Raw genomic sequence first — 72,089 nt, 5'->3', positions numbered from 1 at the left:
TTCACTGCACATGCATGGTGCCATAGTGACACACATGAGAGGACAAGCATGTGTCACACCGCCGTAGTGTCTCAGCGGCGACGTTTCTATCACCCGTCTGTTCAGTCCATCACGTCACATCACACCGCGTGCACAGTGGACACAAGGGAAGTGTGAAGTGCCGCGTAATTTCATGTGACAAATCTCGCATGAGCCTGTTGTGCAATGTATAACTTACTTGGCATCACGTCGCATCACACTGCACGCATAGTGGACACCAGTGAAGTGTGAAGTGCCGCGTACTTTCATGCGACAAATGTCGCAGTCTCTTGCAAAATTTATGACTTACTTGCTTGGTCAGGCTATCATTACATGCACGTATGCTTTCCCCCGGCTGTCATTTACGTGATTTAGTCATTGTTATCGGCCTCTGCTGGTGCATGTTACAGCAAGGCTGTGTTTGTGTGCAAGACAACGATGCTTAGTCTAAGAGTTACAAATTCCCGTTTTTAGCTGCGCAGGACGGTGTGGATCGCAACTCATTAGTCAGGTCATTGAAGAATGCAGGCCTTGGGAGCTGTTTGTCCTGTTGCTGTGCACAATGCCGGAGGTCCACGTCTGTTGAAATGGCTCTCATGTTTCCAACCACCTGCAGTTGTCTGCAGTATGTATTTGACATGATATAGCCCTCAGGTTGGAAATGTGTATGCTGTAGTGTGGGTTTGAGCCGCGACTTGGTCCTTGAACCAGGGAGGCAGTGTACTACTCCCTGCATTGAACTATGCATTTGTCCAGTACACTGCACGCTGCAATGCAGCCAAGCTCATGTCATTGTTTGTCAGCCTCGTAGCCCAGGCCGTTCGTATTTTCATGTACCATGGTCTATGCACAGTCAGAGTCACCGTGCCTACATTGATTGGTATGCTGTGCTTGGCGAAATTCTAGCCTGGCCGTTCTTCGGCGCCCGGCAGCACTGTTGTGTGAGTGGCTTAGCAGTTGTCTGTGTCATGTGCAGTCAGACCTCGCTTATCCGGTCCTGTTTTTATCTGGATCCCTCGCCATCCGGAAGAAAATCGTTGCTTACCGATTTACAGCATATGCCATGCATACGTGCAGTATGTGTGTTCAATTATCCGGTTCCCTCGCCGAATAGCGACCCTCGATCGTGCGTGAGCGAATTGTCGTGATTCGTGAGGTTGAACTGAAGTATGCAGTGAAATGATAATTAGGTCTATAGATGTTGTTATTCGCGAGTTGTTATACATGAGGTTGTTATTCATGAGGTTGTTATTCATGAGGTTGTTATTCATGAAGTTGTTATTCATGAAGTAGAATTGATCTAGACTGACCCTATCCCCTTGATTTCCTAACGTGATAGTAGGCAGCTTGATTCTTTCTGAATGAACTGCTATTGTCGTCAGGGGTATCCTGCATGAACGAATGTTGTGTTGGGCTACCTGGTGGATTTACATGTACTCTGCGATCTTTTCTCCCCTGTTTCCTCGTGTCGACGCCGCATACAGACGGACGTCATGGGCAAGAATCAAGACGGCGCCGGTGCAGACAGTCTCACGACGCACGTGATCCGCCGGCCAAACCGGCAGCAGCGGCGCAAGCGACCTAAGTACGAGGACGACAGCAGCGACTCGGACACGGAAGTCGTACTCGCCGAGCGAGAGGTACGGCGCTACAAAAGCGACGTACTGAAGCTGGCCAACAACCACATCCAGAAGATGACCACGTTCCAGTTCTTCATCGAAGCCGTTGTCGTCGAGCCGCTGATGATCACCTGGCTGGACCTCTCCTTCAACAGCATCACCAAGATACCAAGCGTGAGTTTGAGCAAACTACCAACCATGTAACTTGTTGCATACGTTGCATTAATTTCCAAATAAATGCAGTGGGCTGCAGCATCCTCTATTCTTTACATCCAGAAGGACTATAATATTAATAATGCAATGAATAAAACTATACTGCGCACTCGTATCACAACCATAGCAATGAATAAAGTGTTCCAGAACGTTTTCTAAGAACTCAGATGGTGAGCCGAGGAAAAAACGTTTTCTCAATTATCAATAGAATTCATTCCTTTTACAAGTAGTCACAAATTCCATTGATAATTATGACAAGAAAACGTTCTGGAATACTTTATTAGTTGCTATGGTTGTGATATGAGTGCGCAGTATAGTTTTATTCATTGCATTATTAAGATTATTGTCTCCATGTCGCCTTTTTAAACAGTTAGTTATACTTCCTCCGCGTCATCGAAATTGTCGCAGTTTGACTTTTGATATAAAACGGGGTATTTCAGTACTCACCAGCACTCGTACCAGAGGCAAGGAATCAGACATAGGCGGTAGTCATCAGTATAGGGTGACGGCAAAGTTCTATTTTCTGTTATTGGAAGCTGAAATTTTTGAACTAGACGCAATTTCTTCGCTGATGTCGCTTCGATGGTAATTTCAACTCGCTGAGATCAGTCAGGCGTTGCAGCCTGCACATTTCTCGTGCTTATGACCATTCACTCAAGCCTCATCACTGTTTTACCTTAGCTGGGGTGAGAATGACTTCGTGGAACAGGTGGCAGCGCTTGGTGGGACATCGAGGGGTCAGCAAACTAAATGCATGCAACAGCTATAAAATTTGTCGCTCCGGCTGAGACACTCAGTACATGATTGTACATGTACCTGCAAGAGCCGTGTTGACTCTACATGTAGTGCTAGTGATGCACGCGCAGGTGCCGTACCAGTGATGCTGACAAAGAGGGCGCGCTGGACGTGATAGAACACTTACCTGCATGAGCTGTGACCACACAGCTAAAATAAATGGTCATGCCACGGCTAAAAAATGTTCATTTCAAGATCGAGGTGATTCCGAGGTGATTCCGCCGACGGTAATCAACCGACCTCGCAACGATCGTGTATTCTTACTAGGCTTCGTTGGTGGTGAAGTAGAAATCATCCAGAGCTAGCAGACGACAAGAATCGCAGCTCTTGTCCTGTGGAGAAAGTCAAAGCGTTTGAGATGAGGCGCGACCGACTTTCAACCTTCCTTGAAATATTTCGGAACGATATTTTTGCGTCCATTGACATCAGCGACGACGAAGACTTCATCTCGGCATGAACACTTTCAGTCCAACTGTCCTGGAACGTTACTCTAGTCTTCAGACTATCATCCTGTGTAATAATTTTTGAATGGTTTAGCTTATGGAGTTGTCAGTAACAAGTGACAAGTCACTGGTCAAACTGCGACAATTTCGATGACGCGGAGGAAGTAAAACTATAATATTGATTTTGACTAATTGGCTATAGCTATAGTGGTATCCTCCGTCCACCCTGTGCTATGCTGTCATCATCATACCTGGATATCTAATGCACAGCTCAACTGTACAGTCCGTTTCAAAAGGATTAGCAACCCTGGCGATCGCCCGGGGAGTTTGCCGTCTTACCGTATGAGCGCTCGAGCGCTGCCTGGAAAAACTCACTGTGAACTCGAAGATATATTCCGCACGAAAGCATGAAAAATGATAACTCACTCACTTCGATATTCTGGTTTACAACAAACGAGTTCTTCCTCGTATCGATATGGAGTCAGAGAGGACATGTCGAAAGTGTGGTAAATGTTGACGAACGGCATGGGTCACCAAATAATTTCTTTGAGCTGCGATTCAATTATTTACTCTCACCATGTGACGAAAACGACATCGACAATTCGACATAGACTCATTCCCAACTTGGCAAAGCTTGGCAAAGCTATCCCGTGTGAAAGCTGATAGAAGACGGCGTTGACTGCTAAATTCAAATAAATTGGCGATCTTGAAATACTAAAATAATTCTCAAAAAGAAATCGATCGATCGATGTGCCGGTGTATTCAACACGTAGCTACAGCGCAATGACTTCCGTATTCACTCACACAGTTTCAGTATTGTGGGTGTGTTCACATGGCATTAGCCAGTCAAGTGCCAGTCAGTTCGGCAGGAAGCGCGAGCTCCAACAGCAAGTCGTTTGGTGCAGCCACCTTCAAGGCTTTGTCTTGTACCAGCTTGATTACCAAAACAATGAAAAAAAAGTTGGACTTGAAGATAGGTTGGGATTTGAACTCACAACTTCATGGTCAGCAGACAACATAATTATAACCACAAGGCCAAAAAGGAAAAGATAAATCGTGGGTTTTGATAAAAAAAATCGATACTGGCTTCCAGGGAAAATTGTAAACCATGGGAAGAGGCCCGAAACCTGGCCGAAATTCTAACTCCTTAACGGCTAGTCCAATTGTTCCGAAACCTTCACAGAACAATGTGCCGTGTCCTAACAAGCCCTTTAATGTACTTTGTTGTCCAAATTTCCCTGATCTTCATACTTTTTAAGACCAAAACCTATTATTATTATGAACTTTTATTTTACTAGGGTGTTTCCCACAGACCTATGGTCTTCTTACGGGAGCCCCTAGAACCTGGGATTCGAGCCCGCACTATCGCGCGCCCTCCATGCATCCCCCGATACACTTCGCATACATACTAATTCTTCCAAGTTGCTTCACGTACATACTAATTCTTCCAAGTTGCTTTACGTTACGGGCAATAAATAAGATAAATTGTGCACTCATAACAACAGCAAAAATGAAGAAAGTCAAGTTCCATAACGTTTTCTTGTGACTGTCATCAGTGGAACGCCGTCACATAAAAATGTAATAACTAAAACACACACTTATATACATGTAGCTAATATGGCTTCAGGTAGAAATACAGCAGCTAACAAGTACAAAAAGCGAAGTTTGCACCTTTGCAATGTGTGAATATAGTGTATGTGAGAAAGGTAGTGGCAGATGAATGTGATACTGTGTGAATGAATGTAATGGTGCGTGTGTATTACTTGAAGAGTGTGAGAAAACCTCAGTGTCTGCTCCAGCGCCGGGTGAGCCGGGTAATCCACCCGGTTGGGCGGCGCTTGGACCCGGTTGAAAATATAGTACCGGGTCACCTGTGACCCGGTTGGTACTTTACACTTTCGAACTTTGAAAGGACTGACTACATGGCTTGTATGTGTCAGCTACTTCTTCTTCTTTCGTAATTTTCTAATTCCTGTCCTCTCTTTTCTAAATGAGGCTTATCCATTCGCCTTTATATCATTGACATTGGGCATAGTTTCCGTTTATTTTCCGAATTAAAATAAACCAACCAACCAAGTAAGTCATGATTAGTTTGCCCGTCGTTTGAATGACCTGGCCTATAGCATGTGACTCGGCTGGTGGGACAGCGCCAGGTACATTGTGTACCCGGCTCCGACCCGGTTGAAATGGTTGCGCCAGGTACACGGGTACCCGGCTGTCCTACAATCCTAGAGCAGACACTGAACCTGATTGCTAATCTTTTTGAAACGGACTGTAGTAGTGTAGAGTGCTTGTAAGTCCAGGATTGAATTAGCAATCTTTTACACGAAAGGAAAAAAGTTTCGCTTGTGGGTGGGTCGAGGAGTTTCGCTTTGAAAATATTGGTAGCTGAAACATCAATCAATTCTAGCTGTCAAGTCAGTATATTTTTCATTCTGGGAGGTGGATGGGGAAGGGTCGTAACTAAACTTTTTAGTTCCGTGAAAATTATCGATAATGCCAGATGGCCTCTATTAAACTTGACTTCCTGTGTTTGTTTTTTCGTGATTGTGGCGTGCAGTACATTTCGCTGATGAAGCACCTGACCATCTTCTACCTGCACAGCAACAAGGTGCGCAACGTGCGCGGCCTGGCGCACCTGCAGTTCTGCGACAAGCTGCTGCGCTTCACCATGCACTGCAACCCGGTGTGCGAGAAGCCGCTCTACAGATACAAGGCCATAGCGCTGCTGCCGCGCACGGTGACCAGCTTGGATTTCTCCGCCGTCACCAAGTCGGAGAAGGCGGCGGCTCACACCTGGTACGAGACGGACGGCAAGCAGTACTTCTCATCGCCGGAGCTGACCAAGCAGCTGCTGCGCGAGCACGATGAGCGGGGCGTGTCAGGCATGGCCACGACTACTGCCGACGACTCTGACGAGGACTTTGAGTTGGACTTTGCGAACTGATTCCGCTGCCGGCCGTGGTAGAGCGCCTGCTTCGATCAGGACCTTAGCCGGTGAACATCAAAGCATGTCGGGCGCCGCGTCAGCATGAAACCGTAGCACCATTCAGGCCTCCGCTAGAGTATGTGATAGGTACTATGGCCGATGTATCTATCCAACCCTATCGCCAGTACTACAGCATGCATCTGCATGAACTTCAAAGTGTCAATAAGCACTCGGATGCCGTGCAACCTGTGCTCGTGTAGACTAGCTTGTGCCAGCGGTTGCCGTGACGCTGAACAGGGATGCATTGCCATTGGTCATGTGAGTGAACTCTCCGCACTAGCTGTTGCCGTTCTCGGCGTATACGTCTCGGGGCTGCGAGCATAACCCGGCAGCACACACGGTAACGCCGGCAACACTGCTCTGTGCTGGCGCCATCTTGATTCAAGCTCGCGCCGCGTTCGCTTTACCGAGTCTGGTCTACCGTCCATCGTTGTGCAGGCTGGTGTGCGTGCGCCTTTGCGAACGACTCGGCCTGCGCGAGTGCGCTCGTTGTGCATGCATGCTGGCTGCCGTGCTGCATGACAGGCGGTGGTGAGCCTGTTCGCCGGAGGATTCGGTCTGGTGGCACATGTCTTGTTCTCATGCAACGCCATTACCTGTACATGTATAATAATTATACGAGTCTTTCCCCTCTGCACTTTCCCCTCAAACGAATGGAGATGACTGTTGGTTTTGCAGTGTTTCACAGTCTTTTCTTCACAAGCTAACGTTAACCTTCCCAGACTACATAGCCTGTCTTGACTGCTCTTGTCTTGTCTTGTCTTGTCTTCTGGAATTGACTTCTGGACTTTGTCTTGACTGAGTGCAAGAATTCGCTGCTCTCGCGCATGCAGATCTCTGCGGACAGAATTTGTATGCATGCATTGTGTCATGCGTTATCGAGTGTGCGTAAGTGTGTGCTTTTATCGACACTTGAACTTTTGACAAGTTAAACAACACTGTTATTTAGGCAATTTTGTCTTGGCATACATCTATTCTTCTCTCCATATTAACCCTGTTATCTCTCCGAAGAAAACATTTATTGTCGAAACATCAATTATTACTATATCACTATCGTCATCCTGGTGCGTGGTTCGGCTACATCAATACATCTACCGTAGTTGTATTTGGCAGTAGTCACTGAGACAAGTTTGGAACAAAATTAGGCTGGTATCTGCACCTGGCCTCTATCTTTTCTTCACTACACAATTGGGCAACCTTGCACATGCATCATTAATCATCATTAATGCCACAGACCCTCCAATGCAGCTGTTTCGCTCCAACGGAGCTCAGTGGAGGACTGGACGTAGTGGATGATTCAGGACTGAGGTGTATTCTTACTATTTATCACTCCGGGGTTACCGATTGTTTTTACAAAACGAAAAGTTTTAGTATTTTTCAGCCCCCACCCACGCACCCACCTTTACTGCAGGTAAAACGAATTCCAATAAAATATTGATGTCAATTTTCGACACCCAGAAGTAACTGGGCATTCTCCATCAGCATTCAATAATTATTTTCAAAACGAAACTCCATCAAACCCACCCACCCACAAACGAAAACATTTCGTTTTGAAAATATTATTGGTAACCTTGGACGGCCCCTTAGTATTGACTCGCATAGATTTTTGCCATACCTAAGCAGTCAAATATTCCTGCATATTTCACTCCTTAGGGCTATATTGACTGCTTATATTTGACTGCTTAGGGGTTGCGCAGTTGATTGGTGCCTAGTGAAGCATTGTCACTGCATGAGTAGTAGTAGTAGTAGTAGTAGTAGAATTTATTATTTTGATAGGGAAGGCCCTACAGACGTTGCCGTAGGTGGTGGTGCAACGGTTGTGCAATCATAAAACCGGGATTCATGAGGTTATCGTTCTGGAATTTGAAATACGGACTGTTTGTCGTGATAAATCTAATATTGACTTCGTACTTGGTCAGTATAGGAAATAAAAACCTCGTAAAAGACCTCGGCTTCGCCTCGGTCTTTTACTCGGCTTTTATTTCCTATATTGACCTCGTACTCAGTCAATATTAGATACGTATCACTATCCTACCGATAATAATAATAGATGCATGGCATGCCTAGACGCGAACAGACTGACCGTTCTAAATACAAAAGCACATGGCTGGTATTCTGAGCTAGAGTAGAAGGACATTGTATTTGCATTTATGGATTCTCCACAGGCCTTAGCCTAAATCGAGGGAGTCTCCGTCAACAGCTTTTAAACGCTACTCTACGTGGAATGAAACCGAGGGCTCATAACGGGTGCCACAAAATGGGTGCGGACAAGAGCGATAAAACATTTGGCCTGGATACAGCACGAATGGCAGCAGGGAGGGAGTTTCATGTGGCAGTGGTGACAAAGAGAAAGGTGGCACGGGTGTATGTGCTAGCTCCAGCAGGCGGGAGTAGATGTTGGGGGCGCCTGGCGCTGTTTGATACTGTGTGGCCTAGGTCCTCCAGGGTCGTAATCTGGCCATGGAGAAGGTGGTGGAGCTCAAGAAGGCACTGAAATGTGTCTTCGCCATGCGAGACTGGGCCCACTGGAGGTGCGCGAAAAGTGAGGCTTTCGGCTCCGTTTGAGGAGGATACACGCCATACTGCCGCAGGATTACACGTGCCACTCTTGCCTGTAGGCCGTTCAAAGGTAGTAAGTAGCCTGATCACTGGAGACTTGAAATTGCCAGAGGGACGAGGCGTATTCAACCACAGGTCGAACATATCCAGCGTACAAGCGGCTGGCTACTGCTGGGGTGATCTGGTGATACGCTTGGTCATGTGGATCAGCAAGACTACTCGCTGGCGGAACTTTGTCGTGATGGTGGCGATGTGGCTGGTGAAGTTTTGCAGAGAACTAGCATAGACCATGGCATAGGGTGTGTTGCTCCCTCACGAGGCCACGTGGGAGCTCGCGCTTTCCTGCCGACTTGAATTCTCACTTGACGGATTCGGCACGACTGCCATACAGAGCACACGAGAAGTCCATCAAACCTTCCACTCGGCAAACCTGCAAGAAAGAACCACTCCCTGCTGAATACACAGTTTTTCGGGGAATTCACCCCTCATCAGTTGAGCTTGAATAGGCTGAATAGGCTGAAGAAGATTTTGCCTGCACCACTTATATAGTAGATTTATTTATTTATTTATTTTGCTCTCCCGGCCGGCATAAACATCGCCAGGGATACAAACTTACAGAGATGCTCCGTTTCCAGCGCGAGAAACACCTCGCGTGAACACCAGATAGCAGCGTCAGTCAGTGTCGCTCATGGAGGTGAAGAACAAGCGCAGAGGACCGTTAGCAACATCGTTGCCTCCAAACCATCTAATTCGCAAGTCCGCGGTGGGGACCACAATGTGAAGAAGAGGTTGGTGCGACTTCGGCGATACTTGGGGAATTGTGTGTTGCTCCCTACGTGGGAGCTCGCGCTTTCCTGCCGACTTGAGTTCTCACTTGGCTGACTCACGACTGCCGTCCAGAGCACACGAGAAGTCCATCGAACCTTCCACTCGACAATATTTGCAATATTATCGTATTGTCACATGCGGGCACGAGGTGTAAGACATAGGTGTGAAAACAGGTGTTAGGAAGGTGACAATGACTGAATGTGACAATATGCATTGGTCCTGGTGGTGAATAATCTCACCTACACCTTTGCCGCTCAACTCGCTGTATCTGTTATTCTTATGGCGCCAGATCATGCTGTGTTTGGCAGAAGGATTTTGTTCTCACGATATGTTTTGGTGCTGGCGTTAAATCTAAATGTCTCACTTTCACCTTGTAGCCCATCAAGCCCTTTATTTGCGAGACTTGGTCTAGATCGTTTGGCATCCATGTATTGCAAGAAATTACTGTATCTGACGTGGCGCTCAGCGGCGGCTGTAGTGTCACATTAAGGGGGCAGCCTACCCATAAATTTCATATGGCATTCAATTGACCGTAACTTTGGTGTTTCTCAATGGATTTGAGTGAAATTTTGACCACACACTCCTGCCACTATGCTGGCCCTCAGGACATGATTTACAAGTTCTTGCGCCTCACTGACAGGCTTTCCAGGCCGGAAAAACTCAAATTTCCGGCATAGTGCCACGGTGTGCGAGCCACCCAGGAGCCAAACAAATGCATTTACAATTTTTTTCACATTTTCGTGCTCATTCTGTTCGTGCGCGGGACTCAAACCTAGAACAAGTCCAGAAGCAGCCATGGGTGATGGGGTAGGGCCCCTCAACGAGGCCCTGGAATCTGTCACAACGGAACGAGTGGGCGTTCTCTCACACACTCCCACAGACCCAAGTCAATTTTTGAATTTTTTTAGGTTTAGCACGTGCTACGAGGTCGTACCTTTGATACAACATCCAGTGCTGGGACCTCCACAGCAAGCCATTTCCACAGCGCTGCACACCAAATCCAGGATACCCTCAGAAACCGGCAAAGACTACCACTCACGTTTCACTACTGCCTAGTACTGAATCCTACCTGACTTCTTGACACGACTCAAACTACTTGCCAAAGTCACTAAATCAACGTCAACTACAATAATCAAGCCACATACATGTATCTGCAACGTCACGAGGGTGCTGGCAAAAGTCCTGCTTCGCCCGCCGCCGTGCAGCCCAATACGTGGCTCAAAAACCTGATTTTTTGGAGCAAAATTCTGCACACTTTCACGTGTTTCCATGATACGACAAGTTGCGCACGGTCTGCTCACACGAAGTTCAAATACAGTGCCAACAAATGACAGCGTGCAACAAAAAAAATCTTTCCTTGCAAGGGCACATTTTCGGCCATAACTCTTGAACGGCCGGTCAGATCGGGACATAATTTTCAGAGAATTTGCAGCTATTCATGCTGTTTCAACTGACATAGCACTCAATATGAATTTACAAATTCGATTTTTCAGCGAATTTTTGGGTAGTCTGCCACCTTAAGGGGGCACATCACCCAAAAATTCGCTGAAAAATCGAATTTGTAAATTCATATTGAGTGCTACGTCAGTTGAAAGAGCATGAATAGCTGCAAATTCTCTGAAAACTGTGTCCCTATCTGACCAGGTACCAGCCGTTCAAGAGTTATGGCCGAAAATGTGCCCTTGCAAGGAAAGATTTTTTTGTTGCATGCTGTCATTTGTTGGCAGCACTGTATTTGAATGTGAGCAGACCGTGCGCAACTTGTCGTATTATGGAAACACGCGAAAGTGTGCAGAATTTTGCCCCAACTGGCCCAAGTCCAAAAAAGTCCAAAAAATCACGTTAAAAAACCACGTATTGGGCTGCAGGACTTTTGCCAGCACCCTCGTGACGTTGCAGATATGTGGCTTGATTTTTGTAGTTGACGTTGATTTAGTGACTTTGGCAAGTTTGAGTCGTGTCAAGAAGTCAGGTAGGATTCAGTACTAGGCAGTAGTGAAACGTGAGTGGCAGTCTTTGCCGGTTTCTGAGGGCATCCTGGATTTGGTGTGCAGCGCTGTGGAAATGGCTTGCTGTGGAGGTCCCAGCACTGGATGTTGTATCAAAGGTACGACCTCGTAGCACGTGCTAAACCTAAAAAAATTCAAAAATTGACTTGGGTCTGTGGGAGTCCGTGAGAGAACGCCCACTCGTTCCGTTGTGACAGATTCCAGGGCCACGTTGAGGGGCCCTACCCCACCACCCATGGCTGCTTCTGGACTTGTTTTAGGTTCGGGTCCCGCGCACGAACAGAATGGGCACGAAAATGTGAAAAAATGTAAATGCATTTGTTTGGCTCCTGGGTGGCCCGCACACCGTAGCACTATGCCGGAAATTTGAGTTTTTCCGGGCTGGAAGCCTGTCAGTGAGGCGCAAGAACTTGTAAATCATGTCCTGAGGGCCAGCATAGTGGCAGGAGTGTGTGGTCAATATTTCACTCAAATCCACTGAGAAACACCAAAGTTACGGTCAATTGAATGCCATATGAAATTTTTGGGTGATGTGCCCCCTTAATTAGGTCAAATGTTCGAGCGTTTAAATAATGGTCTTGCACGCGCAGCCTTGTATCACGCACTCTTAAGTTGCCCATGCTCAGAACTGCCTTTGCCCGTCATGGCGCTTCCTTCCAATGTGCTAAGGTGTGGAATGATTTTCACCCTCTAGCTCGCTGTGTGGATAACTCCGCCCGTTTTAAGAAACTGTTACCCCAATGCCTTGCTTTTTCACGCTAGTACTTATGACTTTCAGCTATGCAAAATGCGAACATGATCACCTATTAAAATCAGAAAACAAAATCCGTTGAAAAGTAACCGTCATCAAATCTGAAATCGAGCCCTTCAGCGACACAATAGCACTGAAGGCAGCGATATAATTCTTCTCATTCAACATCAGTGAAGCACCGTCAAAACCGGTGAATGGGGGCTGATGGTATTATTGTTGTCTTTGTTATTGGCAAGTGATTAATATCACGATCATTATTATTTTCTGCAAATAGGTTCTTCAACTAATAGTTCGAACCATGGGCATTCGCAAACCAATGTAACTTATTAGAGTGCAATTATTATTTCATCTGAGTTATTGACCTGATGATGTCAACTGTGCCAAGGAGCGCCTCCTTTTTCAAGATCGATACACTTTAGCTATCTTCTTTTTTGCGCTGTTTTACCACCTTCTTACTGTATTTAATCCACTGTTCCTGTTCCTTTTCCCTTGCCTGTATTTCACCTGACGAGAAGGCTTGAAAGTATACTTGTGAAGACAACAACTTTCAAGATGTTTGTAATGAGCCTGAAGTGTGTCCTTTTTATGAGTATTATCGCATTTTTGTCTAGTAGTAGTAGTAGTAGTTTTTATTATTTTACTAGGGGAGTCCCAACAGGCTACTGCCTTTTTACTGGGAACCCTAGGTGAAGTTTAACCATATTAATGAACAGAGCAAGAGTGTGGGCCTGTCGACAGTCAGCTGGAAGAGAGTTCCACCTGCCTGCCGCCAGAAAAGAAATAGAGCGCATGCCATACTGCGTATAAACGAGTGGGAGAACTAAGGCTCTTTGTGCCTTGCCCCGGGTGCATGCCTGGTGACCAGGTGCAGTTGCCCGAAGCTGGTACAAAGACTGAAGAAGAGGACTAGCAAGATGCTGGGCCAAGCAGCGGTACACAAAAACATAGAGCTTGAGGCTAATACGCTGTTCCAAAGAATAGAGGTGATATAAGCGAAGAACTAGTTCAGTGGGCGTGGTACGATCGAGTCCAAACACTCTCTTCATTGCTATGTGACTAACGGCCACAATCCTATTGTACAGAGTTGTGCTTAAACAATGTAGGTAAGCATTACTGGCATAGTCTAGGGTAGACTGAATAATAGACAAGTAGAATGTCTCAAAGGAAATTGTTTTTAAAATTATTATTATTATTAATTATTACGAAGTAGTGGTTGCGACTTCGGCGATGATTTGTAAGAAAGGGTTTGCTCCCCACACCGGAGCTCGCGCTATTCCGCCGACTTTACTTGACACTTGACACTTGACTGACTCACGACTGCCATCCAGAGCACACAAGAAGTCCATCGAACCTTCGACTCGCCAAACCTGCAAGAAAGCACCACTCCCTCACGACTGCCATCCAGAGCACACGAGAAGTCCATCGAACCTTCGACTCGGCAAACCTGCAAGAAAGCACCACTCCCTGCTCAATACACAGTGTTTCGGGGAATTCACCCCTCATCAGTTGAGCTTGAGTAGGCTGAGGAAGATTGTGCCTGAAGAGCACCACTTATATAGTGCTCTCCAGGCACAAACATCACCAGGGATACAAACTTACAGAGACCAGGAGCGACACTGACTCACGCTGCTATCTGGTGTTCACGAGGTGTTTGTCGCGCTGGAAACGGAGCGTCTCTGTAAGTTTGTATCCCTGGTGATGTTTGTGCCTGGAGAGCACTATATAAGTGGTGCTCTTCAGGCACAATCTTCCTCAGCCTTCTCAAGCTCAACTGATGAGGGGTGAATTCCCCGAAACACTGTGTATTGAGCAGGGAGTGGTGCCTTCTTGCAGGTTTGGCGAGTCGAAGGTTCGATGGACTTCTCGTGTGCTCTGGATGGCAGTCGTGAGTCAGTCAAGTGTCAAGTAAAGTCGGCGGAATAGCGCGAGCTCCGGTGTGGGGAGCAAACCCTTTATTATTAATTATTCATATCTTTTTGCATCTTTCCCTCCCGATCCAGTGGGTCTATTGTTATTAGGCAATTGTCTGTTATAGTCACCACTATACATGTAAATAAAAATCCAATCCAAGCCACCTCTGCCATTGAAGTTGCTGTATTCTAGCATTCTTATTGCGCGAGATTATGCTGTTTTGGCGGTAGGACTTTGGCACAGAGGTGGCTCAATTTCGGGGCCATGTCGTTTTTAAAGCACACGCTAACAAGTAGAGTGCCGAACAATTTGGAACTGAAAATAGCCTATCTCATGTGACCATGACCTATTAAAAAGAGAGAATAGTGCTATGAAGGGACCGGCGGATTCTGCTCGAAAAGGTGGCAGATTCTACTCGAAAAGCAGTGAAATTGGCAGAACCATACAAACCTTATGGCGGGTCCTCAAATTCTGCTCCATTTCTTTATCCACATACCAAAAAAGTACCGAATTCTGCCAAATTTTCTGCCGGCAGAATCCGCCGGACCCTAGCACTGCTATGTACAGTCAACTTCGCTTATAACGACACTCGGCGGGGCATCAAAAAGGTGTCCTTATTCGCGAAGTGTCGTTATACCCGAAGTCTCATTATTATGTATTACAGTGGGATGGGACTTTGCTCTGGGCATGGAAATTCTGTCGTTATTCGCGAATTGTCGTTATATCCGCAGTCGTTATTAGCGAAGTTGACTGTACTGCCATAAAGGCAAGAGAAGGTCAACGCTACCTAAAAAGGCACCAACATAGAGTCCATTCCTAAAGATGGGCCTTGCCCGAAAATTCGAACAATTATCTCTTTTTTATTTTAGTGATAGGTGAAGAACAGAGACCGTTTGGAGAGTGTTGTGAAGATGTATGGAGATACGGTAAAAACAAACAACAACCAATCTTGGGCCGAGCACTCAGACATATCACGTTTAGCGAATAGGGACGCTTAGCCTTATACAGATACTGCTGAACGAATTCGCGCAATTCGGATTGGAATCCTTCAACGGCGGATATCGAGACTGAGGCGACGCTTGTCATCGTAGCTCATCTCCGGCACATCGTCATCATCCTCACTGAGCGGTGGAGGCGGAGATCTTCAAAAGCACAGGGGAAGGAGCACAGCAGGTGGTAAGGACACTTGCAAACCAAACAAAGGTGCCCAAGCCCAAAATCCAAATGCAATTGATCGCTCCTATGTCCTCTTCTTCTACATATAATTATGACTGTACTTGCGCTGTTTCCTTCACTGTCTGATGAGTCAGAACAAAAAAGCCCTTACTTTCCCTCGTATACCGCCACCAGTGTCATCCTGATCTCGGTTGCCAAGCCGCAGATCCTGCGCATGATTTCTGGTAAGTGCGGCTGACCTGCCTCCCAGCTTGTTGATCTGGCCACACTGTCCGACTGCACAAGAACAGTCCTGCCCTCGAGCAGAGCTGGCTGTTGCTGGTAGATGGATACTAGGCCCAGGTACTAGCAAGAGTACATAACCCCGGTTAATAAGTACTCTTGGTACTAGGTGTAGGCTTGCTCTCTTCCTCCGCATTGGAGTGAGTGCGCGTTGGTGCCAGAAGCCCCTCGCTGTGAGACTGGTCGACGTCACTGCTCCCTAGCCGTAGTCGGCGGACGCATCCGTCGTTACCACTATACATGTATATCTGGGATTGGAGTCACCAATCCCAGATATACATGTTACTATAGCAACGACGGATGAGCACGTAAGTCGTAAGTCGTCGTTACTTTACTAATGTATGTTAGCACACAGCAGTCTGATGCTTTCCCTCTACCCCCGTGTACTGGTATCTAGCATTAATTTTAGCCTTTTAGGGATACATGTACCGGTAGTAGATGGCTATTAATTTTGTCACTTTTGCTCGCGACCTTCGCGCCCATCATTAACAGAACCAAATTTTGGTTCTGTTATAAGACAAATTTCGGTATCTTCGATCTATCTATTTTTTCACACTTATACGTATATGAAAGCACTGTTTAATTGTGAGCTTTTGCCACGGATAACGGATTTTAAAGCAGCGGGAAAGACCGATGAATCAATGCTCTTCAAGGTGCTGCTTGCGCAGCAAAGTGCTGGTGAATCCAGATTGGCGAGGCTGGTGAAGACTCTGTTTGGTATTGCATCCGCCAGTGATCCAAAGCGACAAGCACTCTGTTGGCAAAAAAGACCTTTGAATCTCCTCAATACCCTAGATTGAGAAATGCGGAGCAGATGCCAAGTTCACGTCTTGTTGAATGATGAGCTAGCCCTCCTTGTGTTGTTGCAGATTCCACTTCAATAAATTGTTCCTCACCACGCACGACGAAGAGAGATTTTCGCCACTCTCGACTCCCTGGTGTCGTCCGTGCCTGCACAGCACATGGAGAAAATTCGTATGGTGTCTGTCTGTGACCAGATGCATGGTAGTGTACTCTGGGGTAATAACCACCATGATAACGAAATGAGTGATGCTCGGAACGCCAGCTCGGCTGTGTCCAGTGCTGGACAGCGGTACAGAAGAGCGGAACTCTCCCCACACATGTTCCCGCATTCCCGTATTATCCTCTCAGTCTGGCATGGGATGCTACATCATTCACGCTCTCATCCACTCTGTTTGGTATTGCATCAGACTCTGGAATCCTGTACACGGAGGAGTTGCGCATCACAGCCCTGCTTCTTGCTATTGATGGAATTCGAGGTCTCTCTTGCCCGTTGCGCACTTTCATGTCACTTCATTTGCACCATTCTCGGTAACCAGCAGAGCAGTCATCGGTTGTTTTGAATATATGATCCAGAAATCATTGAAACTGAACTCAATGCAGCCAAGAAATTCCACAGAAACATCAAGGCATGCATACTAGTGGTGAAACGGTTCGGGTAAGGAACCGGTTTTGGAACCGCCAGCTGAAAAGAATAGGGTACCCGTTCCGACGAATTTCGAACCGAAACTCTCCGCAAATTCGTTCAGCAGTGTCTGTATAAGCCTAAGCGTCGTCGCCTCAATCTCGATATCAACAAATTGCCTGGTGACAAGCTCGGCAAGGTCGTTATCATCCAGCAGCCTTTCGACTGCGTACGCCACTGGAACAGTAGCGATCCCCGCTCTTCCAAAGAGTTCTCTGGTCATTATCGTCTTCGCACTTGCACTCTCCGATGTCTCGTTCTTAATTCTTGCTCGTAAAAATGTTTTTTTCTAAAAATTAATTGTCACGAACGCATTTTGTCGGTCTGGAGAAAGGAGTGAATGGAACAGATACCCGAACCGTGGGAAACAATGCTGGCATTAGGGTACCCGAACATGAAAAACATGGAACCATTTCAGTCGCCTCAGTCTTGATATCAGCAAATTGCCTGGTGACAAGCTCGGCAAGGTCGTTATCATCATCCAGCATAGCATAACCTTTCGGTCGCGTACGCCACTAGAGTTGCGCAAATTCGTTCAGCAGTGTCTGTATAAGCCTAAGCGTCGTCGCCTCAGTCTCCATTATCAACAAATTGCCTGGTGACAAGCTCGGCAAGGTCGTTATCATCATCCAGCAGCCTGTCGACCGCGTACGCCGCTGGAGTTGCGCAAATTCGTTCAGCAGTGTCTGTATAAGCCTAAGCGTCGCCTCAGTCTCGATATCAACAAATAATAATTCGTACACCACTGGAGTTGCGCAAATTCGTTCAGCAGTGTCTGTATAAGCCTAAGCGTCGTCGCCTCAGTCTCGATATCAACAAATTGCCTGGTGACAAGCTCGGTGAAGTCGTTAACATCATCCAGCAGCCTTTCGGCCGCGTACGCTACTGGAGTTGCGCAAATTCGTTCAGCAGTGTCTAAGCCTAAGCGTCGTCGCCCCAGTCTCGATATCAACAAATAAGCATTGCCTGGTGACAAGCTCGGTAAAGTCGTTAACAAGTTACATCATCCAGAAGCCTTTCGGCCGCGTACGCTACTGGAGTTGCGCAAATTCGTTCAGCTGTGTCTGTATAAGGCTAAGCGTCGTCGCATCAGTCTCCATATCAACAAATTGCCTGGTGACAAGCTCGGCAAGGTCGTTATCATCATCCAGCAGCCTGTCGACCGCGTACGCCACTGGAGTTGCGCAAATTCGTTCAGCAGTGTCTGTATAAGCTTAAGCGTCGCCTGTCGACCGCGTACGCCACTGGAGTTGCGCAAATTCGTTCAGCAGTGTCTGTATAAGCTTAAGCGTCGCCTGTCGACCGCGTACGCCACTGGAGTTGCGCAAATTCGTTCAGCAGTGTCTGTATAAGCTTAAGCATCGCCTGTCGACCGCGTACGCCACTAGAGTTGCGCAAATTCGTTCAGCAGTGTCTGTATAAGCTTAAGCATCGCCTCAGTCTCGATATCAACAAATTAATTGCCTGGTTACAAGCTCGGTAAAGTCGTTAACATCATCCAGCAGCCTTTTCGGCCGCGTACGCTACTGGAGTTGCGCAAATTCGTTCAGCAGTGTCTGTATAAGCCTAAGCGTCGTCGCCTCAGTGTCCACACCAACAAATTGCTTGGTGACAAGCTCGGCAAGGTCGTTTACAACATCCAGCAGCGCAAGCCGTCGTTGAAGAATTCTAATATTGCAACTGCTTTGCGCTTGCTTAGCCCGGGCTCCACGTCTCAGAATTCCACATCTGGTTGCAAAGCTGTACCACCAAGTAACAAGACTTAGTGCCGACACGTATAGCTGCAACGCGGCTGATCCGCTGGCGTCAAAGCAACCACAACCTAAAACCTGTGTGCACAGTAGAGTACAGTACAGCTGGCCTTAGCCCCGAATCCAAGTGAGCTGTAGTTGTTGAACTAGGCGCCTGCCCATAACATCATCGCCCTCACAAAACAATATTAATTGTGGGCACAAGTTATACGATCGAGTCCACAACCGACTAAACCAGATTTTGAACAGTCAGACGTGCACAATCTAGCACAAACCTGACAAGGAGTACTTAGACCTTCCACGGCATGAAAGTCAGCTTGAGCACTGCTCGACAGCGCTAACCAATGGCCTTCCAACTTGGAAGGTTATGGATATTAATGCTAATTCAAAATCTCGTTTAGTTAGTGGACTCGATCGCATAACTTGTGCCCACAATTTCCATGTTACAAATTATGCTATTGCTAGCTTATTTCATTTTTTCAATCTTTTTCTTCAACACTTAACTAGGGTTCTAACCCGCACTATCGCCCTGCCGACGCCGTTTGCTCAAAGCTTCAACACTGCAACCCCTGTCATTTTGCTCTTACTCATGGTCCTCTGTTAATGATCTCAGCATTCTGTTTATACATGTACATGTACAACAAACGCACCCATTCAAACACTACAGCCTACAGCTTACCCGATCCTTACATTTCCGCCTCATTTAGTAGCACACCTCAAACATTCGAACGACAATGAGACACCTTCTAAGGTCGTTTTATCCCACCTGACAGCTGTCGTGCTCTCCTTTATATTATAAGAGACAAACCGCCTTGCTCTGGATTTTGCTTCTCTTTCTTCTTTTCCTTTCTTACTCTTTTCCTTGTTAGCCGTGGTTGCCTATAAAAAAAACCCTGCAATCGCCACGAAAAATGGTCATTGGCTACCCTAGCCATGTATAGCTTGGAATAAAACCTAAAACAATTATTTTATTAATTTTTTACGAATTATCAAACCGTGACCATTACAATACTGCAACCTAAACCATGCCGCTAATTATTCGACGCACAGTGCGACAAAGTCTTTTAAAACAAATCCACAAAAATCAACAGTTTTAGTTAGCTAGCCACTTACCGGGATATCCATTACCTTCTTTTTCTTGCACCCAGCTCCATGAGCACTCGGCCGAAGGCAGGAGATTGGCACCCACCGGGCTAGAATCCGGCAGACAAAGCTGGGACCTTTTCTTACTGCTCTAAATCCCGTTCTAAACGAAACTGACTTTCACATTGCATCAAGAGTAAATAAGCTCCCAGGTTATATACTCTTGATTGCATATTTCCCCGTATTGTCCTCAACATATCTTTACTCGTACGGCGTTCCACATGCATCTATGCCACGGTACACACTATAGAATTACCGTATACGCATCCTTCTTCGATCAATCAGATAAACCTTGTTTTAGGGGCCTATAATAGTTGACATAATTATGTTCATAGTTTGACAGCATGAAACAAGGTTTGTTGTATTTGTTTGTATTTGTATAAATTTTATGGATTCTCCACAGGCCTTATTAGCCTAAATCGAGGGAGTCTCCATCAACAGCTTATGAAGAAGAAGCTGAGGAGAAAAATAAAAATAGGAAATATAATGATGCGGGGTGGTAGTAATATAACACAGTGCTCTATGACATCGCTACTCTACGTGGAATGAAACCAGAGGGCTCATAACGGGTGATAGCAAAGTGTGTGCGGACAAGAGCGGTAAAACATTTTGGGCTGGGTACAGTACGAATGGTAGCCGGGAGCGAGTTCCATGTGTCAGTGGTGACAAAGAGAAAGGTGGTACGGGTGTGTGTATGCTGGCTCTAGCAGGTGGGATGAGATGTTGGGGGCGCCTGGCGCTATTTTGACACTGAGTAGCCTAGATCCTCCAGGGTCGTCATCTGGCTATTGATAAGGTGGTGGAGCTCAAGAAAGCACTGAATGTGTCTTCGCCATGCGTGGCTGGGCCAATGGAGCTGCCGGAGGTGCGCGAAAAGTGAGGCTTTCGGCTCTGTTAGAGGAGGATACACGCCATACTACCGCAGGATCACACGTGCCACTCTTGCCTGTAGCCGTTCAAGGGTAGTAGCCTGAGCACTGGAGAGTAGCCAGAGCCAGAGGGATGAGGCGTATTCAACCACAGGTCGAACATATCCAGTGTACAAGCGGCTGGCTACTGCTGCGGTGATCTGGTGATACGCTTGGTCATGTGGATCAGCAGGACCGCTCGCTGGCGAAACTGTGTCGTGATGGTGGCGACGTGGTTGGTGAAGTCGAGGATAGTCCAAGATGACTCCAAGATGTAGGTGGAGGACACCGTGTTCGGAAACAGTGGCCACAACAGACCGGGGCACTACCACCGGTATGGATGGTTGTAGAAAGGTCACTCCACCTTGTTTCATGCTGTCAAACTATCAACATCATAATTATGATAATGTTTATTTATGTATGCGAAGCGTATCGAGGGAATGCATGCAGCGCAGGACGATAGCGAGGGTCAGGGAGTTGTCAAATATGGTATTTTGACGACTCCCTGGTGAGGGTTCGAACCAAAGTTACATGTATGTGTAAAAAAAAAGCTCGGATGGTGAGCCAATTAAATTCTGGTGAAAAAGGAGAAGGAAAAAATGCTATGAGTTATGACTAACTGTCCACCAACCTAACCAGATCTTCAACGATACGGTCAGCGAGTGCGACAAAATGGCACAAAACTGACAAGGAGTACATTCGGACATTCGGAGACCTGACACATACATGCAGCTCCAACACTTCTCCGGGGCGCAAACCAACAACTTTCCAACTTGGAAGGCTCAGGTTCGGAAAGGTCCAAGAGGGGAAGGAAAGCGCAACGAAGAAGAGCACGAGCTACGCATCACGGCAACAAAGAATGCCGAAAGCTACTGGATGATGACGAAACTAGTTAGTCATAACTCGTAGCATTTTTTCCTTCTCCTTTTTCACCATAAAAAAGCAATTCCACCTCAGCCTCCACGACATGCACTCTCCGGCCGACGGCGACCATCACACCAGCAGCAGGACTCCAACTCGTAGATATTGAAAAAATAATAATTCCTCTATACATCGCTGTTTTGACCACTAACTATGTTACTTCTGACTAAGGTCTCATCAGAGAATAGGCATGTGCGGATAATGCCGGCAGAAAAATTGGCAGAATTCGGTACTTTTTCTGGTAAGTTTCATGCATGTTTGGTATGTGGATAAAGAAATGGAGCAGAATTTGAGGAATTTCCCGCCATAAGGTTTGTATGGTTCTGCCAATTTCACTGCTTTTCGAGCAGAATCTGCTACCTTTTCGAGCATTATCTGCCAATGCCTATCTGAGAACGCTAAGAATTATTATTATTATTATTATTATTATTATTATTATTATTATTATTATGTCGAAGTCTGAAGAAAACGTTGAACGGTCTCTGCTTGGATGACGACTACACCATAGCTCAGTGGTTAGAGCATCGCTGGCTACAAGCGAGGGTCCCTGGTTCGAGTCCCGGTGGTGACAGTCAATTTTTTCTTCAGACTTTTCCCGTTTGTCTCTTTCCCTCAAAACCAGTTAATATTATTATTATTATTATTATTATTCTTTATTTCCACGATGGCCCATGGCCGATAAGGAAGATAATGTGATTCAAATCAGTCCAGAATTATAAAATCAGTCTAGCAAGTAAGGAAACCAACACATTGCAGGGGGATGGGGTTACGATGGGGTACAGTGTGAGCTACTACAGGAGCATATGGATGATAGAATGAGGCTAGACGCCATGGATTTAAACGCACGTTTGCTATTTGTTTCACGCAGGTCGGGGGGTAGTACTAGTTGGTTGAAATTGTGAAGGGACAGGTTGATGGGTGAGTTGGTGTGTCGGCATGTGTATGATGTTCTCAATGTGTATGTTCTCATGTGTCGTAGTGCATATGGCTGCTCTGTAATTGGTCGTGCAAGGTGAGGCTGTTGCAGGTGAAGGGGAGCGCGGATGTACTTGATGTTGTGGGCAAGAGTAACCTGTCGTAAGAGTTGCCGGGAGACTAATGTGGGAAGTTGGACATGATGAAGAAGTGAGCTGTGATGGACTGGTGCAAAAAGGGGGATCCGCAAGCAGATACGGGCTGCTCGTCGCTGAACGCGTTCTAATTTGTCCTTCTGTATGCGGGTGGTGTTGGATAACACGAGACTGTCGTACTCTATAACCGGGCGAATGTACAATGTAGGCGGTGTAGATTACGAGCGGACTGGGGGTGTTAAGTTGGCCTCGTGTTTTACGAAGTTGGTGAAGGAGTTTTTTGGATTTGTTTATTATGTGCGTGACATGTGAGTTCCATTGGAGGTTGTTTTGTTGTAGGATTCCAAGGACTTTCTAGGTGACGGTGTTCGTTGACTTGCTTTAGGGGTGTGTCGTTAAGAGTGATGTAAGAAGAATGTTCCTCCACACAGTGCTGTGTTGGAGCACTAGGTTGGAACTGTCAACCTTGTTTTCAGCAGGCTACATGATTGTACATGTATTAATTTTTAAGTGCTAGAAACTGTTGCGCAAGTATCAATGAGGTCTGCCGTATTCTCATGGCGTGTAGAGCTCATTTTGCACCTTTTCTCCGTGTGCTAAGCACTTAGCACGTCGGTAGCATATCGTGGAGGTGAAATTGCTTTTTTGTTTTTTAAATTAACACATAACTTGGGTTTGAACCCCCGATACGCTTCGCATACATAAAATAAACAGTCTACAGGATACAGTGCAAATTGCTTCACGTTGTGATCCCGCCAGTTGAAAGCCCTATTTCAACATGTGGCCAGCAGTCTTTGCCGGCATGGTACGGAATATGAGCAGGATAGGGCCAAGCTGTCACATCATGATAGTACATGTAGTAGTAGTAGTAGTAGTAGTATAGTTTTTATTACTTGACTAGGGGAGTCCCAACAGGTTGTTGTTGTATGTTGTTGTATTCTTTTATTTCAATTCGCTCAGGGCACAGGCAACACTGCCTTCTCACCGAAGAAAGGATTCTCCGATTCCTACCAAAAACGAGAAATCTGCGATATGAATATGTATGAGAAAGATATGAGAAAAATGAATAACGATGATGTCGGATTACGATAGTTTAGTTGTTATGCGAGATTTCCCTGACGATTACAGATAAAGCGGAGGCAAATGTCCAGAAAGAATGCGAGAACAAAATACAGCGTTCCGGAAGGTAATGGTGCACATACACAGAGCATAAGGCAATGGTGCAGAGAAGAGGTGAGAACTTACAAACCAGGCAATCGTGCAGAAAAAGAGGGAACTGAAGAACTAGCGGTTCTAGAGGCTAAGACACAAAGAGGTAGGGACCAGCGACTCAATACAATGTCAGATGGTGCTCTTGAATTCATCCTTTTCTGATACACTTTTGTGTGTGACCCCGATACAGGGAACATCATGATGACGGCCCTACCGACCGGCGACCGCACACCGAACAAGTAACGTTCGGGCATGACATTTGATTGATTGATTTTATTTTACTTCGCAAGTTCAAACGGGTTCCTGGCCCAGTTATATGAAAGCGAAGGGTAGAATTTGCCAAAATCCTAATGAGCAACAGCATAGGCAATATTATCATAGAAGTGGAGTACTATGCGAGCGAGAATACTGAGAAGAAAGGAACATGTCAAAGCCTGACGAAACACAACCTATTTCAGGCATACATAAGGAAGGCAGGCTAGCTTAAAATCTTGCAATCTGGATACGGTGCGCACCTCTCTAGGCAAACTGTTCCACAGCAATGCTCCTGCGGTGGCGAATCTCGTTTGGCCACACCGACTGCGAGCTGGCTGGCTGAGCAGACCATTGGCATGCTGATGGCATCACGCCTTTTCTCCTGCCGGCAGGGTGCCTGTTCAGCGGTCTCTTGCTGTCGACGAATCTTGTCACGAAGTCAGCGAGTTGCTCCTTCGTGTCTTGCTGTTGCAGTGTTGGCGAAGTCTTTCGCGAGCACAGCGGCTCTCGAGGCGGTGCGGTAACTCGTATGTGTCCCGTACCGTCCCACGTCCCTTACCGTACCGTGCCGTAGATCTACCGTAAAAGAGAAAAACAGTACACCTGTATTGCTTTTCAGAGATATTCAGTTTTTTTCTTGGCGCGAGTAGTTTTCAGTCCGTGTTTTCGTTCAGCGTGTCTTTGTTCAGTGTCGAGATGTCTTCAGGTTCTCCTTCCGATTCTGAGGGAGCCGCGCAGTTGCTGTGCTGGTGACGGGCACCTACATGTAGGTGAGTATTACGGCGTCGGATGTCGAATCCACGTCAAGCGTGTTAGTAGGAAATCGGCCCGCAGATCGGTCAGTAGACCCAGTTTGTTTCGCTAGAGCGTTTCCAGAAGCTGGAGTTATCAGAAGGCCAGATGTTTGCTTCCATCGAGAGTTTTATGTCCCAGCTCGATCAGGCGTCCGGGAGTTTGTCGAGAAGACCGATCCGTGGATATCGATAATGATTGGGACTTTATGTTCGAGTGCGAAGATGAGTCAAGCCCGGACGAGACGCCGTCTCTAGCTCTGGAAGGTTAATTTTTAATTTTTACTCCTAATTAACACAGCCCTACTAGAAAACATGTGGAGAACAAAAAGAAACGAGGAAAAGGACAAAACAAAGGGGATGTAGGGACGACGTGCCGATATGCTGGGAGCAACGTGATGGCCGGACAGAGCTAGAGGTGACGGATGTTGTGCAAGCACACAGCGTGGTTGGTTGGTTGGTTGGTTGGATTTATTTAAAGTCGTACAGCAAACAGGCATATCTGCCTCCTTATGAAGACGACTTCTGGCAGTAAAACATTTAAAAAAGAGAAAAGAAAAAAAGAAAAGAGAAGAGAAGATAAAGAATGTATAGATTGAGCATACAGCTAGCCGGAGACTGAGCATACAGCTAGCCTCGGCATGTATCAGAACATCAGGATTACTAGTACTCAAGTGGTTCAGTCTATTGAACGCATTGCTTTCGTCTGCTAGGAGGACTGCCTCCGTCTCCTCGTTCCACAGGTGCCGCATTGCGTGTACTGCTGCTTCCACTCCACCTTCTTGGCCGCCACACAGCTGAAGCGACCCGACCACCTGTTGGATCCGCTCTCCGATTATCTTGAGGATGGCTTTGCCAGCTTGCCTACTACTAGTACTGACTAGTACTCTACAACAAGTACTATCCTTCTGATGAAAAATCGATCACCGGTGATCGATTTTTAAAATTTAATGTGAGCCCGTGAAAGTCCGACGTTCACAGTCGTCTCAGATACGAAGTGGGGAAACTGGCAGGCAATTATTATTATGGTTCGGTTGTTACTGGCTACGGCAAAAGCCATGGCAACTTGTGCTAGGATTGCACCATTCAACAGCGAGCTTGCCAGTGGCAGTGCTAGTGCAGGATGGAAATGTGCACAATCCAGCACATCGAGTCTGAACAGGGTTCTGAGCGATATGCAATGCGTGCCGAATCATACCCTCGCGTCGCATGATGCACTGCATGGTCAGTATAGTTCTCAACGAAAAGATCAGTGATCTTTTCGTTGAGGATCACAGGAGGACTTTCTTCGTGCCAAGGCAGGAGCAGCTGCCTACACAGGATCCAGAAATCATTGAAACTGAACTCAATGCAGCCAAGAAATTCCACACAAACATCAAGGCATGTATACCTACTGACAAGTTCGGAACATGTATTCTGTTTGGATTTTTCCGTGGATTGCATCTCATGATCTGTCAGCTGCTGGATCAGTATTATCAATTTCCGAAAGCTCCTCCAGAAGACTGTCCGAAGATATTCGGCTGGTGCTGGTTGAAGGACTATCCTCACTTGAAGTGGCACAGATCAACGGTACTTTACGCTACTACACGTACTAGTTTCATTTTTTCCCGCACACATATCACACCACATACTCCGGCATGTAATGCACTAGCTGTTGCTGGTAACCACCCAGGAGAATGAAAGAAAAGTCAGGAAGTCTGAGAAAGAGAAGAAAGACGTGTGCGACCATAATCGTCGTTAAGGAGGCTCCCACCTAAAGAAGTAAAAATAAAAGGTCCATGGACACCCTGTTTTTTATGCATAGAATGGTGGAGTGATGTCTCCTCTTCAACTTGGTATACTTTTTAGGTAGGGTCACCAGGCATATAAGAGGTATTCTGGTGTATTTAGTGAGTGTACAATTTCTTGATTTTCGGCAAAATAATGGTAAAAAAATTTGGTTTTTGACCCAAAGAAGCCTCCTGGAGGGAGGATACTAAGCATTTTCTTCATCATATGTTTAAGAACCACATTTGGAGGTATCTTGGGTACACAAGATAGACTGTGTCTTGGTTTTGCCCTTGGCGAGCCACTTTCTCGAAATTACGGGTACCGAAATTTCCATCGGGTGCTGAATTGTGAAATGGTTCAGCCTGCAACATTTTGTCCATGGACATATCGATTTTTGTGGCTTTCTGTGATCCATGAGCCCCAAGGAAACCGATAATGGACAGTTTTGATGGTGTCACCAGGCACTTTAGGCCCCTACGAAACAATATAGGTATCAAAATATGGTATTTTTAGGCCAATTCTGAAAATTGCATTTTTAGAAAATCTGACCATTCTTGCCTTCTTGACTACATAGCACTACCAATGACATGGTAGTATGGTAATATTATGTTAGAAGAAGTTATTTTCATGCTGCAACCTCCTTTGGACATACCAGATAGTCTGTGGTTGGAAAGGTACATGTATCATTACATGTACATCATGTAGCCATCAGTCCTAGCACATTGATATACGAGTAGTGTACATGTAAGGCAGCGAGGTTTCATAACAACCTCGACCATGAAACTGGCACATGAATAATTTGAAATCAGGCATTCAAAATCAGGCACACTAGACACCCACACGTGTGCGTGCACACGCACATACATGTAAACACCCACCCACATGCACTCTCATGCACGCATCATTGTAACACTACTAGTCCATACTGGACCATAGTAGGACTTAGTGTAAATAAAAGCATGAAGACCAGCCACTGCACTGGGCATGCATTTGCTGGTTGTCACTTGCGTTGATAGCAGCAGACTCCAGAAAAACACACGCTATGTACAATGTACGTGAAGGGCAATATGCATCTACACACGCTGGCGTGCAGCACATACCATGTACATGTAGTGTACTGTCATGATCTCTTGGCAATTCTTTTTTGTGTCTCAAATGCGGTTCACAAATGTGCGTTCACATGCACCTCCTGTACTGTAAAGCCACTGCCACACTGTCCTTGCGGACACCAGAGAATAGAGCCATACAGAACCAGCACCGTGAGCCCCCCCCCCCCCCCCCCCCCCTCCACACCTAGCTTTACACACGCGCGCGCGTGCATGCGCACACACGCACGTGCATACACACATACATGTACGCAGACATTGCATTGCATGCATATGCACACAGTGTACTCGTGGGAACATGTGCATAACCCAGATCAACATTGCATGCGAACCCACACATGCGGGCACGAGCACGCGCGCACACACACACACACACGCACACACACACACATACACACATGTGCGCACACACACACACTCATACACCTGCCCACCGCTGAAGCGAGGATAGCGAACAAACTACGTTAGACATAGCAACTTGTGCTCGGATTACACCTTTCAACAGCTTGCACACACATACACACACGCGCGTGCGTGCACGTACACATGCGCACATACACACACACATACACACACACATAAATGCATGTACTTGCGCATAGGAAAGGATTCAAAATATTCAGCCATAGACAATTACCCAATGCACACCTGAGTGTGCACATCTTAGTTGTGGCATCCCCATTTTTACAAGAGCAGGATTTAGAAGTTCGTCCTTGGTTCAAAACACAAGCTTCTGGCCAGCGCTTTCCTTACACCATCAGTACAGTACAGTGGTTGACACGAACCTCATTCCTACAGGGACAGCAGCCCAAGTTCAGCAGCTCTGAGATACGTTGTCCATTGAGCTCAGGATACTCAAGGATCCACCGAAAGTTTCAAACGGCACTCGTGCGACTGGAGCTGCAAGTGGGTTCACTTACCAGCGAGTGGGCAGCCACTTCATGCTCCACAGGTAGTCCATGCTAAATTCCAGTACCAGTACTAGTATCACTACGTTCGACATCGATGTCTTCACTGACTTCAGCCTGCTTTTTTCATCATTCTTCGTCAGTAATTATTTTCTTCTTTGTGGCCACCGCGTACCGCTTCAGCAAAGTTTTCAGAAAAAAATCAAGCAGCGTAGGAACTGCCTTTGTTTTGCATTATCCATGGTCAGTGATTCATTCCAGCGTAGAAACTGCCACGGCTACAGAAACACTGCAACAAGTAGAACTACATCCTGGAACAACGGCGAGCACAGAGAAATCAAAAAAACTTCTTTCTGAACAACAACTTGTTTTCGCATGGAACGCGATATTTTTTGAATCTCGCGGCAAAAAACAGATTTTGGAGGTGCCCTTTTTACACTGCGCTGCGCAACTGTTCGGAGCCTCCTTAAAGGGGAAGTTAAGGCAAAAATTAATAATAATTTCACCAGTTGTAGTCTTCGGGGTGCTGAGTCGAATGGTCTTGGTCCGAGGAAGCTGAGACGCTCCCTTCCTACTTGAATCCCAATCGAACTCGCGCACTTCCACCGAAACTGGGTGACTGCGCCCTACGAGATGGGGATTTGTATGCAAAATGTCACTAAAAGCGCCATTTCGTTCTTATAAAAGCACGGATGACCGCGATTGGCCCATATGTTGTAGTCTTTGGGACGCTGAGTCGACTGGTTTTGGTCCGAAAAGGCTGCGATGCAGCGTTCCTCCTTTATTCCCAATCGAACATGGTTGAAGAAGCGGTCACGTGGTCCTGGGTGCCCAAATCACCTGGTCACCACTCCAGCAGGTGACAACTTTCACACCAAGGTTCAACTCGGGTTCAACTCGAGTGACAGGACTGCACCCAAAAAAGGTCAAACAGGCTAGTAAGTTGTACCCTGCAGGCACGGTGACCAGTAGGTGACTGGTGTACGCAGGAGCACGTGACCGCTTCTTCAACCATGTTCGATTGGGAATAAAGGAGGAACGCCGCATCGCAGCCTTTTCGGACCAAAACCAGTCGACTCAGCGTCCCAAAGACTACAACATATGGGCCAATCGCGGTCATCCGTGCTTTTATAAGAACGAAATGGCGCTTTTAGTGACATTTTGCATACAAATCCCCATCTCGTAGGGCGCAGTCACCCAGTTTCGGTGGAAGTGCGCGAGTTCGATTGGGATTCAAGTAGGAAGGGAGCGTCTCAGCTTCCTCGGACCAAGACCATTCGACTCAGCACCCCGAAGACTACAACTGGTGAAATTTTAATTTTTGCCTTAATGTTACGTTATACGCCTTGCTTCACGTGATTACGTCATGTCTCTATTGGACGCATGCACGCATCCATATTCTGGATTCATGTCTTCTTCTCCTGGCTCTTCTTCCTCACTTGAGAATGTAAATAAGGCCAAAACAAATAATGACCTTGTTTCCGGTCGGCCGACCGGGCCACTTTTTCCCAAATTCTGAAACTTTTTTTGGTCCCAAATGTATACAAACGGTGGCAATGCCATGTGTGCAAGTGCACTCAACGAGTCATAACTCAGTCAAATCTCAACCGAATTCCACAATCGAAACACCTACACGGTAGCAGAGATTCTCAGCTGTCGGCTGAAAAACCTCCGGGGTCGATACGAGCTAGAATAACGGAGCTGGAAGGACTCGAACTGTTTGCTTGATTTCTAAGGATGTACGAAAACAGGAATACACCACATGCTGTACAAGAACAGTGAGTCAGTCAACTTTGACATTGATCCTTGCCATGATATAATTATTATGTACAATGTATATGTGTAGGTGCTCTTGTCCATCCACAACGATTGAGGAACCAAAAAAAAGTATCCAAAAAAAGTTTCATTCCGGCCGACCGCGTCTCCTTTTTGAGGGGTTGCCGACCGGAAACAAGCCTATTTTTTGTTTTGGCCTAATTAGTTTCTATTATCTTGTCACCAAACTAGTTCCTGTTGTCTAGTAGTAGTGGTGTGCATGAGAACATAACATGGCGCAGTGAAGTTTCGTACCTGTGTTTTTCTAGTTGCCCGTGGTGCATCCCGGTTGTGTTCGCACGAGGCCTGCAGGTCCAATTACATTTTATTTATTTCTCTAGTCGTGACCGTCTTCCGAAATGTCAGATGCAGCTGCACCAAGTGTGCCGAGCGCAGATATCGCTGCTCTTGCCGATCTCTTCAAAAAGCAGATGGAGGCAGCCAATGAGCGAGAGAAGCGTCTCGATGCAATTATCACTGGTCTTACTCAACAGAGTCAGCCTCGCTCGTCGCCAGCACCGCCAGCTCCAAAGCCTGTCGCGGCGGAGCGACCCATGCTGCTGTCCTCCGCGTCCCTGTCAGAGTTTGCTGCCTGGCAGGAACTGTGGGAAGACTTCTCTCGGTGCCAGCACCTGACAGCACAGTCAAAGGAAACCAGGGTATCTGCCATCCGTCAGTGCCTTGACGAAGACCTCAAACGTTTTATCAGGGAGGGCACCATTGTCATCGCGACCAATCCTGATGCGTGTGACGTCTTGGAGGCGGTCAAGCAGTTTCTTCGCCGACAAAGAAACCCGATACTTGACCGAATTGAATTTTATAAGCGCACGCAACAGAAAGGGGAATTGTTTGACGGGTTCCACACTTCCCTGAAGGAGTTGTTTAACACGTGTGATTTTGTGGAACACGAGCTCTGTTCTGCCTGTTCGGCACGTGCCTGTTCTACGTGCAAAACTAATCTTGCACGGGTCCACGCGGACATGATGCGAGACCGCATTGTGATCGGTATCCTGGACGACACCACCCGTCACAAACTGTTGTCCACCTCTGACCTGACATTGGAGGCGACAGTCAAGGTGTGTCGTGCAGAAGAGGCAGCCACACAGACCAGCCACCACATCCCTACCGCCTGCCAAGTCAATGCTGCCAGGAAGTCGTCTTATCAGCGCGCGAAGTTAGCTTCACAGCCCCAGTTGAGGCGAAGCACACTTCTGCTCGTGATAAGTGCCGTAACTGCGGACGCACAGCGCACACGAAATCGCCGTGTCCCGCGATCAACAAAGTGTGCCTTAACTGTAATGGAACGGGTCACTTCCGGGCAATGTGCCGCAGGCCTGCCAAGAAGCCGGACAAGTCGTCCAAGATCGCACACTTGCGACTCAACCGAGCATCTCTGTTGGACGACGCAACAATTTCCGTTGCCACCCAGCTTGTGACCGAGCCAGAGCCCGTAGCTCTTAGTTGGCTCCCGGATACTGGTAGCGACGTTGATGCCATCGGCACTCAACACCTTGACCAGTTAGGCGGATTTGTCGAGAACCTGCTTGACGACATCGACGATGTTCGTACCGCAGATGGCGCCAGTCTCACCCCTGTTGGCAAGATTTCGGCGACTCTCAGTTGTGGACCAAACCAGCACACGTCCACCATTCATGTCTATGATGGTTTGACTGATGCCCTCCTATCCCGTTCATCCTTGCACGCCCTAGGATACTTGCCGTCCGGCTGGCCGAAGCAAATCGCAGCAGTCCAACAGGTAGTCCCATCGGTCGTTCCCGATGCACCTGCGGACAAGGTTGTGTCCAAAGCCACCGACTCAAGAGACGATGAGAGCCGAACTCCTAGCTGAATTCGCTGACGTCTTTGATGACTCTGTGTTGAAGCCAATGCTTGGTGGACCTATGGAAATTAGAGTGCGAGCTGATGCTAAGCCTGTCGCTGCATATCATGCCCGCCAGATCCCGCATGCGTACCGTGACCAAGTGAAGTCCCAGCTGGATGACATGGTCCGGGATGCCATCATCGAGGAGGTCACCGAACCCAGTGCGTGGTGTCACCCAATTGTCATCGTGGACAAGAAGGGGACAAACGAGAAGAGGCTCACCGTTGATTTCAAAAAGCTCAACGACCAAGTCGAACGCCCTGCTCACCCCGCACCAAGCCCTCGTGACGCTGTATCCAGCGTTGGCAACGCAAGATATTTCACCAAGCTAGACGCCCGCCACGGCTATTGGCAAGTTCCTCTGAGCGAGGCCTCCCGTCCGTTGACCACGTTCATGACACCTTGGGGTCGGTACAGGTACCTACGCAACCCACAAGGATTGGTCTCTGCCGGAGACGAGTTTAATCGCCGCACCGACGCCGCGTTCGCTCATATCTCCCAGTTCCAGAAGGTCGTTGATGACTGCCTCGTCTACGATAATGACCTGAACACCCACCGATCTCACGTCCGGGATGTCCTGCTCTGCGCCCGGGAGAATGGCATTACTCTGAGCACCAAGAAGTTTGTGTTCGGCATGCCAGCCGTGGAGTTCTGTGGTTACCGCATCAGTGCTGACGGCTGGACCGTTGATGATGCCAAGGTCAAAGCTATCAGCCAGTTTCCAGCTCCCAGCAACCGCACTGATCTCCGATCGTTTATGGGTCTTATCAACCAGTGTGGTGAGTTCACCCCGCACCTGTCTGAGCACGCCGCCCCGTTGCGCCCATTGCTCAAGACGTCCAACGAGTTTGTATGGGACTCAGTTCACACAGACGCAGTCAACGCTGCCAAGGCTGAGCTGCTGTCACCATCAACGCTGTCATTCTTCCAACGTGACCAGCCACTCCGCCTAGAGACCGATGCATCTGCTTTGCATGGCCTTGGCTACGTTCTGTGGCAGTTGCAAGATGGCAAGTGGCGCATTCTCCAGTGTGGCAGTCGATTTCTGTCGGATCCAGAATCCCGGTATGCTGTCATCGAACTGGAGCTCCTAGCTGTCGTCTGGGCGGTGAAGAAATGTTCTCTCTACCTCGCCGGTACATTGTTTGAGCTTGTCACCGACCACCGGCCCCTCACACCAATCATCAACTCGTACTCGCTCGATCAGATTGAGAATCCCCGGCTCCAACGCCTGGTCATGAAGCTTCGTCCATACCAGCTGCATGCCACTTGGCGTAAGGGTACTGACAACGCTTTCGCCGACGCGCTGTCCCGCAATCCAGTGGATGATCCCACCCCTGACGATGAGCTCGGTGAACACCCAGCCCTTCGTACTCCTGCCATACGCGCTTGCATTCGGAAAGACACCGAAGGCCAGATTGCCAATCTCCGGTTTGCCGAATTGCAAGAAGCCGCTCGAGCTGACTCGGATTATCAGGCACTCCTCACCACCGTCCGGAACGGATTTCCCGACGACAAACGCGACTTATGTCCTGCCGCCCAGCCGTATTGGACAGTCCGTCATCATCTTACAGTCGACCAGGACCTGGTACTGAAAGGTCCTCGCATTGTTGTCCCGCGTTCCCTCAGGCGTAGTGTGCTTGACGACTTGCATGCTGCTCATCAAGGTCTCAACCGTACCAAGGCTCGTGCTCGCCAGGTGGTGTATTGGCCCCAGCTGTCCAACGACATTGACAATATCGTTCGCAGCTGCGCTGAATGCCGTCACCACGCACCTTCCCAAGTGAAGGAACCGCTGCTGGCAACTGAGGATCGTTGTCCTGCCCTCCCGTTTGAGAGCACCAGCGCGGATCTGTTCGAATGCCAAGGCTACCAGTTCCTGGTATACGTGGACCGCAAGACCGGCTGGCCCTGTGTTGCCAAGATAGGACGCACCGCCACCTCCGCTGACGTAGTCCGTGCGTTCCGAGGCTGGTTCGCGGATCTCGGTGTCCCAGCTGTCCTGACGACTGATGGTGGTCCGCAGTTCACAGCGCAGCGTTTCTCCGCCTTCTGTCAGCGTTGGTAAGTCCGCCACGTCAGATCCAGTCCACATTACCCACAATCGAATGGCCATGCGGAGGCGGCTGTCAAGGCCATCAAATCTCTCGTGTACAAGACCACCACCAACGGAGACATTAATGTCGACGCCTTCCGTCGTGGCTTATTGGAATGGCGTAACACTCCCCGTACCTCCGGTCAGAGCCCAGCGCAGGCCCTGTTTGGCCGCCCCCTGTCGTCATTCGTGCTTGCCCACCGGACCAGTTTTGCCCCAGCGTGGCAAGAAACCGCTGACGAAATCGACAGTCGTGCCTCTGCCCAGTCTGAAGCAGCCAGTCAGCACTACAACCAGTCTGCCCGTTCTCTGCCTGCCCTCCACCTTGGTTGCCCTGTGGATCTACAAGATCCCCGCAGCAAGTTGTGGAACGCCCGCGGTACCATTGTCGCCATTGGGAGCCACCGCGACTACATGGTCAAGCTTCCCAGTGGCCGAATACTGTAAGACATGTATATTTAACGAGGAAGTAAATCTAACGTTTTAACGGATGACATTTCTTCGTTATAATAAGATCCGTTTAGGCCGTATGGCTTCATATATGTTGTGTTTGGACATGGCGGAATACTCTAGGATCGTTAACATATCTTCTCGTTAACCTATGAATTCTGGACAATCGTTAAATTTGCGACTCGTTATAATAACATGTCTTACAGTATACTGGCGAAACCGTCGCTTTCTTCGTCCTGTTGTCTTGCCCGTAGCACCTGCACAGCCGATGCCTGCTACCCCACTCAGCCTGCCCCGCCAGTCCGGCGCAGTCAGCGAAGCCGCCAAACCCCGTCTAGGCTGAATATTTCGAACACTCGTGGCCAAACTTATGATTAGCTGCCTGTGCGTCTTTCTGTCTCTTGTTGAGCTCAGCTATTTTCGTATTCAGTCATCTCTATCTTCTTTGCCGTCCTTTCTAGTTGGTATTAGATGCCTTGTTGTCATCTCAGAAGGGGCGTGAGATACATGTATGTAAATGTAATTGTTATTATTTCTATCTCAGAAGGGACGTGATGTATCATGCTAGCTACTCATGTATTGCGCATGTACTTCAAGTTGTTATCACCCGCATAACGCGTATTGTTACGTTATACGCCTTGCTTCACGTGATTACGTCATGTCTCTATTGGACGCATGCACGCATCCATATTCTGGATTCATGTGTTCTTCTCCTGGCTCTTCTTCCTCACTTGAGAATGTAAATAATTAGTTTCTATTATCTTGTCACCAAACTAGTTCCTGTTGTCTAGTAGTAGTGGTGTGCATGAGAACATAACAAGGGCCCCAACCTCTCGATTGGAAATCCCTGCACACACTGCACTATATGGGACATACACACACAGTCACACACACAGGCACACACACACAGTCACACACACACAGTCACACACACACACACACACACACACACACACACACACACACACACACACACACACACACACACACACACACACCACCACCACCACCACCACCACCACCACCACACACACACCTGACCTGACCTGACCTTTGACGCCCATCGCCGGAGGCGATGATAGCAATGCTACGGCAGAAGCCATAGCAACTTGTGCTGGGATTACACTTCGGAGCTTCGGCTTCGAATGTGACAGTGTGTTTGGCCTCAAATCGCTCTAGTTTTCCATAAATTTCCAGCGGTTTAAAGATAAAAATGCAAATGCACGCCTTGATTGCACCTAGCACCTCTTGCTTTCTTTGGCCTTTCGCTTCTTTGCTGATAGGTTACCTTTTTCCTTTGTCTAGTATCCTTGAGACTTCAGTCTTCTACTGCCGCTATGGCAGTGTCTATTGTCTAATGATGACTCCGAAGCTGAAGCTTGCAGTCCAGGCCTAGGACTAGTAAGAGTTCCTACCGGATCGTCGTGCTGTCCGTGTAGGTAAGTGCTGAAGTAACTAGTTTGTGCCGATATGGAAATTTCGGCCTTTTCCCCGGCCAATGCTGATGGCGACGCTGCGATGGTTCCGTGGGTTTGCAAGCACCGACGAGTGCCTTGTTTCATGCCCCGAGTCACGATTTCCCTGTTCGGTCAGGGCGGCCTCCACGAGTTCGGCAGGCTCTTTCGAGTGCCTTGCCACGACTCTGCGCTTAGCGCGTAGCAACATCAACAGACGGCTTCCGTCACGTCATTGGGCAGGCCCTGACGAGTGCCTTGCCAATCTCTGTACCTACAAGTAACTGGTATCCAACCCCATCGATGGACGACGCGGACATGGCGGATATGCGGCGGCTTCTATCACGGCAGTGGGCAGGCCCTGTCGCGTGTCTTGCCACACTCAAACCATCCGTCCACTGTTGATGGACGACGGTCTCACCAGGGGGCAGGCCCTGTCGCGTGCCTTGCCACACTCTAGCCATCCATCCACTGTCGATGGACGATGGTCACACCACTGCGCAGGCCCTGTCGTGTGCCTTGCCGCACTCTAACCATACGTCAACTGTCCACGGACGATAGTCTACAGTGAGCAGGCCCTGTCGCGTGCCTTGCCACACTCTAGCCACTCTAACCATCCCTCCACTGCGGATGGACGATGGTCGAACCAGTGGGCAGGCCCTGTCGCGTGCCTTGCTACACTCTAACCATCCGTCCACTGTCGATGGACGATGGTCTCTACAGTGGGCAGGCCCTGTCGCGTGCGCGTGCCTTGCTGCACTCTAGCCACTCTATCCATCCATCCACTATCCATGGACGATGGTCTCGTGGGTTTGCAAGCACCAGCAAGTGCTTTGTTTCTTGCCCCGAGTCGTGCCTTCCTTGTGTGGTCAGGGCAATTTCATGAAAAGCAGGAGTGCCTTTCCAATGTCTGTGCCTAACTCGCATCCACCCATGTCTGTGGACTGTGCGGTCATTGTAGATATGGTGGCTTCCGTCACGCCAGTGGGCAGGCTCTGTCGGGGGCCTTGCCACACTCTAACCATCAGTCCATTGGTGATGAACAATAGTCTCGTGGCTTTGCAAGCACCGGCGAGTGCTTTGTTTCATGCCCAGAGTCACGACCATAACTTAATGCCGTTCTGCCATGCTCATTTTGTTGTTTCGCAAGTACAGTTCTACCTGTGTTTGCTTGCTCCTATACCAAGCAGAATACCGTGTTGACCGGGAAATGTTTCTGCACCAAAGGGCTGTGGATCGAACGTGCATCCCTGTGTCAAGCGGAATAATGTCATAGACCAGTTTCCGCTGCACCACGGGCGTCCGGTTAAGGCAGGTTTACCTGTATGTAGATACATGGTTTCTGGAAGCATGATCACGATGTTAGAGGTGGCTGACGCACCTCTGTGAGCAATGAAAAATAAACATTAATGGTTGCCATTTGTGCAGTGCCAACAATGTACTGCCATTCCTATTGCTCAAGCACTTTTTGTGATAGCAACCTCGAAGTGGTGAAGCATATAACACTTTTACTGTTGCCATACCTCGGTCTGACCTTCGGTGGCTGGAGCACGTACGGACACGGGCGCTCCAGCAATCTGCTGAGCGTAGTGCCAAGAGTGCAATGTCCTGTACACTTGCCTTCGTGTACGCTATGACTTGTGGTATACTGCCTTCCACTACTCAAGTTAGTGCCCACCTCGGGCACCGCGAGGGACCACCCCCTTCTTGGTCTGGGCAGCCACGGCCTTGCCCGATTACTGCCGCATCCATAACTGGGATCAATTCATTGCCCATATGATATGTGCATATCAGCGCGGCCCTTTCCGTACAACGGCAGGTCCAAGTAACCATATCTGTAATTTACTACTGTGGATAGCATTTCATCGTACGTATCCTGGAATATCTACGCAACCATAGCTAGCAACCAGATCAGTCTCGTACTGTTTAGTACTGATATGGCGGATACGCCGGTACTGCATGCACGTGTACCTTGTGCCCGACCCACCATGTACCAGGCTTTCGTTACCAACAAGGGCTTGGCAGACGAGCTGAAGCAGTTGGCTGCATGTCGTGTCGCCATAGTGTCGCAGTATTATTATCTGTGTTCTGTGCTAGTCGCTTTTAATTGACTGTCACCCTTTTCTCCCTTCTTGTCTCCGACTTGAAGGGCACCTGTACATATGGTGTATCCTCGACACATAGAGACTTTTTTACTTTATATCAGGCACTCTGCGAGATGCCTGTTCCTTCACTCCACACGCGCATAATGCTTGGCTACGCACTTGCCGTGGTTGAGGTGGTGGATCACTTTAAAAGTCACACTGTCACATTCGAAGCCGAAGCTCCGAAGTGTAATCGTAGATTCCGCTAGGACCCGCAGGGTCCGACGTGGAATCGGGGTTACACGAGGAGTGAAGGCGAAGAATGTGACAGTGTGTTCCCGCCCATTGTGCTGGTGTCACCCACCCCTCACTGTCACTACTCTTGATTGCACTATCATTTTGGTCGCTCAGAAAAGGCCAAAGAAAGCAAGAGGTGCTAGGTGCAATCAAGGCGTGCATTTGCATTTTTATCTTTAAACCGCTGGAAATTTATGGAAAACTAGAGCGATTTGAGGCCAAACACACTGTCACATTCTTCGCCTTCACTCCTCGTGTAACCCCGATTCCACGTCGGACCCTGCGGGTCCTAGCGGAATCTACGATTACACCATTCAACAGCTTGCAAGACACACACACACACACAGTCACTACTAGTACTAGTACTACTACTACTACTAGTACTACTACTACTACTAGTACTACTACTACTACTAGTACTACAGTAAAACCTGTAACTAAAGACCACCGTGACTAGCGACCAGCCTGATACTACCGACCACTTCTCCAGGCACGGGTACGGACGGTCTCACATTCAAAATGCACTGTGACTAGCGACAACCTGCTGAACGCGACCAGCGACCGCCTTTTCTTGTCCCAAAGACGACTTTTTGTGTCGTCAGGTTGAGCATCTATCCGTTTTTGTTTCGCTCTGTAAAGAGCACTTAGGGTTCCCTGTAACAAGACGGCAACGTCTGTAGGGCCTTCCCTATCAAAATAATAGATTCTACTACTACTACTACTACTACTACTACTACTACTACTACTACTACTACTACTACTACTACTACTACTACTACTACTACTACTACTACTACTACTTTTGACCCGTAACTAGCGACCGCGATGTAGGAAATCAAATGTTGCTCGAAGCTCCTTCTTGAAATTTTGCTGATTTTCCAAGGTCCTGATAGGAATCTTTCGATATTCCAGCTGAACAAATGAACGCAGGTCATTTTGACTGTGCAGTCGGTGTGGACTGCACTGCACCTGTCAAAGTTTCAAGCCCTGTGAAGAATAAACAAACAAAGTCATGATAGGAAACGTCTTGGAGAGTGCATCGGACGCGCTCTCTGATCGATGTTACTATTCGGAGGAGAAACGAAGACTGAGCGGCTCTGTCACCCCAGTCATACAGACGAATCGATGATGGCATCAAGGAATCCGTAAACCACACTTGAAGCAGCACCACAAGGTCCTGATGCTGACGGATCGCGTTCAAGCAATCGAGAAGTCCGCACAAGGACAGTCGGTACGATTGATTGCATGAACAAATTAATTTGAAGCCCAGCGCAAAACGAAACTTACACAGGGAGCGTTTGACTCCTGGCTTCAGAAGTGGCAGCTGAATTTGATGTCTGCAAAAATTAAACTCTTCTCTCCCTCTCCCTCTCTCTGACTCTCTCCATCTCTCCGTCTTTCTCTCCAAGTGTTGTTTGACCTAAAATAAGAATGGTATTGCGCAAGTTCTGGGGAATTGTATTGGCTGCATTTTGACATACATATCAACTAATGGGATCCATATAAGGTCACGCAGTGCAAACCTCTAACTAAAGACCACCTGGTACTAAAGACCGCTTTTGCTGGAACCAAGGGGTGGTCGGTAGTCACAGGCCTTTTGCCACAAGGGCCACACCACTCCGAAAGGAGCCAGAGTCATTGTCAGGAGCAGAAACGGAGATGGCGACTCAGGTCACTCTGTCGACGGAACTGACGGTTGCAGCGAGAACAGCGAACACCATACGACGCTCTATCAGACTTGGTTGCTCGATGGCCACGGTCGCACTTGTGACGTCTGAAACCAGGCACTGACTTGAATTGCCGATTGCGTGTCACACACAAGAGAGAAGCTGGGACATTGAGCGGAATAGGTGATGCCGGCGCGGACGCTTCCGATGGTTCCAGGGGCAAACAATGATGTACACGCAAGCCACCGCGAGAGTGAAACCACCTCCTGCATGTACCACACTGCACAGCACCACGCTGCTCCTGGATGGGGAGACTTCGCTCTGCGCTACACTTGTGTCTTGCTTTGTCACCTGGCCGACGAAACGAACGGTGGCAGATAAGACAGTCCACCCGTTGAGTTCCCATGACACAGTCACACATACACACGCGCACACAACACAGTCACACACATACACACACACACTTCTTGGAAAGGTGATTCTGAACCGCCCAACGCCGACACCCTCTGAAATCCCCAAAACTCTGGGTGGACTTGAAAATGATCCCACTTATGGGCTCACCACACCTCAGTAAGTGGGCGAGGACAAGTAAGGTGCAGAAAAAAGGATTGACGGCATCAGGGTATCCGTCCCGGGATCCAACTGCAGCTACCCCTGACCCCAGTGAAGGTAATTCTTGCTACTAGTGTGGGTGGCTAAATCAGTTAACAGCAAGAGTACATAACCCCCCGGGGGTTATGTACTCTTGTTAACAGGTATACTTCAAATAGAAAGTATATGAACCCTGAAACCAACAAAGGTGGTAGGTACAACATTACACCTTCAAGCAGTCGAGCCTGTAGGCAACAGACCCAACAATAGGGAGGTTTCGCTCTACGCAATTACGTATGAAAATCCGTATGTCGTACGCGCCGGGGAGCGAGGGCAGCTTTCATCCGTAAATCTCTCTACGGATTTCCGTAGGGAAGCTCTTTCCTACGTTGGGTCCTTCGTAGGACTTTTTGAAATATTTTTTTCGCATTTTCCGCATTTGTCCATGGCAACGTTCAAGCTGCGCGAAACACAACGTACACACACCGTACACCACGTGCAAAATAAGATGGAAACGCTGTTTCGGTTCATGGTGCATGCGGTGGGCGCATGCAGCCAACGCGTCTCCAAAGCAACAACGCATGTTTAGCAGTCGTGGGTAAATCACGTAGAGCGAAACCCAGCAGCTCTGATTTTTACGTATGAAAATTCCGTGCAGTTCCTACGTTATTTTCATACGTAATTCCGTAGAGCGAAACCTCCCTACTATCCGGCATAAGTGTACCCACCAACCGAACTAGCTGGCACACACCACACACACACACACACACACCTGTCCTGAACATTGCCGTAAAACGGTCACATGTCCCCTCATACGAGGGGCCGACAGACATGGGGGTAGGTCGTTGAATACGGTACGCAGCACGCTCCGCAGGCTAACGGCCAACCAGAGTTCGGGTATACTTTGCGCAGCTGTGGAGTTGGAAACCCTCCTTTGATCGGCAGCCTCTGCCACATGCGCTGCAATGAGCCTGGCAGCAGGGTAGTGTTAGCTGAGTCCTCGCCGACACTGGTACTGTCGCAACCGAGTTGGGCGCAGACAAAGGAGTGCCTGTAGAACTGTAGAACGATCGTCGTCGGGTCGACACTTATGGACGGCGAGGCCTCCGGCGCTCCTGAACCATCTCTTACACGCCGGGCATTTCCTGCTCCCAATCTGATCTGCGATCGGCTTGCTGCGCTCCTCTTTGCACTTGTGTCGGGCCATACCACTCTTCGACAGTGACCGGCCACAGACCGCGCATGGTGTTCGTGGTTGCGGGCGTGGTCCAGATGACGCAACGCTGGAGTACGCCCCTCGCCATTCACTGCGCTCTTGTGCCAGGTCAAACCATTCCTCATCGCCCAGGTCGAGGCATCGAACATCCGCTCTCACGGCGTCACGCCACCTCTTCCGAGGGCCACAGGCAGGACGGGTCGGCAAGAGGGCGCCAAACAGTAGCTGACGCGGAGTATGCTCCTCCTCCATTCTGCACAGATGACCAAGCCACTCCATTCGGCGACGCAGGAGCCGGGTCGGTAGATCGGCTTGTCTGGCAGAGTTCCAGATTGCCAGAACCTCAGTGTTAGTCACGCGGTATGTCCAGATGTCAAGTTGAGTGATGCCCAGGATCGAACGGATACCGGTACATCTCATATGGAATGTCGAGAGGGCGGCTACATCCCGGCTCAGCGGCACCCAGCACTCAGAGCAGTAGACCAGCAGGGATACAACGCATGCCTCATACACCTGGCGCTTAGTGGCAACTGATAGGTTGCGGTCCATGAACACCGTACGACGCAGCGCCCCAAAGGCCATCGATGCTCCAGCAATGCGTGACTTGATGTCATAAGCCGATCGACCATCTGTATGTACGATGGCGCCGAGATACCTGAAGTCAGCCACGCTCTCAACAATATCACCCACTACCATCAAAGGCAAGCGGTCATGTGCTGTGAGTCAGTAGCCGTCCGGCATAACCTTGGTCACACACACGCACACACACAGGCACACACACCAATCTGTGCAAGCAGAGTTCGGACACAATCAAAAGCAACACAAAAGATCGAAAGACACACAGAAAGTAATAAAAAGGGGGAAGGGGGGGGGGGGGGGCATCGCATGATGGCAAAGGTTAACAAACCCACAGCACCTATTAACATTTTTTTTATGAATGGTGCACAAGACGACCACAACATGGAGGAGGAATTTGACTACTTTTTTTGTGAGGGCGATGATGCTATGGGCAGGCACTTAGTTCTACAACTACAGCTCACTACGATTCAGCTATAAAAAAAAAAAAAGGCACGGAATAGCGGTAAGCCAAATGCTTTAGACTATAGCAGGAAAACACAGGACTAACAGGAAAATGCAATGTGTACAAGCCAACATGCACACAGACTCAAGTAAACAAAGCCAGCAGAGGATTGTCGGCACACACACACGCGCGCGGTGGTAGAGACAGTCCGTTGTCAATTGTCGCTATCCTTCTCACGCTGCACTATGGGGATAGCAGGTGCCGGGTAGCGGAGCTGGCAAGTGCAAGGCGTGATGATAGCTCTGGCTGCGGCGCACCCTGTGACTATAGACGGCTGCTGTTCCTTCTGAGCAAGCCGGACACACTTACACAGCTTACGCTTAGAACGTACTGCGCACACAGGCTTTAGGTTGTTGTTTTGTGTTTTTGTCGCCGCCAGCGGATCAGCCGCATTGCAGCTACGTGCCGAGCCAGCTTTGCAGCGAGATGTGGAGTTCTGGGACGTGGAGCCCGGGTTAAGAGCGCAAAGCAGCTGCAATCACTACATGCAGGGTACTGGTACGGTCTCCACAACACCGGGTTGCGGAGATGATTTTGCGGACACTGGATCGCACACAGCGCGGGTGGTTATGCCGATGCACAGTTACTGGTACTGGGCTAGCGGTCAGCTACTACAGAATCACCAACGTCGAGTATTCACACATACGAACATGCCCGCAGGAGAATTAGGTGCATTGCAGAGAGCCGTCGGGGAGAAATTTGTGCCAAGCCAAGTGTCGCCGTAACAAATCCGCCCGACCCACTATTAAGTCGTGCGCACAAGCCGCCAGTGGTAGAGCGGACTACACCATGGAATCTTGCAGCCACTTGAAAACACTTCTGAGCAGCTAGCAGGCTTAGAACCACATCTCTCACACTGCACGTACAAGCAGCAGCAGTTCATGCCTGATTACAAAGACATTCACAGCTCATTGCCACTGTCCGAATCACTCGACGAGCCGGAGTCTGAAGAAGAATCAGAATCGGATGACGAGTCGCTGCTACTGCTGTCACTCAGGCGTGTGGTGTGAGGCGATGGAATGGCAGGCATCGTGCTAGATGGCGTAGCGACACCAGAGCTGGCCACCTCTGCAAGGATACGAGTCACGCGGGGAAAAAAGAAGAGGGTTAAAGACCATTTACCGTATATCCCGGAATACCCGTCGAACCTTTTTTTTACAATAAAACCCAAGGTCGGAATGGGACACGACCAAGACTACAAACTGGTAAGCTCACAAGAGTGTGTGAAACTCGGGATTTCCTTTCTATTCTACCCAATTGACAGTTTACGGCTTGGGCCGTGGTCGGCTAATTGTGCTTGCTTGGTCATGTTCCAAGGAGAGCAAAGAGATAAAGACTCTTGCTAGTCAAGCATACACTACTGTAAGACATGTATATATAACGAGGGAGTAAATCTAACGTTTTAACGATCGACATTTCTTCGTTATATTAACCCTTTCACGGTCTCAGAATCCAGTCAAAATGAGGCTATTTACAGAATTCAACAATTTCGTACCTTGATTCATCCATAACTTCAGTTTCCCTTCGCTTATTTTCGTGATCTTGGGCTCTCTCGAAAGCTCTGGACAAGAGCAACACGCCGAGCTACAATTCGACACCAAGCGTGCCGTGGATCCAGCGCTGCAGCGCAGCGACATCGCCCCAGTGCTTGATTCACGACGAGAAACAAGACTCAACAGCCATTTCCCTCTCCTTGCTCACATCGAGCTCATATTTTTTGTGAGGAGTGCTGCGAGTCCATACTCTCATTTGAATCCGTGTCTCTATGGCGACAGGTAGCTGCAAAGGGAAAAACCCGTCCTCAAGACCCAGCTCGCCCACTCAAATCGTAAATGAGCCGTGACGCAGATCGCGAGCTTCGTAGCATCGCAGCCGTTCACTCTATCGCTTCGGCGATTGTTCCTACGGATAGCCTGGAGCTTTCTCTTCAACCCAGATATTTAGATGTTCGAATTTGCTCAAAAATTGACTGAGTTACGATAGTTTGAAAAATCGATCACCGGTGATCGATTTTCAAATGTGAGACCGTAAAAGGGTTAAGATTCTTTGAGGCTGTAATGCTTCATGTATGCTGTGCGTGGATATGCCGGAATAGTTCAAGATCGTTAACATATCGTCTCGTTAACCTATGAATTTTGGACAATCGTTAAATTTGCGACTCTTTTATGATAACATGTCTTACAGTAGCTCAGGAAATTTGCCACAGCAGTCCGAAGCCACATACCTTTCTTTTTCTTGCCGCCAGTGGTAGACAGCCGATGACTTACATCCTGCAAGGGAGAAAGAGAAGCAGGCCAAACGGAACGTTATAACTGCTGCTACAGAATTTTGCCACAGTGAGAGGGACTGGAAAGCATCCGGGTGAAACAAAACAAAATGTACGCATGTTGCCACTGCACGTACAGTACAACACATCGAACACGGCAGCTATAGCCATGCCGCGGTTCCAAGCTACCGTAAAACATGTAATTTTCGGTGATTTCGGTAGAGAAACCAGGCACCTAAATTTAAATTACACCTAAAAGGCACCAGAGTATGCACTGTATGTGAAGGGAATGCTGGTCACCTAATTCTACATTACACCTGAAACCTGGCAGATCTCTGGCACCGAAAGTTTAGTGCACCTAAAATTACATGTTTTAGAGCATTCACAGGTACACACCGACTCCAGACACAATATTCATACAGGCACGAGTAAGGGTTGGTTCACATAAGCAAAATCGGCGCCGCAAGACATCGTAAGACAGCTCCCGATCCGTTGCGCATATGGTTCCGTGGGAGTTATCCCTGTTTTTCACGTCGTGCCCTAGCTATAATAACACTTGTAAACAAAGTTGAACAAACGAATACTTGTCCTTTGTGTCCTGCGCCCCGTGGTACGGAATGGCTGTGATTCCGTTGTAGGCTATTCATACTACGTTCCAATGCGTGTCACGTTTTTGGAATACGACGTACTGGCAGACGTCGCTTTCATGCAGGTGCATACACACAGGCACGTATATGCCTTTCGTACAGCTGTGCACACAGCTTCTTTTGGACACAAACTGCCAGGAACGACAGAACGAACCCCGGTACAGGGGTCTGGATGCGTCGTCTACGTTTTCGTATCAGGGGTACGATTTTCCAGCCACGTTCCATGTTGTCATGGCTATCCGGACGAAAACGTCGCGTACGCCACGTTTTGGGCGTAGTGTGAATGGCCCATTACACACTGTCCACACTCGTGGGAGCTGATTTCTTTTTGCACAGCCAGCCCAGTAGGCATTACAACAGACACTGCCGTACCTGCAGCCGCTGCTCAAGCTCCTGCTTCTTCTGCGCACTGTCCTTGCCTTTGGTTTTGACTGCGAGCAGGAAAGAACGCAGGGGAGAAAAGAAAAGAGTAAGGAATGACTAAACTCCAATAGCAATACAAACATGTGTATCATTCAGACTAGTCTAACACCACACGCCTGCGCGTGCACACACACACACACACACACACACACACACACACACACATCACAATCACGCGCACACATGCAGTGTGATCTGTTCTACACAATAACACTTTAGTGAAGGACTGAAGGTTCTTTTGCAAGTAGAACACATGTGTTATCTAGTTTCCTGATTATTGGAAATATTGAAAGATTTCTGGGTTTCTACAATAATTTCTATTCCTGGGATACTGCATTTAAAATTAGGGAAAGAAAAACCACAAATCTCAACCTATCCTACACCATCAAATCCATTATATTTCGTAAAGCGCCATCGATGGCGCATTGGCTGCTGCTACATGTACTACGCAGTGCAGTATTTGAAAGTACATGTTTTCAACTAGTCGTGCTTTACAATAGCTCAATTTGGGTAAATTTTAGCAAGCGTTCTAATTTCGTAAATGGCGGGAGCCTCGCGAAGTTGATATTGTGCATAATTTTCCTCGTAATCCCCAGTTATGTGGGAGTTGCACACTTTTGGGGGATAATGTACTCTTGCTTTCACTCCTTGGTGCAGAATTGGCGCACGACGAAGCTTGAAGCTAGTGCGCGATCAAAAATGCGCATTCAACCATTTTGAGTTGCAGTCACGCTGAGAATAACTCCGATATCTTCCCGCTTACCTACCGTAATGTCGCGTGCATAAGCCGGATTTGTGCATAAGCCTGTCTCGTGTAGAAGCATGAAATCTGCAACAGCTTTTCGCGTACAAGCCTGTCGCATGCATAAGCCGGGCCAGAACACGAGACGCGCCACGTGTCGCGTGCGTAAGCCGGGCTACTACGCAAGACTGGTGAGCGCGCCTTTTACATGTTCATGTTTGCATGGTACCGTACACTTGCGAAAAAAAAGAAAAAAAATCCCGTTGGAAAATGTTGGTTTTGACGTCCAAAAGTCAGCAGTTTGCGCATACAAGCCTGGTCATTGAGTGGTGCTTGTCATATAAGCCTGTCTCGTGTATAAGCCTGTCTTGTGTACAAGCCTGACTCCATCACGGCTTATAGGCATATAAGCCCCGGCTAATGCAAGCGACATTACGGTATGCGTTTTGGGGCTGGAAATCCTTCGGGTTTTAGGTACTTTCACAAGAACTTCGTCTGGTTTCCATGAGCCACTATTTTACAAAATAATCGGTGAGCTGCTCGTGACAGATCGCGCTGCGCATATTGGTTTGAGTTTGAAAACGTCTTCTTCATCACGACGCAACACACACGAATGGCGCTTGGTGTTGTAGTTTCTACGAGTGCATCAATAGCTTTCCAGAGAGTGGTTTTTAGAGAGAAATGGCCAAGGAGAGCAGAGATATGACAAATTTGTGTTTTTGTAGACTGTGAATTGACTCAATTGCGAAAATAATGGGTCGTGAAAGGGTTAAAGTCGCCGACATACGGTACATTCCTGAAGAACGGCCTTGCCCGAAAACTCGAATATTCATCTCTTTTTCTTTTAGTGATTGGTGTGGGACTGAGACCGTTTGGAGAGTGTTGTGAAGACGTACGGATATACGGTAAAAAAATAAAATAAACACAAAAAACACAAACTTGGGCCAAGCACACAGACATATCACGTTTAGTGGATAGGAACCAGCAGTTAGTCTTCAAAGGAACCAGTCATCAACAGTTTCCTGTGCCTGTGGAGAGCATGACGTGGCGGTCAATTCACTCACCTGGGGCTCGCTTAGGCTTATACAGACACTGCTGAACGAATTTGCGCAACTCCAGTAGCGTACGCGGTCGAAGGGTTTCAAAATCGATCTCGATCTCGTTCGGATTGGAATCCTTCAACGACGGCTCGCGCTGCTGGATGATGTTAACGACCTTGCCGAGCTTGTCGCCAGGCAATTTGTTAATATCGAGACTGAGGCGACGCTTGTCATCGTAGCTCATCTCCGGCACATCGTCATCATCCTCACTGAGCGGTGGAGGCGGAGATCTTCAAAAGCACAGGGGAAGGAGCACAGCAGGTGGTAAGGATACTTGCAAACCATACAAAGGTGCCCAAGCCCAAAATCCAAATGCAATTGATCGCTCCTATGTCCTCTTCTTCTACATATATGACTGTACTTGCGCTGTTTCCTTCACTGTCTGATGAGTCAGAACAAAAAAAAGCCCTTACTTTCCCTCGTATACCTCATGGATACTAGCAAGAGTGTGCAACTGGGGTCTGGCTGCTGTAGGCCCACTGCGCAGCGGAATTCCAACATTATGTCATGCCGCCGAGGCACAGACGACTCCGCATTCCGCGGTGCTTGGAATCAGGGAGTACTTCGAGCGCAGCGAAGGTGTACGTCACTTTTGGCGTAATGTTGGAATTCCGCCGCGCTGCACACTCTTGGGGTTATGGACTGTTGATACTAGTAGTCCAGTTGATTGTACCATAAGAATTAAGATCTCAGCAACAGGCAGATCCTGTTCAGAAGTGGAACACAGTCAACTCAAAGTATTCTCTCATTGCCGGCCTGACAGCCGCCAGTACCACCCGCACCCATGCTGCACAGAGTGATGAACACTTGAACAGGCACGAGGCAACCAGTTGGCACTTACTTTGCAGCTGCGGCTGCTGCTTTCTTTGTCGTCTTCTTCGCTGTGGGCGTCTTGGTGGCCTTGGTGGCTTTCGCACCCTTAGCTGTCTTCGCCGGCGTTTTCGGTTTGGCGGCAGACTTTCGAGGAGCTTTGGCAGCACCAGCGCCACTAGCCTTGGGCGCCTTCTCGGGTTTAGAGGATGCCTTCTTGTGCTTGCGCTTGGTCGGTATAGGGACACTGCTAAGCTCATGCAACTGTTGATGTACAATTGAAAGCTGGGCAAAACAGGTACACGCAACAAACACAAGCACAATAAATAATTGATGCAACAAAACGCATACAAAACCAGGACCTTGCTTCATAGCGCTAGCCAGATTTGTCCAACCCCGGGAAAATCATGATTCCAACGCTAATTTTTCCGCGATTTTCAAAGTTCATTGCATGAAAACAGTCTCACAGACAGACAGACAGACGGACGGACAGACACACACGAACAAGAACAACAAAGTGCACACTTTACAAGGGCAAACGGCCGCATCAGCGAACGGTCTTGCAGTTGAAAATTAGCACGATACAAAAACATATGAATTGCAATCGAGCGCACAGTGCAGTGTGGCGCAGGCAATTGTACTGTACTGAAACGTTAGGGATCATACCTGGCGTTGTAGCTGCTTTAACCTATTAGCCCTGTCCTCCTCGTCAGACTCGCTCTCCGATCCTTCACTCTCGGCCTCCTCTGTGCCAGAGGCGCCGCTGCCAGAGTCGCTCTGGGATGCGGTCTCCTCACCCGCAGTCGCCTCCTCGCTCTCCTCGGGGACGTGTTCGTCAGGCAGCTGCGCAAACTGCTCCTCGAAAGCATTCTGCATCAGGACACAATGTCAGAGGCAAGCAGTGAAAAAGAGGAAGGAAGAGCATTCGGGACCCGGTAGGCAGCAATAGCCGATTGCGGCACTGCGGTAGCCGCAGCAGCAGCACATACCTGCAACTGCATGGCCATGTGCACGACATCATGGTCAGGCGTGTTGTAACGGCGACAATTGTCAAAGACGAGGCGCACGTCGGCAGCGAATTCCGCAGCGGACTGATACGCGTAGCGCTCCATCTTGTCCTACAGAGGAGGCACGAGAGACACGTACACGCACAACGAATCCAGGTCATGGCCACCGTGCTGAACAGCAAAACACTGACAGACGAGGAGAGTGTTCAACAACAGATCACCTGCATCTCAGACGGTGCTAGGTAACTTAGACCCAGACTCCAAGCACAAAATATCACACACAACCAAACACGTGGTGGAAAGAAGCAGGCCTTCTCACTTTCGCTAACCAGCAGAACATGCCCCCCCCCCCCCTCCCCCACCAGAAAAAAACTTACTCGTACGGTGCCAAGGTCCATAGGTTGGGTGATGATGTCATAGTAGTCTGGGATGCCAAGTGCTACCGGGTCGACAGGCTGCAAAAAGGGCCAGGAGTACCTCTGAACAGAAGTAACCGACCATCGCATGTACACACGCACACACAGTCACAGAGAACAGCTTGGAAACGCAATGCACAATCCGACATACAGTGAACCAGCGTACTGACTAGCATAACATATCAGACCACCAGCTCCTCTACATGCTCTACCGTAGAATCCTGGGGACTAAGCCCGTACACAGTTGGCGTACAACCCCACGGGCCCAGGCTTACTTGAATGCATGCGTAGTTAATTTCCCTCTGTTGCTACCTGGATGTAAAGTGTAACGTCTGCTACAGCCAGGTACAAGCAAGAGTACATACGCTCCTTAAAAAGTGTGCAACTCTGCATACCCTTTCGATGGGGTCTACCAACAGACAGTGGTATCAGCCAGAAACCACGCACAACCTGACTTGAACAGGATTTACTGTACTTTCCGCAGTATACACCACGCCCAGATTTTTAGTCACGAAAATACAGTGGAACCTGTCTACACGTGGTCTTCTAGGACAGGTGGTCGCCTTATCCGAGTGGTCACCTTGACAGGTGTTACTGTACAGACATAGACCCCACTCATCACCGTTAGTTTGACAACCGTAGCCGCAACGACTTTTTTGGGTGAATTACTGGTGTTCAAAGTGCGGCTTTATCTACTCGGTAAATTTTGGTAAATGACTGCACACATGTAGATTTAAAATTTTGGTAAATGACTGCACACATGTAGATTTAAAGCTCCCTTACCGAATGTCGTTTCCCGCACAAATCTCTGATAACCTTTTGACAGTGTTTCAGAGGTTCGGACAGGCGTTGACGAACCTGGACGTGTACAGGAGGCAGATGACACAAACCAAACAAAGCAGACTACACTCAGCAATGGAATGCAACCTCACCACAACCATAAGACACAGGTACAACAAATCTGCCAAAGTTCTGAACACGACAATGAATATCTCAGAGCGCAGTGTGTTTGCAGCAGCCATACAGAGCTAGGTGGCAGCTAGAAAAGAGCGTTACCACCGCTTCTGCCAATCACCGCAGGACAGACTTACAGGAGATTCCGGCAGGTCTTTCTTGGGCTTCCGCACGGTCCGCGCCGACCCTCGACGTTCCCCAACCACCTGCAGGCCCGGCCCGGGACTTGCAGCAGCAGCGGTGGCGGCAGCTGGCACCTTGGCCGGAGCGGTCGTCACTGGTACCGGTGCAGGCAGGGACACTGGCAACTGCATCGGCAGAGCAGCGACCGGCGCCGTCTGCAGGGTGACGGGAATGCGAGCGCTAGGCGGTGACTGAACGGATAATGCGGCCACCGGCGCCGCGGTTGGCGTTGTTGTGTCCGCTTGTTGCCTCTTTACCGTCTTCTTAGACTGCTGGTCAGAGAAATAGTAAAAAGCAAGCAACGCTTTCCAGAGTGACATGGCTGTACTGCAGCAATGAGTAGAATTAAATCGGTGGACACTGAACGTAGCAATGGCAAAATAATCCGTTCTCAGATAACAATCAAAGTAAAGAATGGTGAAACAACAACAATGAAACAACAATGGGATTTATATGCTTGGAGTGACGAAAGAGAATACAAGCGAGAAACTAACACATAATTCGAAAATGCTACACAAGCACAAGATAGATACATACAGATGAGAGCGAGATGGGACATTTAGCAAGATAGCAAGGCATAACGTGATGGTGAGTACGGTCAACACGTCACCTCGCTCCCACTATTCCACACACTCACCACATTCAAACATGCATTCTCACATTGCATCTCACATCACAGCTTGCTATCTTTGCTAAATGTCCCAGCTCATGTCAGAGTAATGTTATCAAGTACGTGCTATTTTCGCACATTATCAAGTACATGCTATTTTCGCACTGGTATTCCCCCCTTTTTCACTCCTAGTGTATACAACCTATTGTTGTTTCACCATTACCTTCTGTCACAAGATTCCACTGACAAGTGTTAAAAGAAAACGGTCAGAAAACGGCTTGCTGCAACATTGCAGTAAGCAGTACAAGGTCGTACATTAGACTTAACCCAACGAGACAACACGGGGCTTACAGACCAAAGCAAAAATATATCTGTCACCACTCCAGTGACATGTAACTTATAGCTCAGCCTATTTGTGCACCTCTCTTTCTCTTTCCTTCTGATTGACTCCATTTCGCGCTATTCCTTTCCTGCTGGTTCGTCACCTGGTGTGAGTTAGTTGAGTCAAGAGTACATAACCCCCCCCCCCCAGAGTGTGCAACTCCCACATACCCTGCTGTCCCAAGAATTTCATGTTGACGTCATTGCTCCTTGCACCAGTGATTTGTACGGGTGTCAATGCATCACACGTTTTTCTTTGCAATAATTTGTACAGGATCGATCGGCTTCGGTCAACCACAGGTTCCGGATTCGTCTGATAATCCGTGTACAGTGCGCATTGCATCATCAAAATGACGTCAACTTGAAATTCTGTCGGGACAGCACCCATAGTAGAGTTGCACACTCTGGGGGATTATGTACTCTTGGTTGAGTGCACACCCTGCGCCAGAATCTTCTGCATAAAATAGCACCAAGAGTATATAATCTTGATAGCACTACTCACAGTATTCAACAAATGCTTTCCCCCTGATGAGTTCCCGCCATCTTATGGAAAGGAACAAGACTTGTCAGGAGTAACACTACTTGCTATCGTGGAGTGTGGCTGGTGAGCTGTTCGTGCTAATGTCTCAAGTGACGTGTGGTCTCGTTGGGTCGAATGAAGAACCTATTACTAATATAAATGGAAGGACCGGATGAAGACGTCTCTCTCTCTCTCTCTCTCTCTCTCTCTCTCTCTCTCTCTCTCTCTCACATACACACACACACACACACACACACACACACACACACACACAGACAGAAACTCACCGCTTTGGATCCCGTTGTTGTGGTCACCATGGGTACACTGCTTGGGACAGGCACGGGTGCGGGCGCAGGCACGGCAGCCGCAGGTGCCGGTCCCGGTGTGGTCATGATGTTCCGCTTTGCCGACTTTGTTGCTTCCTGTGGATGAGCCGCAGCTTTGGCTGGCTTTGACGGGGATGCATCTTTTTCTTTCTTGACAGAACGAGTCGTCGACTGTGCTTGCCGCTTCTCAGAGCCAGGCTGAGTGACTTCCTCCTGTGGCCGACACAGCACCGATATCGAAAACACCACGGTGAACTATGCATAGCGACATAACCTATTAGCATAAAGAGCCATACCCTCCTCATGCACACAGTACAAGTACAGAGCCCTAAACATTGCCACCTGAAGCCTGTTTTTTTAGCACGGAATATTCTCACCCCTAACTTAGTGCCTTCTTTCGCGCTTGCTGTGTGACTGGGTATATAACCTGTAGTGATCTAGTTGCCCTGTATCAGTTTGTTTCTATTGCCTGATGATTGATTCATTTCATGAAATTCAGAGTTGCAAAGAACGATGATGTATCTCTGGTGAGGACCTGATCGTGCAGTGTATATATAAAAGAAGCACATCAAGGTGCTGCGGCTGTTCAAGCTGCAACCGGACTGACAGCTTTATCACGTGTTTGTTCTGGTACTGCATTCCCCTCATGTGTTGTTTCCCGCATTTTTCCACCGCTCCATACATTCTTATGGTAGTGTAGTGTGAACTTGAGGCGCGTAAGAATATTCTTGCTGATTCTCTACCCCCAGTATAAATTCTGGCTTCGTTTTCGTTCTTGCTCATTCCCATGTATCTACTGATGAAAATGGGTGAAAAGCTTTTAGTATTATGAAATTGACAACCTTGTTGTTGTGTGTATATAAATTTTGTTCGCCTACGTCTCTCTATATATATATATATAGCCCGATCACCAAAATTAGGATCTTTCGCCAGACGTGGATGCACTCCTATAAATACTAAGGCCACACTCACGTACATTGCCACAGCACAAAGCTACAGAAACAAAACCCTTGGGGAACAAGAAACACAGAACCCACCATCGGCGGCATCTTCTCCATCTTTTCGAGAAAGACCTTTTCCAATTCACCACACATGATGGTTACATCCTGAACAACCAAACACATCAACAACAGAAAAAGGAGGAAAAAAGCAGCTTGTCAACAACTGAACAAAGGCAGTTTGCAGGTGCGAGCAGACTTTCTCTCCATACCACACAGCTCACTAGAGGCGAACAAAAGTAGTTGCAGGGTTCGTAGCACAACATATACACAAAATTTCAGGGGATTTCCAGGGGCATTTCAAGGGTATTCACAGATGTCATACAGTCGCTAGACACCACATATCCGTAGCCAAGCAGAGGTTCACTAATTCAGAATGTCAATAATCGAAGATTTGATCATCAATAAAATACTACAAGTAGTAGAGCCAACGTCACCATCGAGCTTCTCCATCGCTGAGTTCTTAGCGAACTAGCCAGTCTTTGTACGGGTCCAAAGACAACCAGCGATCGTTGAAAACACACTTGCTTTTCGGCATGGAGAACAAGTACAACTCTGTAAAACGTCTTCGGCATTCCGAAAAAAAACTGAAGACACTTTGTCTTGTTGAAGGCCAAAACAAAGAAATAAAACGGAAAAGCAGTTGCAGTGGCGGATTCCAGTTTCGCTAAAGTCAGGAACCGTCGTACCGCAGTCGATAGTCGAGCGTACATGGCGATCAAGGCTCAAATGTAAAAAATACCGTAAAGATCTACGCGAGCTGCGCTGGCCGCTGAGGCCGTCAACTCACATGAACAGCACAGGTGACCGGAGGTCACCGGACTGGCACTCGTAGATCTATGCATATCATGTATATCTACAGTCAGTCACTGAGTACGGAAGTCTACCAGGTCGCGTGATCTGGAAAACAAATTTCAGGGGTTTCAAGGGACATTTTCTAATAAAATACAAAATTTGAGGGGATTTCAGGGAATTCCCGGGGGAAGAAAAACTTTCAGGGTTTTCAAGGGTTTTCAAGGGTGCTACGCACCCTGTAGTTGATTCCTATGAGCTCCAGGGAGTCACGTCTGGAGAAGCTAAATGGCTTGATGTGCCGACACGGTGCCTAACCCCATGAAAAGCAGCATTTGCAGCAGCTTGTATTACTGACCCTGGCACGTGTAATACGGTAAATGTATCCCGTTAGTAACACCTATGCTTTTTTTAACATGATACCGGCGTTGATAAGACTGGCTTCAGAGAAACTACACCCGGCATTGACCAGAAAGCTTGCGCACACAAGCACACAAGAACACACACACACACACACATTGCCACTAGCAGGGCCTTACATCGTAGGGCTTGTTGTACGTCTTGCAGTTGGAGAATATCAGGCTTAGGTCATCAGCCGCCTGCTGCGCACACGTGTAGTAGTTAGTTTCCAGACGACTCTTGACTGTCGACAGCTCCATCGGTTCCTTGATGATGTCGAAGTAGTCCTGTGCAACGGGAACACATAAAACGGTTCCAGAATGTGACATTAGAAATATATAATTATATTGTTTTTCAAACCTATTCCCAGATGGCATGTGGAGAGAAACTGGGATTTTCTTAGCTTGGTTCGGGCTCATACAGAAAAAGAGAAAGGAAGGACTGGCAACATCTAAAAAAAGAAAAGCCGAAGAGATATTTCACCGGCCCCAAATAACACGCACCAAGTAAAGACAACAGAGAAGTTCTGCAAACGAAAATGCGTACAAACTTTCGCTCTACGTCATGAAGTGAGAAACTGTCGCGCGAGTTTTCGCAACTTTGGACGCGAAGCTCGCAGGGAACGCGAAATGAACTTTCGCGCGAAGTTTCGTGAGATCGGGTCAACGTGTCCACAGTGTATGTGCACTTGGGTGCGTGCAAACTACAAAAATGTGCAGAACTCAAAGTTTGTGTGAAAATTCGCACACTTTCACGGAACCCATCGCGAAACTTCGTGCGCACTTTCGTTTTACAGAACCTCTCTAATGCTACCCAAGTCCAACTGGTTCAACCTTCTTAGGTTTCATCAGGGGCTATAAAACATTTCACCGTGGGAATAACTGCAAGTACAGTGACAGCAGTAGCACCATCGAGCGAGAGTCAAAAGAGCTGCGGAGCTCTCCAAGGTTGCGTCGTCGCCATTGGAGCTAGGCCAAATTCAGGCATGCACTGTGCGTCACAACCGCTCCAAGCCGCATAGGAGTTTGGTGGGCGGCGTATGTCACGTGCAACGGACCACGCACATGTACATGTACCGGTAATGCATGCTCGTGAACATTTGTCGTCGTAGTAACTACCTCCGTATTAACTATAAATACGGGTTTTATTTTACTGGTGGTGTGATGCAGGAGGTGCTGGAATTCATGATAAGATGTATAGTCGAGTTGCGTTGAGGCATTGCACAACGTTGAGGGTACAGGAGTGCTTACTGCAAGTACAAACGCCCAAGCAAGTGCACAGAGACTCCACGTGCGCAACTAATAATATATTGTCGATGTGACCAGAGTTATTTCTGTGTGTAAGTAATGCATGTCAGACAGGAGCCCGTGTTTCGTTCCAGACATCTGGGCAGTAGCTCTCATGTGCTTGGTTCATGTTATGCCAGATATTTCCTGAAAGGGTACACAGAAGAAGTTAGTAGAAAGTCAACGCAACAGAACACTCAGCACTAAATCTCACCGGCAAATTATGTTTGACCGGATCAACCGGGTGGAGAAACGGCCAGGCATACTGGTGCTTCCACAAAGCTTTCAGGACAGTCCTTTGAATGTACTGTAGTTGGTTTGTCGACCTTCGAGCTACACCACCGCTAACTGATGACTGTAATCAAACCAACCAAACAAAAAATATTTGAAATTCCCACCAATAGTACCACTGAGAGAAGTACGTACAAGCACACAGCTGAGCAGATAGATGTGCCCAGATACGCTTACACACTCAAGTGAAGCAAGATGCAGAGAAACAAGCACCAAAGCAAGGCAAGGCAAGAGAGCCATACCTGCGCAGGCTCATCGTCCATGTACTTGTGTGAAACTTTTCTGTTCCGCTTTCCCGCCACAACTGCAGGAGAATCGAGGACGGCTTCTGGCTGATGCCGACTGCCGACACCATTCCCGCAAGTCAGAGAGGCACTCGTGGTGGCACTCGTCGTGACAGAAGCCACGGAAGAAACAGGCGCAGCACCCAACAAGGAGCCGGTTGCTGCTGAGGATACATGACCACTCGGATCGTCTCCCCCGCCGTTCACAAGGTCATCGTCATGTCCGTCATCCTCACTGCATACAGCAGAGAACGAACAACCCAACGTCACAGACGCACTACATTTATATGTTCTCTTCTAGTAACATGCACAGTATAGCCTAGCTACAAGTCTTAGAGCAACAGCGACTTCCTCTCATCATGAGAAAACTTTCAGAAAGCACAATGTAGCTTGTGAAGAACTAAATCCAAATCCGCCCAAAGCACCATTTCTGGACAGAATTTATCGCTCAAAGGACGACCAAACGTCCAACATACAAACTAGAAGTAAATAATGACCTTTTCAGGGCCAGATCCATTGGTTCTGCCATGGTTGGTCGCGATCCTCCACAGCGTTTCTTTCCCACCGCCTCCTTGCAAAGGCCGACAACGGCCACCATTTTTATTCTCCAAGCAAGGTAACGTCATCAAACATGGCCGCCGCACCACACCACGTGGAATGCATGCAAAAGTCATAACATGTTTACTCCATTTTTTTTAGCAAAAACCGTTTTGAGTGAAGTAGTTGAGGCTGGTCATGGATTCGCAAACAAGTGCCGGTAAACCGAAAATAGAAAGAATCAAGTGCAGAATGACCGTAAACTCTTTGAGTTTCTGTTCTCGATTCATGACTCGCTCGGCCTTCGAAGTTGCACGTTCGACTTTCGCTCGTACAGGAGACGGTTTCAAATAGGAGCGGTTTGACAGCAAAATTGTGTAGACCCAAACCGATCATCAGGGTACAGGAAGTAGTTAGTTGGCATGTTGAACTTGAAGTAAGTTTGCTCTGAGGCCAGACTTGATCGAACTATTGAAACCGTTTCCTCTACCACTACCAAGACTGCAAGGGACAAGACCTTGAAGAAGGGTCCATGAACTCTTGACCGTATCGAACTATTCAGCCTACCAGAAGCCTGCTAGGTACAGTCAGGTACATGAATCATCAAGTCTTGGTATCATTCACACCAAGAGTCACATGATATAACCCGGGGTTACATACTCGATCCTCTGAAATGTTAGAGTCAAAATCATGGAATTTATAAATTCACGGGATACCCGGGGGAAATGGAAGTGGCCAATACCGCTGAACCGCAGCGTGTCAGGCACGTCACTCCGGTGAACACAGTCCCTCGTTTATCCAATCCACCCACGGCTGCGGTCTTTATCGCACCAGGGATGAAGACCGAAAATTCAAACGGGCACACAAAAAGATGTGTGGATCAGAAAGTTCAACAAAATGTAATACGGAGTGGAGCGCCCAAATCCGTTGACCTGTATAAACAAATGGGTAAGTGAAATCCCAGCCGCGTACACTGCAGGTATGCAGGATCAACAATATTAGCACTACCCCCCTCCCCCTCTCTCTCACTGGCTGCGTTCGATATGCACTTGAATCGATTCATGAACGGAATCTCGCCGTTCGATTTCATGTCATGAGCCCTGGAATCGATTCGGAGTGCATTCACCCTATTCACATGGGGTGATGTGACTAGCGCAAATCGATTCGCGGGCATAATCGAACACACTCACGTACTCACTGTATTTTGACCAGGGAATGGTGCCTTTTTTGCAGGTTTGCCGAGTGGAAGGTTCGAAGGATTTCCCATGTGCTCTGGATGGCAATCGTGGGTCAGTCAAGTGGCAAGCCAAGTCGGCAGGAAAAGTGCAAGCTCGTGTGTGTATATAAGGAGCAACACAGACTCCACCTTGCGCTCTTGGCCCACATTCACAACACCATACTCCATAGCGAGGAAACTCGTTCTTGGGTAGATGTTGAATATCCTCTAGAGCGAAACAGCTGTCTGCAGGATATGCAACATCTACCCAAGAATTTCCTTGCTATGGAGGAGTACAGTGTTGCAAAAGTGGGCTAAGAACGCGGTGCGGAGTGGTGGAGTGTTTCAAATTTCAAATGGCCTAGTTGGTCGCAGCTTCTACATGTACGTTATTCTAAAAGTGTAAAAAACACGACTGGCATAGTTTGGAAAGTAAAGTAAAAAAAGTCATTGAGAGACAGGTGCTAAGATATTTGGCTTCACGAGACTGCTAAGAAAATACTTCGAAGTATTTTTTTTAACTAACCGTTCTCATCCTCTTCGGAAAGCAATTGTCCTGTAAACATTATTGATACCGTTTTCATAACAGGCGCAAGGAAACCGCATAGAGATTAAGGACGTGGACGCAGGCTGCGCACATGTTTCTTTCACACATTGATCGCCATCTGAAATTCAATAGAATTCAAGATAGCGTGTCAACAGTGATGGGAGTCCAAGGCTCTGTACGGACCTGGCCAGGTCGCTAGTTCCAAGACATGCTGCGTTGATCGTGGAGCGACACAAATGGGTCAGAGATCTGAGGCCCTTGGTTTGCCGGTTGGGACTCATCACATCGAGGACGCCCACCTTCCGCTGGGCTGCTGATAGCCGCACGCCACAGCTACAAGAGGGACCGTCATGAAGACGGTCGTCGACATGCGGTACTTCGTCCCAGGACGAGATGCCAGGAATGCCGCCGTGCTTGACCAACAGCTGCACAAGTGGATCTTGCATAGACCGGGTGTACAGGAGTCGATCTACAGCTGGTGGTAAGCCAAAGCTTAGGTAGGCTGCCGCAGACTGCCCGTCCAGATACCTTGCCCGGGGCGGGCATAGACCCTCTAAATGTTGCCGTACCTCCTCGCCGACACATGGGGCGAGTAGCTGATCAATATAACTTGATACAGGTTCCCATTGCGTATACTCCGGATCGCATACGTCCGATCTGCTCTCGAATTCGACAGGTTTTTCCAATCCGCGCAGTGCTGCTTCCGCATTCTCCAGTACCAACCACTCTGAGCACAGTGCTTCAGCATCAGCGCTACACATACCAGCAGGTTCTGTACCGACCTGTAAAAGACTTTGAGCCACGTCCACAATATCACTCGTTTTAGTATTGGCTAGGTTCTTGGATGAATAGTGATAGATGCACAAATTGTGCAGGGCCAACGAGCAGCAAAATCTCTTGCAAGTTCGCTCCGCATCTGTGAAGCATGGCATGTTCAGCATAGCTCTTCTGTATGCCGGTAACACACACAGATACTCTGCAAAATCGCCCGAGTTGCAGCTAGCATCCCAGCGACAGTAGGGCAGCGCGCGCTCCATACTTTTCTCCCCTTCCATTGCCATGACCCACAGCTCCAACATTGGCGGAGCGTACCGGGGGTTGCCCCACAATGCCTCCCAGGTGTCGGTCTCCTTCCGGCAGCCCTCCATTATTACACCAGGGGATTCATCAACATCATCATTGTCAAGGCGGACTCCATGCGGACCATCAAAGGGTGTTGCACCGCTGGTAATAAGGCACCTGACAATTTCGACATGATTCAGGAGCGCTGCAACACAAATCGGAGTGAAGCTCCAACACTTGAAAAAATTCGAGTGTTCCTTAGATACCATGCATGGTACGCGCTGATTGACATCTGCTCCCCACCTCAACAGGCATTCCACCACATCCACATGGCCCGCCAAACAGGCCCAGAACAGCAATGTTGCATGCTGGCACTTGGCCTCCACGGCATGCTCCGTGTTCACAAGCTCTCGGATATCCGGTAGAACGTATACGGGCTGGAGTGCACCATCTTGTGACAGAGGCGGTTTCTCAGCACGCAGCAACGGCTCTGTGTGCAAATGAACCACGCGCCCAGCCGTTTCCTGCGTCGTCAGAGTAGTAGCATTTTGCTGCAGCTCACGAATGCCCACTTTGGCAGATATACTCAATCTCTTATAAGGCAGCTCATTCCTATCAGGACAAACAGAGCAAACAGACTGCTCTGCTCCGGACGTTGAACTACCGCTACTGCTCGCCAGGTCCTTCAGAGAGCTCAGAATTTGCTCTATCAGTTCTGAATTTCCATTGGTCACCAGCTTTTGTAAGAAAAGCAAGATCTCCGTGTTGCAGGTCGCAACGTTCTCTGACAGTGGCACACTGGAGATGCAGATATCCAGCGCAATATCGTGCTCTGGCTCGTTGACTCCATCCTTCTCCAGTCGACATTTTGCTAAGTCTTCAAGAAAAGTATCGCAAGAAGCCCAATACAGGGCCATGGCCTACAGCCTAGTAGATCTGACAATCCTTAAAAAATATATAAATCAATCAATGAGTACATACAGGCTACTTCATTAATTTTTAGAAGGCTGACAGTAATCAAGGAAGATCAACCAGTCCGAAGCAACTAATCTACAGGGGATTCACCAATACCATCGTTGTCATGGCGGAAATCCAAGTGGACCAAGTAAAGGGCAAGGTGAAGGAGTGGCACTGCCATGACTGCCACTAGCACTGCACTGCACTGGCAATGAGATGATCACGGCTGTCCCATGCATGCGATGCGCGTTCATTAAATATGGCGGCCAAATTTTAATCTTTTTCATTTTTTACGCGATCTGGCCTAGTCGTATGTTTGCAATTTCGCTCGACTTCCATCTCAAACGGGCAAGGTCAACCGAAACCACGGGTGTTTGCCAGGTCATTCGATAGAGTTTAGAGCTTGGACTGGCCTTGCCTTCGACTGTGCCGCCGCTCGAGCGATCTTCTTGGGTTACCCACGCGCTACGCGCGTACGCATGGTTTCTTTCTCGACGTGGGTGCAATTATTTTTGGATCGTCGCTCGATTTCAAGGGCTCGCCAACCTCGTCAGCGAATTTTCTCCGCCTCGCAGACAATTTTCTAGTATACCTCGATGTCCTAGCCTTTCGATTTCGTGTAGTCCTAAGCTTGACGTGCATAACTGTAGCTTTTCGTGGCCATGTTAGAGACGTAATTTTGTTCAGAAATGGAGGCTCATGTTAGCTTCCTGTCGTCGTGTTGTCGTATTGGAGGGGAGAAATTCGCGTCAAGGAGTGGACAGACGAAGTATCGTGTGGCAGATCATACTGAATCCATTTTGGCAGTGTTTCATCTCAATGTGGATGAAACCAAATACACCCTGAACATTTTTTGCCACACTTGAAAATTGGCCATGGAATGCACTGTTACTGCCAGGGGCCCAACATTCTCTGGAGCTCTAGAGGTGGATGTACACCGCTCAAAGACTGGGAGCCACACAGTGGGACAAACTGTTTGAAATGCAAGCCCAAGCCTGGCAGGAAGTCCAAATGCAGAACACAAACGCAAGACAAACTTGCGGCATGGGAGAAAACGCGGGCCATCGCCCGCAAGCACGAGCACATGCACGCCGCCACCACTGACAGCAGCATCACCAACAAAACCTCGCCCCACCACACCAGTACCTGATCACTGGATAGTTTAGTCTGTTCGGTTTACGAATTCAAAAAAGGCAGACAAAATAACAAAACTAAAAACACGAGCGTCGCATGGACCGAATCTGATGAGCAGCAGCGCGTCACACCCGCATACCAAGTTTAGTAATAGTAGTAGTATAGTATTTATTCATATTTCTCTAGGGCTTAGTGGGTAAATCTCTGCATCCAGAACAGTTCAGTTCAGATAGGAATGCAACAACACACGCACAATGTCCACTATGTCACAGTGTGGTAGGGAGAGAAGTGTTTGCAGCTTGCTGGTAGACGTTCAGCCGTGCATGCATTGGCAAATGGCTAGAGCAGACGGCCCGCTGCCCTTAATGTAAGGCACACACACAAGCGTCAGAGCTATAGCAGCCAAACAGCATAGTTCATGGATTCATGAAAGACTGCACCATACACTGCGCCAACTCTGGTAGGGTGCCCTTTTGAGCATCGTCACTGGTCGGTGACGTTTTGCAGGCCTCACCATCAAAGATGCGAGGTGATGCTGCTGATCGACTTGCTGGCATGATAGTCACAAGCATAACTAACGAAGGATGGCTGGAAGTCAAAACCAGCTGTAGATGTAGATTCCAGGTATACCAGACAATTACTGACGCCAGCACTTTATCCGATGCCCCATCAGCGTCAACTGTACGCCGATGGTCACAGGACCGTGACAGCCTTTCGATCGGTCTACGGTCGGGAGACGGGGCTGCAAGCCCAAAGCAGCGGGTATATAGTGTTCGTCACCAGCTGAGCAAGAGAGCTTGCTGAGAGATTTAGGTGTGCACTGTTCAGCAACCAGTCCCAATATAGGTTTGTCCATGAAGGCTGGTGATCCTCAGCTATCATACAACAAATTCCTACTCACTGCGCATATGCGCATATGGCTTGTGAAACAGCAGCAGAAACTGCACTGCCTTGACAAACGCACCAGTTACCATGATGGAGCAGATATGCCCAGCCCTGGAATCCAACACCAAATCTCCAATCGCTAGTACAAGTAGCTCTTCACTAAATCATGCCTAGTGCATGCTTGCAGTGATATTTTCAGCAAGAGCGCTGCAGTTACTGCTGAGGAGATATATTGCGTCCTTGAAGTCGAAGGCGCTCATCAAAGATGTCTTGCCATCAATTCTTGGCCTTATGCAGGCACGAGGTGGTCTCCCGTGGCATTGGCCATATTACCCCGAGCTGCACTTGCTCGAGGAGCACGTTGTTTCGCTCATGGAAGTCCTTCGTGTTGGACTGAGTAGGCTTGCTGAGAGAACAGAGCGCTGAATCCATCCACGTCCACAACTACGAATAATTTACAAAAACATTCCGACTGCAGATCAGCGCTTGAAAACGGCGATGCAAATCAGCGACGTTGGGCTTCTCCATTCAAAAGTAGAGCCTTCCTAACGAAGCAATTCTCATGTGACACTACATAGTCTCTCAAGCACTCTAGTTCAGGTCTTCTTCTCTCCACTCCATTATCATTTCGATCTTCACTCGGTCGACGTGATGGTAGTAGCTATGTAAATAATAATGATGGATTCCTCCCGATCCTCGTCGCGGCTAAAATTTGTTCGGTGTTTGTCTAAATTCTCAAACTGACAGGGTTTACAAGAGAAATGTACCTAATTTTGTGCGATTGATGCAAATAAATCGGAATATGTCTGACTTCATAAATCCGTGCGGTAAACCGCATGAAAGGACGCCATGTCATTAGATGGTGCACATGAAGTCACCGTGTGATCGAAGCAACATTTCAAAATAATTTAGAATTAATTATTTTGATTTTAGAATAAAACGAAAACGTTCTGCGCAGGTTTGGAGTAGAAATATGATGAAATATTATTAATTTTTGCCCCTCGCGGGTTCGAACCTCTCCGGTAAATACTTTTTTTCTTCTTTTTCGGTAGTGGTTTTGACAAAATAGCTCCTATAATCGACTCGAAAGGTATGTTCTGGTGGCAACAGAAACATGAAACTTGGCAGACACCTTTTCATCAATCAAAGGAACATCTTTACCAAATTTAAAGGGAATCCATAGAGCAGTTTCAATTTACTTGATGGCAGTAATACGTAAATTTACCCGGTAAATTTTTTTGGGCCCAAATCGACAAATAATAATTGATAGTACTAGACAATGTATGCTTCTGGTAACTGCAGGGGGCTATAACTTACTTTGCATACTCTTCCCATTACTATCTGAGTATACCTCTGCAAAATTTGAATGAAATCTATACGGCCATTATGTTTGACTGTAATGTTTTGGTCCACCGCACACGTCAGCCAATATTGGATTCAGTAAACCGTGCTCCTAGGTACTTCACATTGATTCAATATCGAATATCTAATGTTTAGCGTATAAACCACATAGCTGGCTGTACCTCTTGAAGAAATGAAGAAAATCTATCGGACCAATTTCAGGAAGCATCCCGCGGAGTACCGATATTTGCGTTCCGAACCGAATGAAATTGTTAGTATGGGCAGCCAAGAACCCTGAAAAGAAAGCCCAGCCACTCTATTTGGCTTTGCTTGACTGCAGAAATCACCACTCAGATACCTGAAAAGAAAACTATAACATTCAGTCGGAACCATACAACAGTAGAGGCAAAATGCTGAGACAGTGTGTTTTTGTGCAAAATGCTCCAAAATACCAGAAATTTTAAATCTGGTTTTATTTTCCGATTTGGGTACGATTTGAGTAATTTTGTCACAAGTATATTCTTTGCCATTTTAGAATAATTCCATGATTATGGCCAGCTGATGACACGTACCTACGTAGATCTACGTACAATCCACGAGAGGAACGACACGAATGGGTTTCTCCGGTCGACCTCATGAAGTACGAATAGTGTGTGTGTGGGGGGGGGGGGGGGGAGGAGGGGCTTGGTAGCGACTTCGCCAAGGATAAATGGTGGTGCCGTGGAATATTCTCATGAACATCAACTTTGAAATACGGTGATGTACCAGTACTGCAGTAGTTCACCGTCCATAGGCCTAGGGATTTGAGTCGGACTGATGAAAATGGATACAGAGCATTGCAACAATGATTATGTACACGACTTGTAGTTCACCATAGGGATTCAAGAATTCCGAGGCTAGGACTGACAAAAAGTGGGTGTAGTTCCAGTGGCACACCACAAGTACATGTAGTGGCAACAGTTACTACAGAGGCGTCGGAAGGTATTCGACATTCGGGTGCGGCCGCATGAGTAGGTGGGGTCCGAGGGTCTCTCTCCCCCCCCCCCCCCCCGGAAAATTGGGCGCAAATAACATGAAATTATCGGTGCGGCTTTGGCGGGACCTGCCGCACCGGTAGGCATTGGCGGATAATGCTCGAAAAGGTGGCAGATTCTGCTCGAAAAGCAGTGAACTTGATTGGCAGAACCATACAAACCTTATGGCGGGCAATTCCTCGAATTCTGCTCCATTTCTTTATCCACATACCAAACATGCATGAAACTTACCAGAAAAAGTACCGAATTCTGCCAAATGTTCTGCCGGCATTATCCGCAAAGGCCTACGCACCGGTTGCGACGCTCATGTACTACAGGTTGTAGTGCTGTGTTCTCCAATGACAGCTTATTTTACTCTTGATGATACCAAGACTAAAAAAAATAAGGAAGCTTATGAAGTTTTAACCATTTAGTTATGTACTCTTTTTTAAATGATACACTCACATACATACGATATGTACATACATACGGTACGTATCAAGAGTATAACCCTCAAACCCCTGTGATGTGGTTGGTAGAGACTTTTAAAACTGGCGAAGAGACAACGACCACGACATGTGATACACCGTTGACAAGAAACATTCTCGCCTGGAGGTGAACTCTGTTCATGCCGACAACCAACAGTAAAATGAGACCTTTTTTTCTTCTTCGTTTGTTTCATTTGATAACTAAGACTTAGTATAAGCACGCGTACCATCGGGGCATGATCGGTATGATATTGTTGACTGCGTGAAGTTCAAGAATCAAAATATGTTGCGATCATTCAGTTATCAGGTTATCCTCTTTGGCAAAAGATCCTCAATAATTATTATTGATCAGCAATCATGCTGTTAAAATCTATGACCACAGGTTGTACGCTATTCTTTTCTTGATGGTTGCCAGAGTACTGGACGGACGCACAAGTTACAACTATGTACAAATGATAGAAAAATAAATAAAACCGCAGGACACCAGGAGTATGGCGGGGTGTTCGCAGGCCCCCGGCCCAGGGAGTCACACCATTGATGGCCAAGAGCTATACGAGACTCTCCCACGAGAGAGAAAGAAGTTGAGGTAGGAGCTAAGCAATGACAGGCGCGTGTTTGCAGAGCTGAAGAGCTCACCCTTGCCACACTGGCCAGCCGACCACTGCAGAAGAGAAGCACCTGCTTTTGGAATTTTTCGAAGTTGCCAGTTACACCGCACATGTAGGGCAGAAATATCCGTCAGGTCTCTTTCACCGGGAGCGCCCACGTTTAGCTAGAATGTGCATGTAGAAGTAGCAGCGACAGCTACGACTCCTGACACCTTGACTGCCCATCTGCTCGCACATGGCCCGGTCGGCTAATAAGGATGCTCTGCACCATCCGTCACTGATCATCGCTCAAGCTCAAGTTGGCCGTGCAAAGAAACGCCAGATCGCGGCTGCTCCAATGGCAAGAGCACAGGCCAGCAGCTTAGGCGGCCACCAGACTCCCATCAAACAAATACTGCAGCAACCACGCCACGACCAAAACATTCAGACTGTTGCCCAGGCAGCGATAGCGCTGCTTGGTCGTCACCTCATCAGGGAAAGCTGCAGCATCAACAAGAGCCAAGCATGGCAAAATAAGTAAGAATTCCCAGTAATGTCCATACGTTCGAGAAAGTTGGAAAGTCTAGATCTAATCACTGCCCTCTCAGGGCAGGCGCCATTGGTACGGCTGGTACGGCCATGGCCGTTGGCCGTACCAGTTTCCACCAATTCCAGATTTCACAGATGTCCAGTGTATGATCAATTGTGTGGAGGTACAAATAGGCTATCCTCGCTAGTCTCTGACCCATATAGCCATAAACTGTTTATCATGTCCTGTAAGGGCTACTGCACTAACTACTACTGCAAATACAAAATTTCGGCACTTCACGATTTTTCACATTTCGGCGGCGATTTATTTTCGGCGTGGGGTAGAGGGCATGGTATAGTGCGACAGATGCTGTGAAAAATTTCATCGGCGTTTTAATTTAGGCGTTTTGTGTCGGTGCCGAATATAGCCGAAATTAAATAGCTGCCGAAAATTTGTATATTTACAGTAACATTTCCTCTGTGCTGCGCTGACGAGTCCACAAAGGACGAAACAGTTCTGTCCGCAGATTGAGTATTTCGCTCCTGCTCTTGTAGCAGTTGAGCACTCTTGCGTGGGGTAGTGCCTTTGCTGTTTGCGTAATGCAGAGCTCACTGACTTGTCAGTTTGAGCACTCTGGCAAGGTACGTTCGGGCCTGATTGGAAATTTTTATTTCCATTGCTATCAGGTTCGGCCTCATTTCCTCTGTGCTGCGCTGACGAGTCCACAAAGGACGAAACAGTTCTGTCCGCAGATTGAGTATTTCGCTCCTGCTCTTGTAGCAGTTGAGCACTCTTGCGTGGGGTAGTGCCTTTGCTGTTTGCGTAATGCAGAGCTCACTGACTTGTCAGTTTGAGCACTCTGGCAAGGTACGTTCGGGCCTGATTGGAAATTTTTATTTCCATTGCTATCAGGTTCGGCCTCATTTCCTCTGTGCTGCGCTGACTAGTCCACAAAGGACGAAACAGTTCTGTCCGCAGATTGAGTATATTTACAGTAACTGTATACATGCACATTACATTGTATCCATTGACTGCTGTACTAAGTTACTACTGACTGTATACATGCACATACAATACACTGTATCTGTTGCTAGCGATATGTGTAGCTGGAACAGCCAGATGTGATGCCGCACAAAGCTAGCTAGAGATGAATCCTTCCATGACACTGAAATAGGGCATGCGGAAATTATCTGCCCTGCAGCCGACCTGGGGCCGTACCACTCCCCGGGAGCTGGCTCCGGGGCCTGCCTCTTCCATACGGAAGTGAGTAGGTCTGGCACTAGGCGCATGTACTCACCGAAAGATGCGGGAAAACACATTAAGTTCGACACCTCCTGCGGCGAGAAGTAGCGAAGATTCTCTTCAGCTTGATGTGGTCGTGGTGACGTTGAATTTGAATCCACGGGTGACACTGAAACCTGCCGCAGGGTAAAAAAAAAACAACAAGCAGAGAAAAGAGCAACCATTGTGGGCTATACTAAAAAAACCAAGGAGCATTTTTAAACTTTTTGGAGCTACTTGTACCTATTCCACTCTTACTGGCTGCAAGGAGAATGGACCCAGGATGATACCCTGCCAGCCCTGTTTCAAACAACATTATTACATACCCCTCCCCTCACACAAACCTACAGAATACACATGTACATGCCCGTATTCACACTTCCTAAGCCTGCAAGTTATTGAGCTGTTGCATACTATCCACTACATGACCATACAGGCAGCCATGTTGATTTCAACGCCAGTCAATCCCCTGCAGTCCTGCATCTATGGGTCACACAATGGCAGCCATGTTGATTTCAACTCCAGTTAATCCCCTGCAGTCCTGCATCTATGGGTCACACAATGGCAGCCATGTTATCAACTCCAGTCAATCCCTGCAGTCCTGCATCTATGGGTCACACAATGGCAGCCATGTTGGCTTCAACTCCAGTCAATCCCTGCAGGCCTGCATCTATGGGTCACACAATGGCAGCCATGTTGGTTTCAACTCCAGTCAATCCCTGCAGGCCTGCATCTATGGGTCACACAATGGCAGCCATGTTGATTTCAACGCCAGTCAATCCCTGCAGGCCTGCATCTATGGATCACACAATGGCAGTCATGTTGATTTCAACGCCAGTCAATCCCTGCAGGCCTGCATCTATGGATCACACAATGGCAGCCATGTTGATTTCAACGCCAGTCAATCCCTGCAGGCCTGCATCTATGGATCACACAATGGCAGCCATGTTGATTTCAACGCCAGTCAATCCCTGCAGGCCTGCATCTATGGGTCACACAATGGCAGCCATGTTGGTTTCAACTCCAGTCAATCCCTGCAGGCCTGCATCTATGGGTCACACAATGGCAGCCATGTTGGTTTCAACTCCAGTCAATCCCTGCAGGCCTGCATCTATGGGTCACACAATGGCAGCCATGTTGGTTTCAACTCCAGTCAATCCCTGCAGGCCTGCATCTATGGATCACACAATGGCAGCCATGTTGATTTCAACGCCAGTCAATCCCTGCAGGCCTGCATCTATGGATCACACAATGGCAGCCATGTTGATTTCAACGCCAGTCAATCCCTGCAGGCCTGCATCTATGGGTCACACAATGGCAGCCATGTTGGTTTCAACTCCAGTCAATCCCTGCAGGCCTGCATCTATGGGTCACACAATGGCAGCCATCATTGGTTTCAACTCCAGTCAATCCCTGCAGGCCTGCATCTATGGGTCACACAATGGCAGCCATGTTGGTTTCAACTCCAGTCAATCCCTGCAGGCCTGCATCTATGGGTCACACAATGGCAGCCATGTTGATTTCAACGCCAGTCAATCCCTGCAGGCCTGCATCTATGGATCACACAATGGCAGCCATGTTGATTTCAACGCCAGTCAATCCCTGCAGGCCTGCATCTATGGATCACACAATGGCAGCCATGTTGATTTCAACGCCAGTCAATCCCTGCAGGCCTGCATCTATGGGTCACACAATGGCAGCCATGTTGGTTTCAACTCCAGTCAATCCCTGCAGGCCTGCATCTATGGGTCACACAATGGCAGCCATGTTGGTTTCAACTCCAGTCAATCCCTGCAGGCCTGCATCTATGGGTCACACAATGGCAGCCATGTTGGTTTCAACTCCAGTCAATCCCTGCAGGCCTGCAACTATGGGTCACACAATGGCAGCCATGTTGGTTTCAACTCCAGTCAATCCCTGCAGGCCTGCATCTATGGGTCACACAATGGCAGCCATGTTGGTTCTACTCCTCCACATGCCAGGTACGCTTTCTACACAAAAGCAGTCACGTGGCAAAGACGTGAACTGAGCACTCTCCAGCGAAATAGTTTTACACGTTACCCCTGCTTTGCTTTCTGGGCGGTGTGCTGTGGCAACGTGTCGAGGTGGTCTGGAGAGCGCAGTTGTGGTGTGGTGGTTGATGAAAAATATGTTACCCCCCCCCCCCCCAAATAACTAAATAACTAAATAAATCTTGACTAGTTTGAGGGAAAGACACAAACGAAAATAAATAAATAAATAAATAAAGGAAAGTGCTAAACATACCGGTCGGGCACAATTCAAGACTGAGCCGGTTCCGCGCAGATAGCGGCCATAGCTGAAAGCAGACACAAAGCAAAGTATGCATGCCACTTGCAACAAGCTGCTCTCTGGGGCCACAGTGTAGCTGGAGTGCAGAGCACATGAGCCATCCGACGCACGGTATTTATTCTACTCTCATACAAAAGCATGGCGGAGAAATCCTCAACAGCTCAAGGTTGCACCAAACGAGAGTGTGTAGAACGGGGTTGCAAAGAGTAGCCTAAAATAGT

General features: G+C 48.0%; 3 protein-coding genes across 5 annotated transcripts in view; 1 reads left to right on the top strand and 2 right to left on the bottom strand.

Moving 5' to 3' along the window:
• LOC135823199 (uncharacterized) overlaps positions 1-7,124 on the top strand; it is a 9,905-nt gene extending 2,781 nt beyond the window's left edge. Inside the window, exons 3-4 of the mRNA XM_065336045.1 lie at positions 1,503-1,811; positions 5,649-7,124. Of these exons, the coding sequence (XP_065192117.1) occupies positions 1,503-1,811; positions 5,649-6,035 (696 nt within the window). The 3' untranslated portion in view covers positions 6,036-7,124. The remainder of the gene's footprint in view (positions 1-1,502; positions 1,812-5,648) is intronic.
• An 8,044-nt stretch (positions 7,125-15,168) lies between these two features.
• Positions 15,169-58,596, bottom strand: LOC135823198 (bromodomain-containing protein 2-like). 3 transcript variants are annotated; one of them, XM_065336041.1, is made up of 16 exons: positions 58,479-58,596; positions 57,940-58,216; positions 57,621-57,761; positions 56,261-56,407; positions 54,969-55,037; positions 53,893-54,144; positions 52,049-52,366; positions 51,741-51,815; positions 50,919-51,020; positions 50,524-50,652; positions 50,201-50,404; positions 49,566-49,819; positions 48,689-48,954; positions 46,832-46,890; positions 45,771-45,816; positions 43,250-44,614 (listed from the first exon to the last, which is right to left on the bottom strand). In XM_065336041.1, the coding sequence occupies exons 1-16, from the start codon at positions 58,577-58,579 to the stop codon at positions 44,448-44,450; spliced, it is 2,607 nt and encodes an 868-aa protein (XP_065192113.1). In that variant the 5' UTR covers positions 58,580-58,596; the 3' UTR covers positions 43,250-44,447. The 3 variants fall into 3 exon arrangements, with proteins under 3 accessions (XP_065192116.1, XP_065192113.1, XP_065192114.1); XM_065336042.1 differs by having other exon boundaries at positions 52,049-52,363; XM_065336044.1 differs by lacking the exons at positions 43,250-44,614; positions 45,771-45,816; positions 46,832-46,890; positions 48,689-48,954 and adding an exon at positions 15,169-15,277.
• An 8,722-nt stretch (positions 58,597-67,318) lies between these two features.
• The window catches only part of LOC135823195 (tRNA (cytosine(38)-C(5))-methyltransferase-like), a 14,443-nt gene continuing 9,672 nt past the window's right edge, over positions 67,319-72,089 (bottom strand). The window contains exons 10-12 of the mRNA XM_065336039.1: positions 71,824-71,875; positions 69,575-69,695; positions 67,319-68,249 (exon numbers count right to left, since the gene is read on the bottom strand). Coding sequence (XP_065192111.1) covers positions 68,131-68,249; positions 69,575-69,695; positions 71,824-71,875 — 292 coding nt within the window. The 3' untranslated portion in view covers positions 67,319-68,130. The remainder of the gene's footprint in view (positions 68,250-69,574; positions 69,696-71,823; positions 71,876-72,089) is intronic.

This window comes from Sycon ciliatum, chromosome 8 (genome assembly GCF_964019385.1).
Source record: "Sycon ciliatum chromosome 8, ocSycCili1.1, whole genome shotgun sequence".
Lineage (NCBI taxonomy): Eukaryota > Metazoa > Porifera > Calcarea > Leucosolenida > Sycettidae > Sycon > Sycon ciliatum.
The sequence above is the reverse complement of the archived record's forward strand: the minus strand, read 5'-3'. Positions and strand labels throughout refer to the sequence as shown.

Excerpts from the sequence above, each read along its gene's own strand:
- LOC135823198 (XM_065336041.1), bottom strand. The coding sequence starts at position 58,579 with ATGGTGGCCGTTGTCGGCCTTTGCAAGGAGGCGGTGGGAAAGAAACGC. Across the intron at positions 49,820-50,200 it reads TAAAGCAGCTACAACGCCAG|CTTTCAATTGTACATCAACA; the intron begins GTATGATCCCTA and ends TGTTTTGCCCAG. Across the intron at positions 48,955-49,565 it reads GCAGCAGCCGCAGCTGCAAA|ATCTCCGCCTCCACCGCTCA; the intron begins GTAAGTGCCAAC and ends GTGCTTTTGAAG.